Source organism: Neodiprion virginianus, chromosome 1 (genome assembly GCF_021901495.1).
Source record: "Neodiprion virginianus isolate iyNeoVirg1 chromosome 1, iyNeoVirg1.1, whole genome shotgun sequence".
NCBI classification, from domain to species: Eukaryota; Metazoa; Arthropoda; class Insecta; order Hymenoptera; family Diprionidae; genus Neodiprion; species Neodiprion virginianus.
Window position 1 is genome coordinate 14,967,865 of NC_060877.1, and position 72,089 is coordinate 15,039,953.

General features: G+C 39.2%; 2 protein-coding genes and 2 long non-coding RNA genes across 6 annotated transcripts; 3 read left to right on the plus strand and 1 right to left on the minus strand.

Annotated features, from left to right (window-relative positions):
* The first annotated feature begins 15,607 nt into the window (after window positions 1-15,607).
* On the plus strand, window positions 15,608-17,698 carry LOC124303864 (uncharacterized). The gene is made up of 2 exons (XM_046761633.1): window positions 15,608-16,054; window positions 16,280-17,698. Exons 1-2 carry the CDS (start codon window positions 15,608-15,610, stop codon window positions 17,696-17,698), a joined length of 1,866 nt encoding a protein of 621 aa, XP_046617589.1.
* Window positions 17,699-26,423: 8,725 nt separating this feature from the next.
* Window positions 26,424-41,461, plus strand: LOC124309663 (uncharacterized). Of its 3 annotated transcripts, none has more exons than XR_006909300.1 (5): window positions 26,424-26,577; window positions 26,675-26,860; window positions 26,961-27,220; window positions 41,125-41,254; window positions 41,321-41,461. It is a non-coding gene; the product is annotated as an uncharacterized LOC124309663 (long non-coding RNA). The 3 variants fall into 3 exon arrangements; XR_006909377.1 differs by having other exon boundaries at window positions 41,153-41,254; XR_006909329.1 differs by lacking the exon at window positions 41,125-41,254 and having other exon boundaries at window positions 26,425-26,577.
* A 956-nt stretch (window positions 41,462-42,417) lies between these two features.
* LOC124303887 (putative nuclease HARBI1) lies at window positions 42,418-43,704 on the minus strand. The gene is made up of 3 exons (XM_046761700.1): window positions 43,225-43,704; window positions 42,645-42,912; window positions 42,418-42,561 (listed from the first exon to the last, which is right to left on the minus strand). The coding sequence occupies exons 1-3, from the start codon at window positions 43,425-43,427 to the stop codon at window positions 42,418-42,420; spliced, it is 615 nt and encodes a 204-aa protein (XP_046617656.1). The 5' UTR covers window positions 43,428-43,704.
* An 8,552-nt stretch (window positions 43,705-52,256) lies between these two features.
* Window positions 52,257-52,852, plus strand: LOC124305333 (uncharacterized). Its single transcript, XR_006908367.1, has 3 exons — window positions 52,257-52,384; window positions 52,494-52,658; window positions 52,815-52,852. It is a non-coding gene; the product is annotated as an uncharacterized LOC124305333 (long non-coding RNA).
* The last annotated feature ends 19,237 nt before the right edge of the window (window positions 52,853-72,089 follow it).

Consider the following 72,089-nt stretch of genomic DNA (forward strand, 5'->3'; position numbering starts at 1 on the left):
GTGTCCTCGATCACATTTTCGGCATTTTCTATTTTTAGAAATGTACGTAAGGACTTTCTTTGTAAAAAATCCGACGAGAGCCGCAGATCCCGTAATACTGTCGTGATGACGTCCAGTGCCTCTAGTTGTCCATCCCATATCCAACGAAGCCGCAATACGTACTATATTATCTGGTTGAATGTCCGTAAAGTTTCTTGGATTTTTTTCGCATGAAGTTGGAAATAGGAAATTCGTAGTGAGATGGGACGGCCTGTACAAAAATCCTTTCAAATTTATTCATGAGTTTTATTTACATCAAAATATTAATTCATTCCATTTCCATTATATTTTTTATTTCCATTTCAAATGATAATGATAGTTATTATCAAAAATATGTAAATTTGAACAACTGGTGAATTTGAAAAATTAACGACGGAGCCAGGAATGGAACCTGGTATTTAGAGATGCTTTACCGGAGAATTACTCCAAAGACCACCTAGCCGCCCTGACTCTGTTGTCGTTAATTTCTCTCATAACCAGTGAGTTCAAATTTGTTTTCATGTGCCCGATATGTATGAGTAAGAATGTCTTCTCTGCATGCACGTTGTAAGGAGACTGTAGTCTGTAGATGTTGTGTTTACCCTTTCAATCCTTTGCTTCCGATGAGAAGCCCGTGAGACGGCAATGCCGTCTAATAAATAAGACGCGGATGTGCAAATCATTAATCTACGAGAGAATTTTGTTGAAAATATGTAAATTTGAACAACTGGTGAATTCGAAAAATTAACGACGGAGCCAGGAATCGAACCTGGTATCTAGAGATGCTTTACCGGAGACTTACTCCACTAGACCACCTAGCCGCGCTGACTCTGTTGTCGTTAATTTCTCTCATAACCAGTAAGTTCAAATTTGTTTTCATGTGCCCGATATGTATGAGTAAGAATTTCTTCTCTGCATGCACGTTGTAAGGAGACTGTAGTGTGTAGATGTTGTGTTCACCCTTTCAATCCTTTGCTTCCGATGAGAAGCCCGTGAGACGGCAATGCCGTCTAATAAATGAGATGCGGGTGTGCAAATCATTAATCTCCGAGAGAATTTTGTTGAAAATATGTGAATTTGAACAACTGGTGAATTTGAAAAATCAACGACGGAGCCAGGAATCGAACCTGGTATCTAAAGATGCTTTACCGGAGACTTACTCCACTAGACCACCCAGCCGCACTGACTCTGTTGTCGTTAATTTCTCTCATAACCAGTGAGTTCAAATTTGTTTTCATGTGCCCGATATGTATGAGTAAGAATTTCTTCTCTGATTATATATAGTAGATTAATGATTAGCACATCCGCATCTCATTTATTAGACGGCATTGCCGTCTTACGGGCTTCTCATCGGAAGCAAAGGATTGAAAGGGTAGACACAACATCTACACACTACAGTCTCCTTACAACGTGCATGCAGAGAAGAAATTCTTACCCATACATATCGGGCACACGAAAACAAATTTGAACTCACTGGTTATGAAAGAAATTAACGACAACAGAGTCAGGGCGGCCAGGTGGTCTAGTGGAGTAAGTCTCCGGTAAAGCATCTCTAGATACCAGGTTCGATTCCTGGCTCCGTCGTTAATTTTTCGAATTCACCAGTTGTTCAAATTTACATATTTTCAACAAAATTCTCTTGTAGATTAATGATTTGCACGTCCGCATCTCATTTATTAGACGGCATTGCCGTCTTACGGGCTTCTCATCGGAAGCAAAGGATTGAAAGGGTAAACACAACATCTACACACTACAGTCTCCTTACAACGTGCATGCAGAGAAGAAATTCTTACCCGCTTATAGTTATTATCATTTAATCACAAAAATTCATATTTCAATTTGATGTTTATTTCAATTATTTAGTTTGATAATAATAAAATAATTAAGTTTATGAATGTAGAAAAATTCCGAATTTAAAAAGTCTGTTACGTCCAGCATACCACTTCTCTCTATTTTTCCTACTCGCTAACTCTCCCACAGTTCTTACATTAATCTCATGGTCTCTGTCCGGTCCTCTTATCTCTACGTAGTCTCACGCTATTCACTATCGCGCCTACTCATCAAATTCCATTCCCTAGTCCTAGCATTGGCACACCTTTTCTGCACCCGTACGTTTCACGTCTCGAGGCACACTCCTATTCTAACTCTCAACAACGTCACATCTAGACGTCTTACACAGCTTCATACAGCACACTTCGTTTTTACCGCCATCTGAGCTTCCTCGAAATAAATATACAAGTAATATCTCAAACAAACCCTACGTTATTCAATCCTCATCCTGATTTCCGGTTGTCCTGGAACTTAAAAGCGAAGCCAACCAGTTTACTCTTACCGCTCAGGAGTAACTCTACTCACGGACGTAACATTGGTGGCAGCGGTGGCCTTCGCTTTCCGGAAATCCAGTGATACAATTTTACGTGTGTGCTACGCATGAAGTGCCATCTGATAGACCGGTTCTGAAGTGTGCAAGCTCAGTGATGTTAATAGAAAAGTAATACCACTGTGTGATAGTGTTGAAGACACTCTGAAAGCCATATTCTACGTTTAACACAATCAACGATCTCTGATTCACACGAACGTCACAAACAAATCCGTATCTCCAAATCCACATTGCTGAAAAACTATCTCCTGCTGCTACCACGACGACATCTCCATTCTTCACGACTTCTAGTACAACACAACGCACACCGACGTCATCACCGCCTACAGACACGAAATCGCTAGACCAACATCCTTACGGAAGAATGCAACATTTTCTTCCATTCCTTCTCCTCATCTTCACTTTGTGAGTCGACAAATCCTAGGTTAAAATTTACAACATGGCTACCGAAAGCACTTTTCCGCACCTGCCTCCTAAAGATGCATTGGCTCTGATACCCACGTTCAATGGCACTGATATGCCCGTGTCTGAATTCATAACTAAAGTAGAATGCGAAAAACAAGCTGTCAGCCAGAGAACTGAATTTATTCTCCACACTCATTAGCACGAAAATCGAAGGCGACGCGAGGAAATATATAGAGTCAGATAATCCGGATTCTCTTCGAGATTTGCTAGACTGCCTAAAACAGGCCTACGTATCTAAACAACACCTCCCAGATATCCAGCTAGACCTCGCACAATCGGCACAGAGGCGAAACGAGAGTGTTCTAGATTACGGTGCTAGAATAAAACATCTGTTAAGACAAGCGTGCGAATCAATAGATGCCTCAGAATCTATCAGTGATGCTCAAGTGCTAAAGAAAAATATCAAAGAGACCGCAAGACTAAGATTTATCAAAGGATTACTAGACGAATTAGAAATAAGAGTAGCTCATGAGAATCCACAAACCCTACAAATGGCTCTAAACACGGCCACCAAGACTGAAAAACTATTATCAGATAGACTTAAACTAGCCTCATACCGTGATACTAACTACGAAACACAAAACCATATAAAATGTAGTATATGTAAATTAACCGATCACATCGATAAATATTGTCCTGAACAACCTTCCGTATTAGTAGTGTGTAGATACTGCAAAAAGGCAGGTCATAGTATAGAAGAGTGCAGAACGAGGCAGCGTAACAACACAACTTGCACGCAGTGTGGTCGCAAAGGCCACTCGAACGATAAGTGCCGCTCAAATCGGTCCCAAATCTCCAGAATCCAAAAATCCACCAAGATTCAAGAGTTTTCCAAAATAACACTAATCGTCAACAACAGAACAATCCCAATACCCAATATCGAGCAAGAGACCCGACAAACCAACCTTTAGACCACATGCGAAATGACAGTCAACGCTCGCAACAGTATAACACACCAAATCCTTCACGATCGAACTTCAGGGTTAATTACGTAACACAAGACTACTCGAACGAGAATTGCGATGCAGGCGTCCACCCGGAAGTTTCATACGAAGCAAAGCAACATCGCGAATATTCAGGCAACGCGAGCCATTAAAACGAGTTCAGGGACGGCCGCGCGGACGCATCGACCTTTCTCAAACCGGAGCAGCGTCCAAACCAAACGTCAGCTCTGTACAAATGGAATCTGGCCCTCCACAGATTCGAACACAATGCCCACAGTCTTTGAATGGGTACGTGACACTAATAATAGATACTGGCGCTAATATTAATTTGTTAAAAATCGATAAAATCGACCCTAGAGTCCACGTCACAAAGACGGACATTAGGCAGATTTCAGGGATAACGGAAGAATCCATCAGAACAATAGGAAGTCTCTACATCGAGTTAGCTAATACACGTCACGAATTCCATCTTGTCGATAACTCCTTCCCTATCATCGAAGACGGTATACTAAGTGCAGACTTTTTACGTTCGGAAAAGGCGACTATCTGTTTCAAAAACAACTACCTTATCTCTCGTGAAACCGGCGTTATCCCCTTTAACAGGCATAGAACCAACACAAAAACACCACCGCGTATCCTCATAACATCTGTCACACAAACACCAAAGGTTCAAATAACCACCGATGAACTCACACGACAACCCAGCACATTTATAGTTGACACCGGTGCTGATGTAAACATAATTAAACTCTGAGCAATACATCCGCATGTTCTGTGTAAATTACTCGAAGGTCAGATCCACGTTACTAGTGCTATACATGAACCAATAAATGTAGTAGGAACAACTAGCATTCGAATCGGTGACAACCTTCATATATTCCATATAGTCGACGATCTGTTCCCGATACAAGAAGACGGAATCTTAGGATCGATATTTTTACGAAACGAAAATACAACGATATCTTTGGATAGAAAAAAAATAATACCGAATAATACTAGCAAACCATTCAAACTCCTAAACGAAGACTATATATTGATACCACCACGAACGGCTCAGGTGATTGCACTAAAAATTTCGAAACCCTTGATAAAAACGGGATTCAAAGAACAATTGGAAGTAGGCGCTAACATTTTCCTGGGACAGGCCCTGCTTACCAACCAACAAGGGTTTGCTCACGTTTATGCAATAAATTCCAACGAATCAGCTGTGGAAATACGAAGACCAGTCGTAACACTAGAAAAAGTCGATGAACTCGCGAGCACCGCCACGCTCAGTGCAAAATCACACCCAACGCATACAAGTACTGCAAGCAGCGGACAGGTCTTACTAGCACAGGTCTTACACGAAAAAAAAAAAGGATCGAAAATCGCGGTCTTCCCACATCCCCAAATTACGATTCGAGACGCCTTGAGATTTTGAAAGAAAATTTACGATTGGATCATTTGAACGACGAAGAAAAACAATCAATAGTTGATCTTGCTATCGAATTCAACCATTAATTTTTCCTCCCGGGTGACACCCTGGGACATACAAACTTAGTCAGCCATACGATCCCTACTACCAATGACGCACTAATTCATACCAAACAATACAGACACCCAAGAGTACACAAAGACGAAATACAAAAACAAGTGACCAAACTCCTTGATCAGAACATTATCACACATTCTTCATCTCCTTACAATTCTCCGGTCTGGATCATCCCCAAGAAATCAGATGCTAGCGGCGAAAAGAAGTGGCGAATAGTCATTGACTTCCGGAAACTGAACGAAAAAACCATTGGCGACGCTTACCCGCTACCAAATATCGTCGATATCCTAGATCAGCTAGGCTCCGCAAAATATTTCTCAACGTTCGACCTGGCTTCCGGGTTCCACCAAATTCCAATGCATCCCGATCACAGCGCAAAGACCGCTTTTTCGACTCCTCACGGCCATTTCGAGTATACTAGAATGCCATTTGGCTTAAAAAATGCCCCATCCACCTTTCAACGTCTAATGGATCAGGTTCTATCGGGATTACAGGGTACAGATATGTTTGTCTATTTGGATGATATAGTCATTTACTCCCGATCCTTGGAGGAGCACGAAACCAAATTTCGGAAACTCATGAAGAGATTGTCTGATGCAGGACTAACCCTGCAGCCAGATAAATGTGAATTTCTGCGTAAAGAAGTAGCATACCTAGGTCACGTCATCACTCAAAATGGATTGAAACCTAATCCGGAGAAGATATCAGCAATAAAAAACTACCCAGTTCCCAAGAATCCTAAACAGATCAAACAATTTTTAGGCTTGATAGGCTACTACCGAAGATTCATTCCTAACCTTTCAAAAATTGCTAGACCTATTAATAATTTGCTAAAGAAGAATAGCCCTTTCCTATGGACAGCAGAACATCAATTTGCGTTCGAAACACTACGCGATAGTCTGTGTCGAGAACCGATACTGCAGTATCCAGACTTCGAAAAACCCTTCGTCCTAACAACCGACGCTTCAAAGTATGCAATAGGAGCAATACTTAGTCAAGACAAAGATGGCGAAGATTTACCAATCGCGTATGTATCGAGGGTGTTACAAAAGGCCGAAATCAATTACTCGGTGTCCGAAAAAGAATTCTTAGCAGTCGTTCATGCCGTCAAACATTTTCGTCCTTATCCTTACGGTAGAACCTTCACTCTGGTAACAGACCACGAACCACTAAAGTGGATCAAAAACGTACGGGACCCGACTTCTCGTTTAATGCACTGGAGACTGAAGTTGGAAGAATATTTGTACGTCACAAAACATAAAAAAGGAATAGCGAACTCTAACGCAGACGCGCTTTCCAGAAATCCACCTGTCGACTCTTTCCGAATTCTACCTATTACCTCAAAACGGCCACGACCCGATACAGAATGCTCATCTACTGACGCCCACAAGCGCGCCAAAGTAGCTCAACAACACCCACGCGTGCTCGCGAACCAGATACGCTATCTTCGTCTACCAGCGCTCACAAACGCACCAAAATAGCTCACCAACACCCAACACGTGCTCGCGAACCGGATACGCTATCTTCATTTACCGGCGCTCACAAGCGAATGAAACATGTAGACCAGCACCCAATACAAGCGCATGGATCTGCACATGAATCCACCACCCCTTCCCCACGAAGACGAAACAAAGCATTACAAGACACTTCGACTTCTACTGTTACCTCTGACTCAAGTGCCAGTATGACTGACAATAGCAGCGCAACGGAGGCACCGATCGTAGTCGATAAAACGATCAGGCAAACTACGGAACGAATTCAACCACTCACCTCATCTGAATCAAACCAAAACTCCGGTAAGCCCCAGGGTCGTAGTGTTAAAATACGTGAAGAACAGTCCGACACACTGAATAAGCCGACACCCAAAGCCACTACCAGTAAAGGACGAAATTACGCCCCTCGATTCACGGAATTCGTAACAGATCTTAACCACCTACCATTAACGCATAGTAAATTTATTCAAGAGATACGCGCCAATCTCCTCGACAGACAAGATAACCTAGCCCACTGCATCTCGGCAGACTGCAAGACATCACGAGGAGTCGCGGGACAGCTAATCAATAGGAAAATAATCACCCGAGATCAACTACAACAACTAGACCCTGAAGTAACGACCGTATTGACACTGCCACATGGTAACCGCCTCATTTACAATCTAGTAACCAAAAAATACCACTACCAGAAACCAACTGAAGAGACACTGTTCAACACCCTAGTAAATCTAAAGAATTGCTTAGAACAAGACAAATTCAAATCGCTCTCGATTCCAAGACTAGGCTGCGGCTTAGATAAGTTAGACTGGAACCTTGTTAATCGGATGATCCATTACATATTCAATGACTCCGACATAACGATCACCATTTGTAATTATCAAAACCCGACTTATGACTCGACATCTTCTGAATCTGAAGCAGACGCATCAACACCCAGAATCCCTGCTCCCCCTTTAACTCGTCGGCCAATGCGTCGGACCGGCACTAGGTCAGCTCCAAGACATGCTCCGGTTTCTACTCCCTTGCGCTACCCAACTGATATCTCGGAGAGTGACTCGTGACACATGATCCAGAGTCAGCTGTTGAAGACACGGATAGCGATGCCTCCGTTGTACCTACGGCAACGCTACCTTTAGGCTCACAACGTCGCGACAATCCCGAAGAGCGAAAACCGGACCGCCCCCATATTGACAATGACAACTTTTGTTGCTTAGATTACTTCATACAAAATCAAATAGACATATAACCAACACCCAACGCAACCGAAACTAATGACGGACTTTTCATGTTGTGCGACAATTACGCTCATTTCGTATCAGCTAATTGTGGTTGGACAGAAGGACTAGAAAAACAGTTGATAGACGGAAATCTAATAAGCATGGAATCCTCTCAAAACCAGAATCCAGAAATATCCGACGTAATTAAAACTCGGTTGAAAAACAACAAATACATATTTACCCTTGTAGTGAAACCACGTCAATCAGACCCGGGCAGACTTGACGACATTTTCTACACTTTAGTTAACTTGAGGATTATCTTGTCCGGACTAGACATTCGGTCCATATCATTCCCCATGTCAGGACCAGGAGTTGATGATATTCTACGATCTATTTTTAAAAAACTCATTTATCACATTTTTGCGGATTCAGACATTCGAGTAACACTTTGTAGAAATACTACAATTATACCAGACGAACGATTACGCGAAGACATGATCAAAGAGTACCACGAGTCACTGATCGGAGGTTACCAAGGCGTTACAAAAATTTTCAATAAAATAAGAGAAAAATATTTTTGGCTAAATATGAAAAAGCAAGTTTAAAATATCATCAGATCTTGCGGCAGTTGCCAGAGGAAAAAACTAGTCAGGATCAAAACAAAATTACCCATGGCAATCACTGACACGCCCGCAGAGGCCTTTGACAAAGTAGCTCTAGATTTAATTGGTCCACTCCCTGTTACGAAATCGAATAACCGCTACCTTTTGACGATCCAGTGCAATCTGACCAAGTTCTTAGACGCCATTCCAATTCCCGATGCTACGGCAAAGACGATAGGGACAGTATTCGCTAAAGAATACATCACGCGCTATGGATCTCCACGAACTATACTCACTGACCAGGGACGAAACTTCATGAGTACCGCTTTCAAAAAAATATGCAGGCTCTTCAAAATTAAACAACTACGAACAACCGCCTATAGCCCGCAATCAAACGGCTCATTAGAAAGAAGTCACCTCGTAATTACCGAATACATCAAACATTACACCAACGAAGGTAAAGATTGGGATGAATTCATACGTTTCGCCATTTTCTGCTATAATACAGCGAAACACGACAGTACACATTATTCACCTCACCAGCTGATCTTCGGCTCGGAAGTTAAACTACCGACAGATGCGATACTAAGCAACACATCCACGCATACATACGATACATTCCTCCTCGATCTAATAGCGAATCTCACAGACATCCGTAAACGCGCCGCGTTGAACCTGAAACAAGCTAAACAGAAAAGTAAGGAACACTACGACAGAACGATTAACCCACAACGATTTGAAGTAGGACAAACTGTCTACCTATTGAACGAAACAAGGTCAAAATTCCAAGATCATTATAAAGGCCCGTATGTAATGAAACGAATAATAGATGACGTTAAGCCGAAATATACCTCACGCTAAACAAAACTAAAATAGTTCATCTCAATAAACTGAAAATCGCACGTACATAGTAAAATCCCGCATTAACCCCTTCAAGAGCTACTACAGTACAACCGACAATAGCATGCTACCAAATTGCCTGCGATCGCGTTACATTACGTCTCATACTCTTGCATATCGTTGCACGTGCAGTGCTCTCGACAGCAAGACAGACGATTCGACTAACGTCGCGATTAAGCAACTGAATCAGAACCCGGGAATCTTCTTCGAACAATTGCAAGACCTACGTACATACAACAAAGAATGGACTTTGCTGAACTACATAGACCTCCAATATTTATTCGACCGACTTGACCAAGCATCAGATTTCTTAACCATAATAGAAGGTAAATGCTCTGTCGCCAAAAACTACTGTTACACCGGCGACCATATTCAAATGTTGGCTGATAGAATAAAAACCATGAAACTATACCAAAACCGAATAGAATATTTAGTTGGCCATCGCACAGGCGAATCCACTCACTCCGAACTTGCTAAATTAGCCCACCATCGCGGAACACGAGGCGCGATTAATTTCATTGGTAGCGTATCAAAATCCTTATTCGGCACCCTAGACGTAAAAGACGGAGAATATTTTAACCAACAAATTGACAACTTGTACAACGACAGTAGACACTTAGCATCCCTGCTTAACAAACAGACAAATATCGTACAGTCAACGTTGGGGGTCTACGGGAAAGAAATCAACAGCATGATAAGCCACGACCGCGAACAACATAAATTACTCACGGCCCTCTCGACTGATGCAGCTATTTCAAAAGCCTTAATCGCCAACAATACCTTCAGAACGACTTTACTTAACCGACTAATTGACCTGGACCGACACTTGAACGAATACGAACTTGACCTGTCCAGCTTAGTAAACGCTATCCTCTTCGCTCAAAAAGGTATCGTCCACCCTAAAATTCTATCACCAGAACAAATTATTTCCAGTCTTAAACATATCCAGTCACTCAGACCACAAATAGAGTTTCCTATTCCAATGGATCCAAATTACGCTGAAGAACTGATTCTAATCTCTAAAATCGACATAGCGTATTACGAACCCAGACTGCTTTATGTGATATCTATTCCGTTGCTCAACTCCGAGGCTTTTGACCTGTACAGACTGCTTCCCGTCCCCGTTAGACAGACATACGACTCTGTAAATAACAAATTCGCTTACATTCAACCTGGCAGCGACTACATAGCTATAGCACTTAACCGAGCGTCGTACTTTCAAATCTCGGAATCCAAATTTAGTAAATGCATTTTATCCTTAGGAAAATTCATATGTAAGTTGACACAACCGCTTTTCCGACCGTCGACTCACAAACTCTGCGAGGTGGACCTTTTTCTGAACCCGTCCAGAAAAATTTCGAAACAATGTGATATCAGATTGACCGCATTCGACGGAACCTACTGGACGGAATTATCAACATCTAATTCTTGGATTTTCTCAGCTTCCACTCCTGAGACTCTTCATACTCTCTGCCCAAATGACCAGACCTCTCGTGTCACACTTTCCGGTTCAGGCATTATCACCCTAAGCGACCTGTGTACGGCTAGTACTTCTGAGGCCACTCTCAAAACTTCGAAACGCTCGCAATATACCGAGACCCTCTCCTACGCCCCCTCCTAAGTCAAGTATCCCTCAGTCTTGATTTTAATATTTCCACCGACTTATCCTCAATTGCAATCCCCCCACTCCACAAAACCTCGCACATAAATGTACATGCCTTGGCCAATACCGGACTATCGCTGCAGGATATGGTAAAACAAGCTACTGATATCAGCACACACCACCGCACACAGCGCTATATGTTTCACATCAAGGACACTCTTACTTACAGCGGTGTTGGTTTGCTATCTCTCGCAACCCTATACTTATTCTACCGTCACTCATGCCTCAGGAAGGTCATTACTCTGTGCACACATTGCAAAACAAAAAAAACGAACCAGACATTTAGAGCCATACAAACAGGGTATGACAATCCAATCGAGCTAAATATTATTCACCCACCTACTTCTTCTGTCCTACCCATTCCCAACGAAGTAGAAACCCATCATGCAGTTCCTCACACACCACCTCCGCTTCCTTTGAACCCACCAGTACTCAAAACCTTACGAAAACCTTATTACAAATAGGCAACTACTATATTGCTATCAAGATCTGCTGTTGCGCTGTCAAACAGACATAAGTAAAATAAATGCTTGTGTACACTACTGCACTAATATGATTATATTAACGATCTTATACCCTTAGTTTACAATTAGCCCAAAATATATCTACACTTATAACCGATATCATTGTACGAATAGGTGAAACTCTGTATCTCGATATACAAAAAAAAAAAAAAAAAATTGGTATTCCTTAGTACCCAGCGAATCAAAGTAATCATTGTTCTTTAGTCTTAAGTGTACCAACCCGCTTCCATGCGCATTAACCCTAGGCGCCTAGCTTTAAACAACATTATGTAACCATAGTATTATAACTATATGCCTTACGCTCATACGTAATCCAGAATATAAACTCACTATTACAAACACTTGTCCTCAAATATCCAACTAATGTTGCTAAACGCATCAATCAATATTCAATCTACACTCATACTGCGACTACATACTTGTAAACACACATCAATTATCATTTTCATATATGCGGACAACATATAATATTCAGATTATAAATACCATACACTACCTATAATAAGAAAAATTGTAAAACTAATTTTAAGCACATACTTTGAAATCATGTTTCATGACATTTCCACCTTCTTGCTTCCCATATTCGGGACCATATCTACCGCTATGCTCCCTCTCTTATGTTACGTCCGTGAGTAGAGTTACTCCTGAGCGGTAAGAGTAAACTGGTTGGCTTCGCTTTTAAGTTCCAGGACAACCGGAAATCAGGATGAGGATTGAATAACGTAGGGTTTGTTTGAGATATTACTTGTATATTTATTTCGAGGAAGCTCAGATGGCGGTAAAAACGAAGTGTGCTGTATGAAGCTGTGTAAGACGTCTAGATGTGACGTTGTTGAGAGTTAGAATAGGAGTGTGCCTCGAGACGTGAAACGTACGGGTGCAGAAAAGGTGTGACAATGCTAGGACTAGGGAATGGAATTTGATGAGTAGGCGCGATAGTGAATAGCGTGAGATTACGTAGAGATAAGAGGACCGGACAGAGACCATGAGATTAATGTAAGAACTGTGGGAGAGTTAGCGAGTAGGAAAAATAGAGAGAAGTGGTATGCTGGACGTAACAAGTCTAAGAAATTTAATTTCCACAAAAAAAAAATTTTTGAGAAATTATGAAAATGATTACAAAATGTTTGTAATTACAATTTTTCGTGGTATATACGTAATAACTATCATTACATTGATATAAACAATGTCAAATGTACAATTTTGTTTTTCTATAAATATTGATTCAAGAATTCTAACGACGTAGTTTATCATACGAAGTTAATGCACGCATGAAACTTGACTGTTCATTTTCTAATCGAACCCGACACTAAATTCAAACTTGTCGAGTGCTTACACAAAATTCCCCATAATGCTCTATTTCATAAAAATTTTCAGACTTTACAAAATCTTTTATCCTGACATTTTCTCAAATATTTTTGATAAATTGGCAAACCCGAAGCACACTGACATTGGAAACTTACAAAAGATTTTTTAATTTGTCGACATTCTGAATGGTCAGTTCTTGCTCCATGAGAGTTGCTGCGATGCAGCCTTCTCGAGCCATTTCTTCTGCCGCAGTGCCTACTTCTATTTCATTCGTCTTATAACAATTCATATGAAGTGGAGGAATATTCAATGAAGCCAGTATTTTGTTGATATGCGTGTTGCCCATACCACCATTCAGAGCTCCTAGAATAAATAATTGAATTTTCTTACTGACGACGATTGATATCGTAATATGTGTTACTTTTTTTGAAGACCATATATCATCTTACCCATTGCTGCTCTGCTATTGACATCGTAATGTTTACTCGTTTTGGCTCGTGTACTCTGTTTTTCAACATCGTGTGTTTTATCAGTGGCAAATCTGATTTTTCCTCGGCAATTTTCACATTGAACCGTGAATATCGACGCTAATCCGATTCGCGTTTCATCGATTATGTTGCTCAGAGGAACCACTGCATCACATTTGTGACATTTGCAGAAAAGATGTTTAGACACAGTTTTCAAGTGCATAATACGTCGGCCTTCGAGGTTATCCGATTGAGTTGCACTTTCTTTGAGGTTAACTTTTTCTTTTCTGCATCCGTAAACGCTCCTCAAATTTTTTCCCACTTTCACAAGTCGCAATCGTGAATTGTACACTTTTTCAGTGACCTGTTTTCCTTTCCAGAAAAACGCTTTCTTCTTCGAATTTTCTTCCATTGTTTAAGAGGTTAACGTGCAAAGCATGGAAGCAAGAGAAAAATACTGACACATGGCTGCGGCTGTGGTACGCCGTCGGGCGTCGCGCCTGGTTGCAGCGTTGCCAAACTTATCGAAGGGACTACGCTAGTCGTAATAATTTTTCTTTTGACTAACTCGGTACCAGATGAACTTCCTTAATTACATTTAGCTTACCAAAATAATATTTTATGAATTAACTGACCATATTATTATAAAATAATTGATAATTCATTTTTAATTTAAATGAAATAATAAGTTTTTTAATTTTAAATATTTTGTAAAAAGTCTGGCAACGCAGCAAATTTTACCGCGGTTGCGCATGCGTCGACTGTTCTATTCGTGTTGGTGATGTGCCTGTGTGTATGGTAACATGTAATGCTATTCAGACAGTGATATTTACACAAATAAAATTTTTGAAGAATAAATAAAAAGTGAGTGACGGAGAAAAGCGTTATTATTGGAAAGGAAAGCGAGTGAACGAAAAAATTTACAACCTACGTATTTCTCAATGCAAGAACGGACAGAAAAGAAAGAAAACATGCGATCTAACCTCTCAGTTGTCTGACATTGTACCAGGAAGGAGAATAATAGAAGTTTGTCATTTCCTAAAACAACTAAAATGCGTACATTGCAAGGCATTGCTGGATTTCGAAGAAAATCTTAAAAGAGAAGAACGATGTGGCTTGGGTTCGACTTGGCATGTATTGTGTACAGCTTGCAATATTTTAAACGAAGTTACTACTGACAAGCAACATCCAGATGCAACGACTAAAAGGCGACGTTTCGATATAAATTCCAAGATTGCAATAGGTTTGTAAATTTTATATAATTGAATGAATAAATTAAAGAGTATTTAATGTATAAAGAGTATTTATGTATAATATTTTTTCAGGCGCACTTCACTCTGGGATTGGAGCAACTCATCTCAATAAAATGTTCGCCTCTGCTAATATACCTTCAATTGATTCCAAAACTTTCAAGACACATGAAAATGAAATGGGAAGAGCTGTTGAAGAAGTGGCTAAGGAAAGTTGTCATAAATGGGCTGAAGTTGAACGTAAAATGACGATTGAAAATTCAGATAGGATTCAACAGTCATTGTAAGCATTGTCAGTTTAGATGTATTTATGTTGTAAAAAATTGGTAATCGATTGTACAGTCAATACTTAGATGATCGAGGATCTTAAAGTATTGTCATGTTGCAAAATTGTACTGTGAGAATTGTTAGATTTTAAAATTGTAAATAAGGATTTAAATCGAAGTTATGAATTCAAAACCGTCATAATTTGTAAATATTATACTCAAAATTAATGAACAGGAAGTAAAACATTCTTTTTTACTTGGTGTTAATGAAATTAATTTAATTAAATCGATCATTAAAATATTTTTATAATAATTTTACACTTTCTACATAATTTTTTTGTATTCTAAATTTTTACAACGACTGAATAAAAGAATCAATTACCTCCAACAAATTTTTTATCTATTAATATTTATCTAATTCAACTTTTTCCTGTTTCCATCCCGTAACTTTTCTTTTCTTTCTACTGTTATTGCAGACCAGAAAGTGCACCGTCTAATTTTATATTACCAGAGTGGAATACAGGATTGTCAGAGACTGCAATAACACCAGCTGATACATCCAGAAATTTTGAGACAACGATGGCGATAATTGAGCCTGAGATGATTAATCAAAATATAAGAAGTAATCATTCTGAGTCAAGTCATTTCTCAAATTCCAAAGAAACTTACAATAGTACTGTACGTGTTGCTGCGTCGTATGATATGGGTTACAGTACAAAAAGAAGTGGAAGAACATACGATAGTATGAATGGATATGCAGCATTCTTGGGTAGGGAAACTGGTAAAGCCATAGATTATTTAACAACAAATCGTGGTTGTAGAATGTGTGCCCTAGGTCATCCTAAATCAGACCACGATTGTAGGCTAAACTTCGTTGGAAGTGCAAAAGCTATGGAACCTTTTGCTGCTGCAAGTATGACTTCCAGTAGTAAAATTTTTAAAGAGCATAATATTGAAGTTGGAATTTTAATTGGAGATGACGACAGCTCAACGATTGCTGCTGTCCGTGCTGCAAGCCAATCACAAGTGATTAAGTTCTCGGACAAAAATCACACTAGTCGCGGTGTTTCAAACACACTTTATAAATATGCCAAAGCTCACAAGGAATTGAAAAGTGACGCAATGTCATATCTGCATCGGTGTTTCACATATGCAATTTCTCCAAATGCAGGAAATACCAAAGAAGTAGCTGATGCTTTAAGAAATATTCCTGACCATGCCTTTAACAACCATAATAATTGTGGCCATTAGTGTAGATATGTGAAGAATCCTTTAACTTATGACCATAAAGTTATTAAAGGAGGTTTCCAGAGCCCTGATTTATATAAAGATTTGAAACATATATTCAGGAAATTAGCAGATAACGCGGATCGGTTTGCTGCTGGTGCATCTAGCCAAGCAAACGAAAGTCTGAATGCTACTATGACAAGCCATTACCCTAAGTCTCGATGCTACTCTCGGACGGCTTCTGGAGATTTTCGGTTTGCCTGCGCTATCGGTGAGAAAAATCTCGGAGAAAGATACCTTCAAGAAGCTGCAACGAAAAGACTTTTATCTCCTGAATTTCACACGACTAAATACGTGGACAGAAAAGAAAAAGAAGCAAAAAGACGATATTTAAGAACAAAACGTCCAGAGTTTAAAAAAAGGCGTTTGTTTTCAAAAGAACAGCGTACTAATCTGCGCAAGAAGAAAGAAGATATGGAAGGTATCCAGTATGAATCTAATATGGGATTACTTTCAACAAATGTTGCTCACGACTCTAGTCTTAATACAGAGGGTATAAATGAAGAGATCAATGAAGCTGATGATAATGGAACACAAGTTTCAGAACCTATTGCAGTATTTTTTGATTTGGAAACATCAAGCTTTTCAAAACAATCTGATATTCTTCAGATTGCGGCTCAATACAATAAATCCAAATTTTCAGTTTATGTCAACCCTACTCAAAAAATTGCTGCACAAGCATCTGAGGCAAATGGTTTAACAAATGTTAGAGGTGAATTAATACTCAATGGTACTAGAGTACCATCAATTTCACTGAGATTAGCTTTGGATGCTTTTCGTAACTTTCTAACGAAACTGAAGCATCCGGTGGTTTTAGTTGCTCACAACTGCAAATTTGATGCTCCGATTCTTATTAATTCTGTTAAAAAAATGACTATGACGGATGACTTTGGGTCTGTGGTTGTAGGTTTTGCAGATACACTGCCTCTTATTAAATCAGCAACAAATCGTGAAGGAAAAGGAAAGTGTACTCTAACAGGTCTGGCTTCATGGCTACAAATTTCTGCGGATGGTGCGCATAATGCTGTATACGATGTTTTAATGCTGGTGCAAATTATTGAGAATCTTCAAATCACAACAAAGCAATTAATGGATCGCAGTATAACTTGGAGTGATACAAGTGCGAGTATTCGTAATGCTGAAAAATCAGCTACACTGTTAAAAACACTCAACAAATTAGGAGCTTGCATATCTACTGGCATTAAAAAAAAAATTGCTGATGCTGATATTACCTATAAAGATTTAATCAACACTTTTCGTGATGATGGGGATGCAGGAATAAAAAAATTATTAGGAAAAGATGAAAATGACAAAGTTCGTGTTACTAAAACTAAAACAATTATTGAAAATTTGTTAAATCATTTAAGAACCAAAGGTTTATAAAATGTTTAAGTTTTTGCAATATTGAGGATATTAGCATTAAGTTATTCATTATTTAATTATGTTATGTTTTATAATAAATAATAAAAATTTTGTTAATAATATCGTGGACTGATAAATGAAAAGCCAGACAATTAGTTATGATTGTGTATTTATTAATAAAGATATACTTAAACTTGATGCAAAAGGATTCGTGATGATATACAACAGGCTTGCTCTCTTTCTTATCGCTATACCGTTTTTGTGCTCCAAAAGGGACACGCTCGCTGGCTGTGTCGGAATATACGCGCATGCGCATTTATTACATAATACATTTTAATACAGTAAGATGTCGCTACCAGACTTAAATTTACATGTATTCCAACACGCCTCCTTAAATTTAAGTTTTGTTACAATTAAAAAAAAATTAATAGATATTTTATTTATCCTTTCATATGATCACCTCTGCTCTGTGCAAATTAACTTATGTTTGTTTTCATTTTAGATTTAGCATGCCGACAAACTTATTGAACTTAGTTTTTCCTAACACTTTAGTTAGTATATCGGCAACGTTATTTTCACTATCTATCTTTACAACGTCAATCAAGCCTTTCAAATAGTTTTCATGGACGAAGTGGTAGTGAGTTTCAATGTATTTGGAATTCTTTGTGAAATTTCCAAATTTTACAATGCATACGGCACCAGAGTTGTCCTCATAAACCTTTACTGGCTCTTTTATCTCAATTTTAAGATCTTTCAGCAAATCTTTAATCAGTTTCAACTCACTAACTACATCAGATAAAGCAACGTACTCTGCTGCAGTTGAGGATTTAACAACACTGCTTTGTTTCTTAGATTTCCAGTAGATTACGTTGCCAAACAATCTAATTACGAAGCCTGTTGTAGATTTACGGTCTACAGTATCGCCGGCCCAGTCTGCGTCTACGAAGCAATCAAGTGTATCGCAATTCACATTTTTCGTATAAGTTAATTTTTTTTCTCTAGTCAAGTACAAATATTTTAAGACGCGTAAGGCGTACTTGTAATGAGTTTGATCATAGCAGTTCTGGAAACGACTTAAGTAATTGGTACAATAGGCAATATCTAATCGTGATCCTGAACTTACGTAAAGTAGTTCCCCGATTATGCTTCTATAATTTAAATAATCAGACACTGACTGCGCAGGCTCACATTTTAAATTTTGTTCCATCGGTGTTTCGTAGAGTTTACAATTCTCTATGTTATATTTCTTTGCTAAGGATTCTATGTATGACTTTTGATCGAGGGTGACAGTATCTCTAGCCTTGTTAAATTCTATATTTATTCCTAGATAAGTTTTGACTTCGCCTAAATCTTTCACATTGAACCTTTTTAATAATAATTTCTTAACATTGTTTATTTTCTCTATATTTTTACAACAAGTCAGTACATCATCTACGTAGGATATGAAATAAACAGGATCTTGTTCACGCTCATCGAGAATGTATAAACATTGATCGTTGTTGCTTCGTTTGAAGCCAATACCTTTCAGAAAATTGTCAAGACAATTGTACCATGCTAACGAACTTTCACCTAATCCGTAGAGAGCTTTATTTAGTTTCCAGACCCTACCTGATTTATCGTCGTAACCTTCAGGTTGTTTGACGTAAACCTCTGAGATTATTTCTCCGTTTAAAAATGCGGATTCTACGTCTAATTGATGAACTATCAAATTAAGGTTTACACTAAATGACATTAATAATTTTAAAGTTTGAGATCTTATTACAGGTGAATATATGTTTTCTAATTTATCTCTTTGCTGAAAACCTTTTACAACGATTCTCGCTCTAAATTCTCCATTTGACTTTTGTGTATATACCCATTTTAAATCTAATACATCTTTATCTTTTGGACATTTGACTAGGTCACAAGTGCCATATTTTTTAATGCGTTCCATTTCTTTATTCATCGAATCCTGCCAAGCTTTAGAATTACAACTATTTATCGCTTCACAATAGTTTTCTGGAACATTCGCATTAATGTAGTTAACGTAGATACAATTTGCAAATTTATGTGACTGATAGATATCGGTTTGTTTTTTCTCTCTACCTGACCTCCTTAAAGGAGTATTTACATTTTTATCATTAGATTTTAAACTTAGATTCTTTAGTGATTCATCGTTATCATTGTAAATACTATCGTTATCAATTTTTTGACTAAATTCTTCATTTACGACATTTTTGGCACAATCATTGTTTGTTTCAATAAATTTATCTTTACAATCAGTTTCACAATTCTCTTTATCATTTTCTTCTCCAGTATAACCCACTAGTTTCACATCTTCCTCTATCACGTCAACATGTTTAACTACTGTTACTTTATCACCCATAAGTACTCGATAACCTACATTTTCGTATCCCACCAAAATCCCTACATCTGCCTTCCTGTCCCATTTATGCTTTCTTTTGACCTCAGGTACTCTGCAAAAAACTTTACTACCATATAGTCTTAGATTTTTTATATTTGGCTTTTCACCTGTAAATATTTCAAATGGTGTTTTTCTTTGAACAGTATTAGCAAGAGTCCTGTTCTTTAAATAAACCGCTGTTTTTACTACTTCAGGCCAGAATTTTACGTTTATTTTTGCGTCAGCTAGTAAGCATCTTGCAATATCCATCACAGATCTATTGTACCGCTCCGCAGTTCCATTGAGTTCATGGACGTACGGAGGGCATGGCTCAATCAAAATACCTTTTTCCTGTGTGAATTTATAAACCTTTTTACATACTATTTCTTTAGCGTTATCACATCTAATTTTTTTAACCCTTTTTTTTGTTAAATTTTCTACTAGATTTACATATTCAACTAAGCATTCAAAGAATTCGTCTTTTGTTTTAATAGTGTAAACTTTAGCTACTTTACTATAATCGTCAATGAAAGATACAAAATGTTTTTCACCTAAATTTCCAGTTATTTGTGGCCCATTCAAATCACAATGAATAATTTCCAATAATTCTTTGGCTCTGTGCCTATCGTTGTCAAATTTTGTATTGTGCATTTTATTTTGTAAACATGTACCGCATTTTAAATAATCACTTTCAAATTTATCTGGTAAGCCATCGATCAGTTTTTCCTTACAAAGTACATTCAAGTAATTGAAATTAACATGTCCAAGCATTTTATGGAACTTTTCCTTTACAGTTATATTGCAAGCTATTTCGTTGTTACAAACATTTTTCTTATCTTTAAGGCTATACATTTTAAGAATATCATTTTCTTTGAACGCTACAGCAATCAACTCATTGTTTCTAGTATAGATTTTTGATACATTGTACTCTGAAAATATTTTGTGCGTTTCAGTTACTTTTCCATAGCTAATTAAATTTTGATACATTTCTTCTACATAGAAAACATTAGATAATTTTACTCTTTTTGTCTCATTAAATACAATAAAATCAACGAAGATATTGCCAACTTTTGTGGCTTGTAAAGTTTTGCCGTCTCCTACTTTTACTGGAATTGGAGTTTTCAAATTTATGTGATCATTAAAGTAATCTATGTTATTTGTTATATGATCAGAGCACCCGCTGTCAAGTATCCATTCGATCTTATCCGCGTTTACATCATTGTTACAATCGTTTTCTAACTTACAATCTACTTCAGTGCAGAATGTGCTACTGAACCTTTCGCTATTACTTACTGACCGTGTAGAATCTTCTCCATGCCGTCGCCAGCTCCCGCGACCGCGTGAAGTTGGATACCTGCCTCTGCTTGGGTTCACGTTGTTGCCATGTTGTTGCTGATGGTGGAAAAGACCCCGTGCGCCTCCTCGCGTCACGTGCATATCTCGGCCTCTGTTTCCCCTGCTGTTGTATCGCCATGTAGAGGTGGATGTAGATGTACGGTGATTCGGGCACGTATATTGTGTGTGACCAGGTTTATTGCACTTGAAGCACACGCCATCGAACTTCTTTTCACAAACGAAAGCGTTTGAATTTCCGCTCCGGTTTCTACTCAGTTTATTTTCTTCTTTTTCCTTGTCTTCTGCTGCTTTTATTTTGCTTTTTACAAATTCAACTGTCTGGTCTTCTTCTTTCAAAACGTCGATGAGATCTCCAATGTGACTAAATGAACTTGGCAGTGTTCTTAGTAAATAATTTAACTTTTCTTTGTCACTAACTGTAGCACCTGCATTTTTTAGTTCTGTTATCATTTTTTCAAAATCGCAAAAGAAATCTTCTGAAGTGTCATAGTCTTTTAACCTCACATTTTCTATTTTATTCCTTAAGCTGATTTGCAATGCTGTAGATTTTCGTATGTACATTGAGTCCAATTTTCTCATTATTTTAAATGCAGAGTCTTCAGCGTTTAAAAATTCCATTTGTCTGTTAGAGAGAGCACTATATATATAATTGACTGCCTTGATATCTTTTTCGTCCCAGGTTGCGTTATCACTTTCGATTTTTTCTCTTTCAACGACGTCTTCACATTTTTTCCATTTTAGGAAAATTAATAAACGTTTTTTCCACGTGGTATAATCTTTTCCGTCAAATATCGGAATAAATATTTTGCTGTCTTCGCTCATCTCGTTAGCGTCAGACTTTTCAAACTTTTCAAATATAGAATTTTTCAGCAGCAAAACTCTTCTTGTGACTTTTAAGAAGAATTTCCTAACACCTTTGATTAATTTTTCTTGTTCTAAAACTGAAGTTTTATCGGTGAGATTTTCTTCCTTAACCTCAAAAACGTTTTCGTCACCACGTGTTTTTACCGGTTCTTCTTTGTTCATTACAACACCATACAACACTCATTTTTATTCAAACCACGGACTGCTACCATGTTAATAATATCGTGGACTGATAAATGAAAAGCCAGACAATTAGTTATGATTGTGTATTTATTAATAAAGATATACTTAAACTTGATGCAAAAGGATTCGTGAGGATATACAACAGGCTTGCTCTCTTTCTTATCGCTATACCGTTTTTGTGCTCCAAAAGGGACACGCTCGCTGGCTGTGTCGGAATATACGCGCATGCGCATTTATTACATAATACATTTTAATACAGTAAGATGTCGCTACCAGACTTAAATTTACATGTATTCCAACAAATTTTATGAAACTTTCCTTGACCTATGTGACCGATTTCCTTTAACCTATTACATTGAAATTTTGAATTTCCCACGTGACCCACCATTTGCGACGTTGCCGTCAACATAACCACATTTGCTATGGCTGACTATTTTTTTGAAATTTCGATTTTTTAAACTTAATTATTTTTATAACCAAGCACCCTCAACTTAATTTTAGTTTTTCAATAATGTTTGCAATTTTTTTTTTTCACACCTTGAGTTTTTTAAACCTTTCTCATTATTTTTTTATAATGAAATTTATTAAAACAAGAGTTGGTGTGAGGTCTGGTATGGCATAACAATGTTAAACGACCTGTTTTTAATCTCGTTTTATAAATAAACTATGCACCCTAGATCACTGAAATTTTAACACAACACGTATTACATGTATTTTTATCGATCTTGAAAATTTTAAATTGATCTCATTATTTCGACTTAACTCCCAAACCTCCTTAATCAATATATTCGATACTATTTCTGCTTCACCTGTTTCTTATTTTATCTATTGGATTCGACCCCGGCCCTCTACCATTACCTTGTCTATACTGAGCAAGCTATGCAAAACCGTCGTAGAACCTGACCTTACCTTTACCTATTATCTTTACCTTTACCTTTATCTTTTTCTCTAATTATCTATTCTCTTTGACGCATGTGCGTCTGGCGCCCAACAATCATATCTTTCCCTTATCGCATCTCTCTATGTCTAATTATTCAGGTTAGTGACTGCGCCGTAGGGTAACCAATTATCTCATTTCTATCGTTCTACTCTCAACACCAAAAATTGGTTACAAAATGGCGCCCAACGTGGGGCCACGCCAATAAAGAGGGAGTATCTTATTCAGTGGTGAAAGCAAATCTTATCGCATACTGTCAAAGCACCAGAGAAAAGTAAGAAACCGAACAAGAACCCCAGAAACCCCAAAAATTGATAAAATTGCGAGGAACTCAGACAATTGAGCAGCATATTTAAATTAATTGATTACCGCAACCGAGATTGGATATAAACCAAATTTTGAATATCAGAATTCCATATTGCGACCGAATACAGCATAGATATCGCTAAATTAAAAATATCGAAAATTCGAAACTGTTTAAATATCGCACGGCTTAACCGCCATCAATAACGCAAATCTGAAAACTACTTAAATATCGCACGGATTATCCGCCATCAATAACGCAAATCTGAAAACTATTTAAATATCGCACGGCTTAACCGCCATCAATAACGCAAATCCGAAAAATATCTAAATATCGCACGGCTTAACCGCTATCCATAACGCAAATTCGAAAAATATTTAAATATCGCACAACATAACTGCCATAACTATCGCGAACATAAAAACACTTGGATACCGCACAGATTAACCGACGTACCTCTCGAATAATAACAATAGTAAAACTCAGGGATAATACGATACGACCTAAACATACCGACCTTATAAACTGTTCAGTCTAGTGTATGGCAGGGGTGATCCCTTGTTGTAATCAAACTTGTTATCGATTCGCTAGATCGCTGTGTTTTGATTTCTTCAGCAAGGTTACCATATTAACCTTCTTGCGCGACAAAATTTATTGTGAAACCTTTGGCTTGGGTAGGGTAATATAATCTCCCGTTGTTTATATCGCAGTTTCCGGCTTTATAGGGTCACGCTAGTTTAACCGATTCAATAATCCGTCAATATCGCAATTTCTTTTTCTTCGGGTTACCTATCGCTAGTAAACACTTCTTATGTCAATACACACGTCCGTCAAGGCGTGGGTAGACTCCTTGACCGACGCCGAGTTATTAAACACCGAATTAGAAGGACGCTCGTTGTCAATAACAGGTATATTGCCAGTCCGTCGTCAACGGCTGACGAATTACTGTAAACAACACGGCCTAGGCATGGACGACCCCCCTACTCTCGACGACGTTAATATGACTACACCGACAGACGACAGCGATAACATGACGTTACCTACACAGACGCAACCAATCAACCCCGCGTCTTATACCGACGACGAAATTCGTGACGTGACGCGACCGTCGAACAGTAACCCCGATACGTCAGCAACCAGCGTGATTCGGAAACAGCCACCGGAACCGCAACCTAGCCGAATTAGCCCGCGAAATATACCGCCAGAATTCCTGCCCGGCAATAACGCACCGGCTAAACCGGCGCTCGTTCAGCAACCGCCTTTGAGATCTCACGTGATCACGGGAGTATCACCCGGCGAATCCGCAACCATTTGACTACCGCACAGGGAATTCTCCACCTTATGAATATCGCGACGCACCGCCGCTGCGGAGACCTGCCTTCCGCAACCAGGGTTTCGAAGACAGCTAGTATAACTTCCCGCGACCGAGCGTGAATAGCCACTTAGCATCACCGTCTAGACCGACAGCGTTAGCAGCATATGAAGTTATGAGGAAATGGAACCTCAAGTTTTCGGGAGCGCGTAACGAGGACGCCGAAGCATTTCTCGCACGTAAAGACGAGGGTCGATCGCTCATTAACATTCGCGACGAGGATATTTTGAATAGCATCCCCTTCTTTTTGTCAGGTATCGCAATTTATTGGTTCCGCAACAAACGCGAAACGTGGCATTCTTTCGCAGAGTTTAAAGCCTCGTGGCGTCGTAGGTTTGTCAAACCCGAGTTACAATTCGCATTGAGGGAGGAGATTCGTAGACGAACCCAGGGTGAATTCGAGTCAGTCTCCGATTATTTAACATATATAAGGGCGTATTTCGATAGATTGAGACCCGCGTGGGCGGAAGAGGAACAATTAGATTACGCATACCGCAACTTACTACCGCGATTACAAATTTTAATTCGACGAAACGAATTGCAGGACCTTGATGAGTTAGAAGACCTTGCGAGTCGGATAGAAATTAGCTTCCGGGTTGCAAATAATTACCAAGCACCGCCAACACCGGAACGATCGGTACTACCCGAATTAGCTTACCGCGGGCAAAGAAACCCAAGGCCTTCTCGCAATAATTTCGCAGCACTCAACCTTTTCGGGGAAGGCCCGAAACCCGAGGCGGAATTAGCCAACGCGACCCAATATGCTCAATCGACACCTAATCGTGGCACACCGGGTAATAGACCTAACGGTCGAAGTGCGCAACCCCGTAGTAAAGCACCGCGATTCAATAGTCGTCACGACACCAGTGCGCCAACCATTCCTACCGCTACTACGGCTCAGACGGATACCGCGAACATCACGAAGAACTTTCCTGAGGTCGCTGGCAACCCTTTTCTGCCAAGTCCGAGAAGTACGCTAATCTGTTACCAGTGTAGAAAACCCGGTCACCGATATGCGAATTGTCCCGAGCCCGCGACCGGTCTATACTGTTTCCGGTTTGGCAAAGTAGGGTACACTAAGAGTGCGTTACACTAAGCGTTCACAACGATCAAAATGCTCCTTTAGCCGTTCCACATAACGACCGCGGTCGTTGTGGTCGCGGCGAAAACGTCATTCATGACGTTATGACTAACGCTCACGCGAAGCTCACAACGACCCATCTCAAAAGGTGGGTCGGAGTGAGCGTTGAAAAAGTCAGCGGCACTTTCAAAACTAAAAGTCACAAAAATGGCGACCGTGACATTGACACTATATAATGCGGAAAAAGATATTTCGGTAGATGTGGATGTTTCTGCAGCAGATGCTCAACGTGCATCTACAGGTAAATATAATTATATGAAACAATTCTAAAAAAATTAATTACAGCTTATAATAAATACAAATATATTCATTTTTCCTTAATTTCCAATAACATAACCTATCTTTATGAATGAAAACTAAGTGAGCTGATGTTTAGAAATTTTGTGATTTTTTTTATTTAAAAAACTATGACAAATATTACAAACATTCACTCATGAAAATTTTATCTTTATTATAGATGCAGAATTTGCGACACGACTTTTGAATAAAGCTTTAAACGAACAACCACAAGCATCAACGTCTGTTGATCTTACTGATGAAAATCTTCAATTTTCTGAGGCTGACACAGATCAATTTATTGATCAAGAATTCCTCACTACAGAAGATACTGTTTATTCCAACTCTGAAACTCAAGAAAGCGAAGGTATTCATAAACAATGATCAATTGTATAATTATCTTTATTATTACATGTAGTATGTAACGGAGTTAATTAACTTTGTAATTGCATTTGTTTATATTTCAGCTTCTTTGTATAGGTGGAGCACGCCTTGTGTTTTGTTATTATTAGAGTCTTATAGAGCATTGGAAAAAGATTTTTATAGTGGAAAAATATCCCAAAAGAAAATTTGGGAAAAAGTTGCCAAAGAATTGAAGGTAAAAGGACATGATGTAACTGGACCACAATGTTCTTCAAAGCTGCGAAGCTTAAAAAAAACTTACAAATCTATTAAAGATCATAATAATAAATAAGGAAATGACAGAAGGACTTGGCAGTTTTTTGATGTTCGTATAAATTCTTTAATAGTATTCTTAGCTTTAAAACGTAGCGAATTTTTTTATAATAATACAGACATTATTTCTTTCCAATCGTCAGTAGTATAGGAAGGCCGGTTCTACACGCAGATTCCGGTTACCGACACTTACCGACCGAGCCGACCAGTCCGCCTATACATTCTCCCCAGACTCAAACCCTTTTCCGCTCCGCGTAGCCCAGACGCAAACCCTTTTCCGCGATGACGTCACAGTCTGCCGTACCGAAGGTCAAAACCGTGCAACCTTACCGACAGTTGTATCCATCGAGGGTCAAAATCATGCTGTTTTACCTACAATCTTACCGACAGTTGATCGATCGAGGGTCAAAATCGTGCTGTTTTACCGACAATTTTACCGACCATAGGTCTGTAGTGCTCGCCTGTCCCACGATAGGACTGCTGATGTGTAACATGAACCACTCCGAATTCCTTTCCCACGGTAGGACTGCTGACGTGTAACGTCAACCACCTCACATTCCTTTCCCACCTTATCAACCACGTGACATTCCAAAATTAATGGTTCCGAGAATTGTTTGTCTCAACGTCGCACCGAAATCCTTTGACCGCATACCGCTCGCCGTCGAAACTTGTCGAACGCATTGTTTTGTCTAACCACCTTATCAACCACGTGACATTCCAAAATTAATGGTTCCGATAATTTGCTGATGTGTAACATGAACCACCCCACATTCCTTTCCCACGGTAGGACTGCTGATGTGTAACATCAACCACCTCACATTCCTTTCCCACCTTATCAACCACGTGACATTCCAAAATTAATGGTTCCGAGAATTGTTTGTCTCAACGTCGCACCGAAATCCTTTGACCGCATACCGCTCGCCGTCGAAACTTGTCGAACGCATTGTTTTGTCTAACCACCTTATCAACCACGTGACATTCCAAAATTAATGGTTCCGAGAATTTGCTGATGTGTAACATGAACCACCCCACATTCCTTTCCCACGGTAGGACTGCTGATGTGTAACATCAACCACCTCACATTCCTTTCCCACCTTATCAGCCCCGTGACATTCCAAAATTAATAGTTCCGAGAATTGTTTGTCCCAACGTCGCACCGGAATCCTTTGATCGCGTGCCGCTCACCGTCGAAACTTGTCAGGTGCGCGCGCATACGTATTTGATATCAGTCCCGTGACATTCCTTACCCTCCATCAAATTATGTGGTGGGGGAACGTTATAAAAGCGAAAAGTGAAAAGTTCGTCGTCAGTCTGAAGCTGTTCTTCTTGCAAATGAGAAGTGCTCTGGAACAACGTGAGTTGAAGAAACGATTAGAACTGCTCCTCAAGAATATCAGAGAAGTAAAACATCTCCTGAAAATCAGATTCGACCTCAATCGACTTACAAGAGATTTCGAGCACCTACAACTGGGCCGTAACGACAATGGACTTCTCAAAACTGAACGAAATCGCGCGGCTGGAGACGTTTCTGCCGTTGAAAAAAGTTTCGGATCTTGAAACCTACTTCGAATACAGAGTCAGCGGTGTTCGTCGAGTCAAAACGAAATTTGGAGACAAAATCGTTCTGGACTTAGATGACGCTTTTACGATTTTTCTGCCCAACCGACTGAACAAAGCCCTCCACGAAAACGAAGATTTGTACCAGAAGGTGACAGCAGCCAGTAAGGAGATACGGTTGCATATACGCTATCTTGGCGGACCCTACAGTCAACTCGAATTTGTATACGTATAATATTCAAACAATGTTCTGTGTAAGTCTTACGTTTAATAAACAAAAAGATTGAAATTATGAATATTTTTTCATTGTATACCTTTAATCCTACGTACGTTTTGTATCTAGAATTAAGTCTCAAAATCTAAGAAAATGTCCGAACACCACTAAGCAACGACGGAGGGTTTCGAGCTGCAACTCTACGATGAGTATTTGGACGGGTTCAGACCGGAGTGCAAGGTCGGCCGATAGCCGCGGTACAGAGCCTGCGGTGTTGGGTTACTATCGCTCTAGGAATGCAAAACTCGGTTTGAGTACAGCTCGGTCGAGGATGGAGAGCAAGGTCGAATCTTACATAAGCTTCTGAAAAAAAATTCTCTCTTAAGAGCTAAGGTGAAGGTATAAAATTATTTCATGAATATTCTTTAAATGTTTTATTGAGTACAATTTTTAGAGTACGGTTGACAATTACTTCACAAAAATAGTACAATAATTCTATTCAACAGTGTCATGACCAGGGTGATATATTCGCCAGGAATGCGGGACCGTTCTTGTAGACGCTTCTGCGCAGTAACACAAATCGTACAGCCTCGCCATCCGGACAGTACGATGATTTTGTAACCAATTCTGGAGTATGCAAACGTTTCGTGCTGCACAGATTGCGTTGGGTATTGTGTGAAGGTCGCATCTCAGAGCTGAAGTTTTTTGCAGGGTTTCAAGCGACGGGCAGTCAAAGTCCAACATATCGATGATTTCAACTTTCGGAACGATTTTGAGCAACCAATCTCGTTTTTCTTCTCCTTTTACGTACACGGTTTGAGCTTTGCACAGCCTGTCTTGAATGGTCCGCTCAACTTCCTCAAAAGGTACGGTTCCACAGCTCCAACGTAAGCCGTGAAAATCGCGTTCTAACCAAGAATTTTGGCTTTTATATTTGACGTCCAGTAAATTCCATTTGTAAGGTGGTTTGAAGAAAAACACTGAAGGAGATGCTTCCGAGTAGATTGAAATTACAGCCAATTCTTTTAACGTGAAGGTGTTGTTGAGAGGTCTACGAAAGCCTTGTATGTCAACGATGAGCTCCATCTTTGAACTGTGCGAGACGGTGGAAACGGGTCAGCTTTTATACCAACTTTTTCACCCCACCACTGAGCGGGTTGTATTCGACAATACGATCGTGAACGATCAAGCAGTACGCCGATGTTTCAGCGGGAAAGTTGGCTTTAGCTTCAAATTCAAGACGGATGTCGACGGGTCCGTACTTCAAAGATTCGTTTCGTTTCGAACAGTCGATAACGAATAAGGGGACGTCTCGAAGGAATTCACTCTTTGTCAGCAACGGCTCGGGGTTCTTGTCGTAGTAGGTAGCTTAGAAGTTTGCGTACATCTCGTACAGGAGCGCGTAGAGATTACGACTCATGTTGAGGTTCAGGTTACCGTACGGATAAGATTGAGAGTTTAAGAATAGCTTGACGTCCGTGATATCGCAATGATCGAAATGACTTGCGTTCTTGCCGGTCTTGTTCTTTCTACTTGTTTGGAAACTCAAAATGACGTACCGAGGTTTTTCAAGCTGAGTGGAAGTTTTCACAGTCCAAACGTGTTTCGATGTTGTGGGAAGTAAGGGATATTCGTACAATTCCCAACTGCGGAAGCTCATCGAAACAGGCGGATCTCTCTGAATGAAATTTAGTAGGTCAACTTTTTTCTGATCCGCGAGTTTCAAATACGGTATTAGCCATTCCACTGCATTGATCGTGATTTTGAATTCCTCCTCCTGAGTCTGCATGATTGCGTTGACGTCAATTTTTGATCTCGTCAAAATTAACTCATGTTTAGCGTTGACAACGATCTTGCGGTAGTCTTCGGCGAAACCCAATATCATGCTGAGCGGTATCAGTACGTCAAAGTTACCATCGGCATCGGTTAATTTTTTCTTCTCTTCTACATCGAGCCATCCAGCGTTCTCCATCAGCCAAGTCTGACCAGGGTGCAGGGAAGCGTAACCCTTCATGAGACTTGTCAAGCCAACGTTCTTGCTTCTATCAACCTCAACTGCGTTAATTTCGTAGCGAATTTCTTCAAACAGATGACAGATGGCGTTGTTTACGAGCTGTGTGTTCACAGTAGCTGTACCATCAGGTTTGAGGAGTCGTCCGTGGATATGTACCGAACTTTTGCTGGGTAATATGCATAAATCCTGATGCTGAACGGTGATTCGAATTTCATCGCTGTTGTTGAAAGTTGACGAGGCGTAAGGTTTGTGAGCGTGAATCTCGTAATGCGCAACGGATTCGTCAAAGACGACTGGTGTTTGAATGCTCAAGATTTCCTCCTCCATGGCACGTAGCAGATGATAAAAAAGCAAAATCGGATTTTTATTTGTCGGCAATTCGTCTTCCAAAAGGTGTCAGTTTCAGACCCAGAGCTATCAGGAACTCCACGTTTTGAGGTGTTAGCGGTTCGGGAATCGAACGACGACTGACTTGATCGGGGCATGTCGACTTACTGATATACCTACTCTTTGACAGTCTGTTATATACGATTCCCATCGTTTATTGCGATTTGATGTGTAGTCTCACAGTGATAACTTCTCCACGAAAATTAACCAGGTCTCCGTCTTGATCCACTAACCGGAGCTGAACGTGATCTATGGTCTTGACGGTGATCGGAAGGTAAATGACGTGCGACGGTACTTCCACGATCTTATATCCTGGTGGGACGGTCGGGAAAAACTCGTGAATAGTGTGTACTTTGTGTCCATTGACGTAGGCGCCCGTTGTAATGCTACACTCGACTCGCAACGCGTTGACCTTGAGTATAGTTACAGGCACGTCCGATTCGTGAGTTTTGTCAACCTCCAGTACACGTGGTGTAAATCCCAAAAGTTGAGCAATGGAATCATTCGGCTCAAAGTTAATCGTGTGGTTGCATGTGATTTCGCTGCGTAATGTATTATTGTTGGGTTTGATGGCGAGCCTGATATCTGTATTTCTTAGCACGTTTTGAAGATACTTCTCTATGTCCTCGATCTCGTAGCTGCCGGTAGGTATGGTGATCACTTTGTCAGCTACGTAAATTTTATTGTGACCGACATCAACGTTGGGAATCGAATTAAAGGTTAACAGCTCTACCAAGCCAAGAGCATAACTTTTATCACGAGCAAGTTCGATCGGTGGGAAATATTGTGCCTCGAGTATCGAAGAGGTTCCCGAAATCGTTAACGTTAACGAATCATCCATGACTGCGAGTGGTAGACTGACTTTGACGAATCACGCACCATGTTTATATAGCTCGCCACTTAGAAATTTCAGACACAAGTGTCCGCATTCAAATGTATCGTAATCCTGGTACCTCTCATGATTGTATTTGACGCTACCAACGCCGAGGTATTTTATGAGGTCCGAGGGTGGTTGAAGGTTGCCGAAACTGTCAAAGTAATCGATATCATTGTCGCGTTTCTTGTACGCAACCCAGTGTGTTCCCGGACCGTCTTTGTCGTCAAGGTTGATTATAGCTGACTCGTTTTTTCGTGGACCGTTTTCGGGCATTTCGTTTCGCATGAAAACACCGCGGAAATGCGGAACCCTCAAGATTTTTGCATATTTCAACAAGTCCCAATCAGTCAACGCTCGACGTGGTAGCATCGCATCTAGTTTCTTGAAAGATGGAGACCAAGACCTGTTTTGTACGGTTTCATGTGAAGCCCTTTGCCCAACGCGATAGCTTCCATAGTTTTGTTGTGTCGTTTGCTTTCCTCCAATTCTCGTTTAGCCGCGCTCGCATCGTTCACAGCTTTTGCTATACCGGCCGCACCACCGGCTAACGCACCCGTAGCGCTGAGACCGGCAAAAATAGGAATCAGAAACGGTAGAAAACCACCGACTTTCGAAGGTATCGGTAGGACGCGAGGTGTTCGCACTTTACATTTACCACCCGCTTTTTTAACGGCGTTCTCAGCTCCCCCCAGCGCAGATTCGATAGCTACTTTTGCATCGTTGCTTGGAACCATAGAACGTTTTGCAGCATTTACAATTTTTCTCAAGGTCACATTTTTTGACTTTCGCATTCCCATTCCGAGTTTTGATTTTACTTTCATTGTATTAGCTACTGTCCAAGCGGCTGCCTTCTCACCCAAATTTGCGTCCTTTGCGAGAACCCGTTTCCAAGCTTTCTCAGCCAACACCCTATCAGCCTCGTTTCTAACCTCAAGGTTCTCACGATTTTTCGAATACGCTATATCGTGTTCCTTACACGCTGCATCGAGAGGGTTGATACCGGAATCGCCTCTCGCGAGTCTTTTCGTCAACTTCGTACCGGGACCGCAGTATTGGTAACCGGGAACATGCAACTCGATCGGAAGTTTGTTGATGATTCTATTCACCAGACCCTTGCCACGATGTTGCCGCCTGCTGCTGCTTCGTATACCTCTGTACGCGATCATGTTCGTGCGTTGACTGAAGAAAAGTGCTTTAAAACGGGGTATTTATAGCAAATCCGATCAGTCATGTCCGAGATGCGATTTGAGAAACAACCTGCCAAGCTTCCCGTGATGAATTTTGACAAACTTTCGGAGCAAAATGTCGAAAAGCACAAACGCCACGGTGAATTACTCCCGAACAGTGTACGTGCGATATTCTGTGGACCGTCGAATTGTGGTAAAACTAATGCGTTGCTCACACTTATAACCCATCCCAACGGACTCAGATTTGAAAATATCTACATCTACTCGAAATCTCTCAACCAACCTAAATACCGATTGTTGAAGCAATTGCTGGACCATGTTGAGAGTACGGAGTATTTTGCGTTTACCGAGCGTGAGCAAGTGATTCCACCGGAAGAAGCACGGCCCAACTCGATAATCATATTTGACGATGTAGCGTGCGAGAAGCAGGACAATATTAGAGCCTACTTTTGCATGGGTAGACATCACGACGTTGACTGTTTCTATCTCTGTCAGACGTACGCGCGTATTCCCAAACATCTCGTGCGCGACAACGTAAACTTACTCGTGTTATTCAAACAAGACGATATGAACCTGAGACACGTATACAACGATCATGTGAACACCGATATGTCTTACACAGAGTTTAAAAGTGTGTGCTCTGCATGCTGGAACGGTGAGAAGTACGGGTTTCTGGTGATCGACAAAGACAGTGAGCTCAACGAAGGACGATACAGGAGGGGATTCGATTCTTTTGTTAGCCTGGAAAAGGAATAAAATTTACCGTTTTCGAGCGAGAGACGCAGTAGCGCTGCAGACTCAGTTGCGTCAACATGCAGAGCTCTGAAATTTCCAAGCAAAAAGATGTCCTGCATCAGATCGCTCAAGCAAGTGCTGCGATCCGTCGAAAACACAGATTGCTCAAGTCGGGCAGGGAATCTACGACTCAGAAATTGAGTGACGTTTTCAAACCAGTAGTGACTCCGTTGCAAGAACTGGTGAATGTTACAAAAGACACCAAACCTGTCAAACAAGAGGTGGAAGAAATTAAAGAAGAAATAAAGGAGATGAAAAATGAAACGAAAAATGAAACTGTCTCGGAAATGGACGATTCCTTTGCTTCGGCGGGGGATGAAACAGTCGTAGAAACACCGGTCGAGGACGAGTATTTTGCACTGATGAGAGATGCGAAGACAAAAGGCGAATTGGACAACGTGTACGGTGTACGCAACCTCTCAAACGGACTAATGATCGGTGATTCGTTGATATCTTTTGAGAGTGACTACGTTCGTATTGGCGACACGCGTTACCCGAAAACGAAGGGTTTGCTGGAACTTTTGTTCAAAAAAAGCCCGACAGTTCTTCTGTGAGCGCCGGAGATCGGGAAAATTTTAAAAACATAATCCTCGCAACGAACGCGCATAAGAAGTATTACTCATCCGACGGGGCTGTTCGAAACGATAACAGTTACAAATTTAGAAATGTCATTGCCGAATTAATGGATTATTCTCCGTCACCTCGCCGAAAGGGTAAAGGTCTACTTCCGCAAGCTATGATACGTCTTCTGGGATGATCCAAACGAGTTGGTGGAGCGTCTTCGTTTACTCCTGGCATCTCAGGCAGCGGGAAATCCGAGTCACAATAACGAAATAATCTCCATTATCGAAGAGCTACGCGAAGCAGGAATCATTTATTAAGCAGCTCCCGTCATTTTTGCATTCATTACCGAGATGAGCGTCGACGTGTTTGGACGTCAGCTGAATAAAAACACGACCGCGAACACTCGCGGTCCTCCGGGTGTCGGGTTTCAAATAACAGCGGACGGGCATTACGATATACGGAACAAGAGACTGTGCAACGTCGCAGATCCCGCAGAGCCGAACAATGCTGTAACTTTAAAAACCTTGAGACGAAAATTCAGCGTGCTGCAAAAACGAATCGACAACCTCGATCAAATGATCAAAGCTTCGGAGATCACCACGGAGAAAGCCTTGGATACCTTCTACACAGACTTTAAAACAGGCAGAGACTTGTCGATTCGAAACGCGGAAATCATTTCCAAATTGGACACCAGACTAATAGCGTTGGAATATGAACGAGGAAAAGCAAGCACTGGTGACGGAACTGCATAAGCCTGCACGCCGGAATAACCCGCGTCGACGTGTAGACGTGCGCGGCATCGACGAGACCTGGCAGGCGGATCTTGTTGATATGACGTCGTACGCTGGACAATACAAAGGCTACAAGTACATGCTCACAGTCATTGATGTCTTTTCAAAGTATGCGTGGGCTGTACCGATAAAGAGCAAGTCTGGAGATGATGTTACGAAGGCAATGGAATCTGTGCTTGTCCAAGGACGGGTACCGAAAAATTTACACGTCGACAGAGGAACGGAATTTTACAACTCGAAATTCGAATCGCTTATGACACGCTACGGAATCAAACTTTACTCCACGTACAGTAATTTGAAGGCTTCGATCTGTGAACGTTTCAATCGCACGCTGAAAGGTAAAATGTGGACACGGTTCAGCATGCAAGGAAGCTACAAGTGGTTCGATATCTTATCCGATTTGGTTTCGGCTTACAACAACGTCAAACACCGAACCATAAGAATGAAACCGTCGGATGTCAGCGTTGCAAACGAGAGGCTGTTGTTACGTCAGGCGTACGGAGGGCTTCGAGCGATACCTACCGTATCGGCAAAGTTCAAATCCGGCGACAAAGTTCGAATCAGCAAATTCAAAAATGTCTTCGAGAAAGGTTACACTCCCAATTGGACGACTGAAATATTCACGATAAGTCGAGTGGAAAATACTCATCCTGTGACGTACAAGCTCAAAGACTACCGAGATCAACCCATCGCTGGTGGTTTCTACGAACAAGAGCTCCTCAAGGTTAAGCATCCGGATATCTATCTGGTGGAGAAGGTGCTCAAGAAGCGTGGAAGAAAAATATACGTTAAATGGTTAGGTTTTGACAATACACACAACAGTTGGATAAACGAATCGGACATGTAACATTTTAATAAATGAATTTTTTTGTAAGAACGTATGTCCCTCTTTATTTTATATCCGACACACAACAAGTATGCGTCTTTTTTTAGACAATCGACAGACATGGTACAGTTATAAATTACAAAGCTTAGGCTTGTAGCCCCACGGAAGCGTGTCGGTTGTATTTTGAAACACGATCCGCTTGTCGTCATTCCAGCTCAGTGCTACTTTCTGCTGTTCTACGGTGTATACCTCGTGCTTTCGACTCATGATCAAATGCTGATTTGAGGATAGATTTTCACGTTTCAACGCACAGTCCAAATAATCGTTAAAGGTTATTTTTCTTAACGCTGATCCTCTGACACCTTTGGCACGTTTAGTGTCTGTCTCATCTCCCATGACTCGGAATGCGTACAGTTTAGCTCGTAACCCTACAAATTCGAGCATGATTTTGCCGTTGTTCTCGTCTTTCATCAAACCGAGAACTTTTTTGTTCGCTAGAGGCATTCCATAAGCGTTGTCAAGCGGATAATCAGACGTGTCAAATTTATGCAAGTCCTCCTTCATATGTTCGTATATGTCGGGGACGGTAAAATTGTAAATCAAACTGTCTGTATCTGTGTACATTAATTTTGCTAAGTTGCCGAATTTCTGTTTAATGTAATTGTAATGGAAATCATAGATGTATGTTTTAGCCAGGTCCATGATGGAGAAACCTGCATACAATGGTTTATTCAATATAACTTTCGTCTTATTCATTTCGACGATAACCATCTCTTTGTCGAAAATGGTGCAGCTGTGAAAATTAGGCTTGGCTATGGTAGCTCTAGCACCGTATCTTCCATCCCATTTTGTGATCAGCCTGACATCTCTATACTTCCTAACATTTTCCATAGTTTTGCCAAAAACTGCGTTGTTCATTAGCTTGTAAAAATTTTTCTCAAATTCGTTGTCAGATTTTTTTCGCAAATCGGTATTTAAATCTATATATTTTTTCAGCCACGGAGTTTGCCTGAATTTGAGAACTCTATGAATTTTGAGTAATTTTAAACCTAATTGTAAACATTGATTCAAAACGCGGTAGTGAACAACGTAGTTTTTCTTGGAAAATAGCGTGGGCGTCAATTTTGGCTGTTTATTGGTCGAAATCGGAGGTACATAGTGCTCCGGACACAATGGTAAATCCTTATGAGTTTCATGCAGTTCCGCAGGATATTCCAAATCTACCTTCAGCACGTAACCAAACTCTGCATCGTCCGAGATGGTAAGAACGTCGCATTGTCTGAAGTCTGATACCCATTCGAAGGAACTGTATGGCAGAGCAAAGCTCATAGATGCACCGTACAAATTATTAACGTCAAAGTACATGAGATAAGATTCTTCGATCTCAGGATCGAATTTCTCTTCCATGTACCTGTTGTTGGCCTTTGCATATCTGTTCGAACACTGTGATACACCACCACGAATACCTTTTTCGATAAACATAACCATGTCTATGTCGGTGAGAAGCTCGAGTTCGATGTCTGTACATTTTAACATTGCATCAAACGACAGACCGGGCGCTGTGTAGTAATGTAACGGGTCCAGTTTGTACGTCGTCCAACAGCTCTGTCGAAAATTTTGAAAAACGTCAGCCAGTAAAAACACGTCCGTCTGTAAATACAAGTCTGAATACTCTCCCAAAGTTTGAACATTAAAAGTTTGCCATACGTCGCTCGCATGCGCGTAATCGTCGTCTGATATATTCCGGTCGTTCAATTTTGAATAAAACTGTTCTTTGGCTGGTAAATGTTTCTCCTCGAGCTTCTCCCAACTGTCTATGTATTCGTACGGGAAGACACCTTTCCTAGTCAATAACCGAAATTTGTTCAAGCTACTGCAGAATTTACGTGTTATTGTTTTTCGGCAATCGTCCAGATACGATGATAATTTATCGAGACTGCTAGGCATGAAACGGTACGAATCTATGAATCTAAACTTTATATCTGTCCCCTTAACGAATTTAGTGAAGGAAATGTACTTTTCTTTGTTGACAGGTAATAGTTGAACAGTACCTTCGAATGACTTACCCAGAGCTTTGATCAGAAAATGCGCATCGTAACCCGAAAGATTGTGGAATATCACTGGGATGGTGTGCGAATTTTGGTAATTTAGATTACAGCTGCGGTGAACAGCACCACGGTACTTTCCTGTGAAATGACAGTGATCCCGATGTTTCACGTCTGTGAGCGTTAACGGTTTTTCACAAATATGACAGACCGCTGACAAATCAAATTCGTTGATCTGATTGAAATTTAGTGGTTCCATCGGTACAACAGTCTTGTAATATCCCTCTAACGAAAGTGCCAATTCCTTTAACTCGTTCACAAACCATTGGATGCAAGTTTCTCCACGATTAATTTTGAATTTTGAAAGCGAATCGTCAAACGCGCAATGCAGATAGTAAGCTATACTATACGGAAGATGCTTCTGATAAATTGTTCTATTTTCCCCAAAACTTTCATGTGTGGGTTGCAGTAAACATTCGAGATCCGCGTAAATGCAGAATGGAACGGTTTCTTTGTGCTTGAAATTTTTGAATTTCAGTATTTTTTCCTCATCTGTAGGTAGAATAACTTTGGTTTTGTTTAAATTCATGCAATCAGCTCGGTGCTTCAACAAACATCTTTCGAAATTGAAATGAGACAGACACCTATCGCACAACCACGTCTGATGTGCGCGTTTGGAAATTTGAGAACTTGTCAATCGAGACAGATTTCGAATACAAGTGAAATGAAAGATTCTATTTTTTTCATAATTTACCATTTCATCATCATCGTCATCGTCAGTGGTTTCAGTTTCTATCGCCAAAAGATGAATTACAGGTTTATCAGACTTATTTTGACTCAGGTGAATCGGTACTATTTCACTTTTTTTCCGATCACCTTGGTCTATACCATAAACGTTAATTGATAGGTCGTTAAGCTTCTCAAATTTTGAAATGGTGTTTTTGTCTAGAGACATAGGAAACGTTATACCATCATACCGTAGCACTGAGCTGAAATGTGGGTACGAGCTGGTCGCGTTAGGATGGTTGTTGTCGGCTGGGAACAGAGCTGCGGTGACCGACCAGAGGAAGCAATACGAGTCGCTGTTACGGATGTTGACGACAGCCTTCTTATCTTGAATATCTTTGGGTAGTGGTGTGTATGTGAAGACACCGCCTCTTAGTGGCACGTACTTGTTGATATTCACAGTCAAATTGATTATTTCGGTCAGCGACCAGCCTGAATCCTTTTCCTGGAAATCTTCCACCTTTTTCAACAAACGCTCCGTCGCGTTTTCGATGAACCATTCGCTGATATCCGTTGTCTGGAGGATGATTTCATTTCTCGTATTAAAAAATTTGATCTTTTCCACCGTGCGATCAACTTTTCTGAGTTCAAATTTACAAGCCAGGATAACGTTGGCTTTCAAGCTCCCGTCTTTCTTCAGAGCGTTTTTCAGTCTCGTCACAGCTAGTACCTTTGCGTCTTCTAGAAATCTCTCCACATCTTTATGCTTCAAATTGACGATGGATCCAGTTCGAATTCTCCTCTCGAAAGCTGATTCCAAATCTTCCCACCGTACTCGATCGCTTCTTCGTCGGCTTCGTAATCCGTCACCCACTTTCTGCAATTGTTGAAATTTGACTGTCAACGATTTCAGAATTCCAATTGTAGTCAAAATTCTTGTCTTCTCCCCGATCGTTGAGGCGTTGTTGCGTAAGATTTTATTCAAAAGCCTGATATTTTGGGTTCCGAGTCGAATCCATTTCGCAATTTCTGCCGGCGACGATTTTTCCGATAAAATCTTGAACGCCGATTCCATAATATCGATCAATCTCAAACACTTCGCGGATTCCATCTTGAGCTCTTTCCTCACGTATGCTTGACAACTTGGTAATGATCGTTTGCAGTGATGAGCGTCCTTTTTATAGGGCAGCTGTACGGATGCGCGCGCACCTTTTGGCATTCCAAGAGCGATAGTAACCCGACACCGCAGGCTCTGTACCGCGACTATCGGCCGACCTTGGATATCAAACCGACATCCGAATAAGTGAAACACGATTCTCGGAACCATTAATTTTGGAATGTCACGTGGTTGATAAGGTGGTTAGACAAAACAATGCGTTCGACAAGTTTCGACGGCGAGCGGTATGCGGTCAAAGGATTTCGGTGCGACGTTGAGACAAACAATTCTCGGAACCATTAATTTTGGAATGTCACGTGGTTGATAAGGTGGGAAAGGAATGTGAGGTGGTTGATGAGGTGGGAAAGGAATGTGAGGTGGTTGACGTTACACGTCAGCAGTCCTACCGTGGGAAAGGAATTTGGAGTGGTTCATGTTACACATCAGCAGTCCTATCGTGGGACAGGCGAACACTACAGACCTTCGGTCGGTAAAATTGTCGGTAAAACAGCACGATTTTGACCCTCGATCGATCAACTGTCGGTAAGATTGTAGGTAAAACAGCATGATTTTGACCCTCGATGGATACAACTGTCGGTAAGGTTGCACGGTTTTGACCTTCGGTACGGCAGACTGTGACGTCATCGCGGAAAAGGGTTTGCGTCTGGGCTACGCGGAGCGGAAAAGGGTTTGAGTCTGGGGAGAATGTATAGGCGGACTGGTCGGCTCGGTCGGTAAGTGTCGGTAACCGGAATCTGCGTGTAGAACCGGCCTTCCTATACTACTATCGTCGTAATGTATCATTAACTGTTATTAGATAATGGAAGAGATTTTTTCCAAAAAAGCTTGGTGTGATCCAGTTGCCGTTGCATCTTCTACGGGTTTATCAAAAAAATCATTACAAACTAATGATAGTATGGGAGGATCTGATAGTGGATGTTCAATAAGTAGGTTAATTCCGTCTGAAAGCTCTGTTTCAATAAAATATTGTAAAAAATGGAATTTCATTTCAGAATCAAAGAAGACACCAGTTGTCACTTTATTAGGAAAAAGACTGAAGCAAAAAGAAGAACACGAAGCACAGAAAAATAAAAGACACAAAGAGCGAATGGAAATGGATGAAAAATTTCTCAACGTTCTAGAAAAATTAGCTAATAAATAATGAAAAATTTTAAATACTCCTTATAAATAAGTTTCAATATTTTTAAATTCTATTGAAAAAAAAAAATTTTAAAGCATTAAATTATACGTACAAACTAGATTATATCCTTTGTACTATTATTTAGTATTTTTTTTTATTAAAAACCAAAAAGTACATTTAATGTTATAATAATTCCTTAATAATAAGTTTTAATATTTTTAAATTCAATTGAAAAAAAAGTTTTAAACCATCAAATTCTACGTACAAACTAGATTATAACCTTTTCACGATTATATAGTATTTTTTTTTATTAAAAACCAAAAAATACATTTTATGTTATTATAATTGATAAAGTTTCATATTTACAAAATTCAATTTTGTGCAATTTTTATGTTCAATTTTTGTTATTGACTTAAGATTATTATGGTATTAACAAATTTTTTGGAAAATTTGAAATTTTCATATTCCGTGAAAATATTTTTTTTTCTTTGAAAAAATTTTCAACTGCCAAAGAAACTTTCATTACATTCTCATGATTTTAAGTGCTAAGGAATTATCATCCCGAACGGAAACATAGTTTACAATTAATCATCATAATTATTACAAAGAATTCATTATAATATCTCTTTTCCAAATTCCTGCATTACGTCTTACTTCGCGTGAATTATTACCATTATTTTCGTCATTAGGTTTGGGTATAGTGATAATAGTTATTTCATCTTCTCGTAAAATACAGATATTATGAATAACGCAACATGCAACAATATACTCTGCCATTAAATCGACTCTTGCCATTGGTAGACAATTTAATAAGCTCCTCATTCGTCCTTTCAATAATCCGATGCATCTTTCAACAGTAACTCGAGCAGCTGATTGACGATAATTATATTTTTTCTGCTTCTCACTTAAATGTCCATTATCTCGATAAGGAGTAAGTAAGTGCTGATGTATTTCATAAGCAGAATCACCTTAAATATGACTGTCTTCAGGAAATGCATTGTCATCGTTTAAGTACTCTGCAACTTCTGACAAACGCAAAACTCTTTGATCATGAACAGATCCTGGATTTCCAGCATAACAATGGGTTATCAGAGCCTTGTGGTCACATACCAGCTACAAAACAAACTTAACTCCTTGTAAATCTATTAAATTATATACCAAAATTAATATACTTAAATGTAATAGTAATTAAATACCTGTAGTTGAACAGAATGGAATCCTTTCCGATTGATATAATCTACTGGATTTTGTTTTGGAGCATTTATACGAATGTGAGTCCCATCAATGGCTCCTATTGTTTTAGGAAAACCACTTGCTCTCTCAAATCCACGCATTACTTCAATAGCACCATCTCCCGTAGGCCATTGTATAAATCTTGAGGCTCTTCTGAATAAAGCATGACAAACTCGACGTACAGCCCTTACGGCAGTAGCTCGTCCTACGTTAAATCTGTCGCAGACGGATCTACCATAAAATTAAAAGGCCAAATTTTAGTAACATACTTCTGAACTGTGCTACATCAGACTAAGTAGTTTATTTCTAAAATGATGTAACCTGTAAGAATCTGTTGTAGCCATTTTTCAAATAGCAATCATTGATTGATGATAGGAGGAAATTGTAAGGCATCCAGGAACGTGTCGAACTAAATCTTCTCGTATTAAGTCATGTAAATAATTAAATGTATTTCTTGAAAGTCTAAAAATAACAACATAAACCTACATAAGATAAATTTTCTTAATTTACTATGTTATAGGTATGCGATAGGAAATCATTTACCTGAAATGACTTTTGAATTCATCATCTGAATAACGATAAACTACGTTATCGTAATCAATAATACGTGGTCGAAATTTTCTTTTTTCACAATCATATTTTTGTGAAATTGTAGACCATTCTTCATCTGAACTGGATGAACTACTACTTTCTGGAGCATTATTACGACGCATTACTAAATATCCAACTGTTGCCGTCAAAGACATTTTAATAATATTTGAACGTAAGTTAATTAAATACAACCCTGATTAGCAGTGTAATCAATAATTATTTGAGTTTATTTTTAAGGCTTACAGATTAAAGCTTAACCTCTTCAATATTTTGTTTTCTTTTCACTAGCTCGCCATTTGTATTATTTACCTCCACGCTCAAAACGAACCATAATCTATTCCACTTGGGTTTATGACAGTAACGCTCGCAGGCAAGTGGAACGGGAAAAACTGTGGTCGTGAGCGTGATCGTTGTGAACGCTTAGTGGAACGCACCCTAAGGTGACGTGCCCGAACCAGTGTGCGGGAAACCCGTGATGAAGCCGCACAAACGGGGAACTGCGGAAATCCCTCCGTCACCCGAATCGTTAGATTTTTGTAATCCGATCCAAGCGCACGCTAGAATTCCGCTATTGTTTCTCAACTTCGAAATTTTATCGCAACCAGTCGCAGCACTATTTGATTGTGGTTCTTCTCACACCTTTCTTGGCCCAGAGGCTATATCGCTAGTTACCGCCTTAAAGCTTCCAATTTTACCGTCCCGCTTAGGTCCGGTCAAGATGGCCGCCGGACAGGAGGCACAGATTACCAGTGAAGTGGACTTACTGGTCATGCTACGAGGGGTGTACCATAATATTCCCGCTCGTCTAGTGCCCAGTCTTAGCTTCTCTTGTATCATTGGGTTAGACTTCATTCGGATATTTGGAATCGTAGTGGATTTTGCCGCATTGACCTGGCGTTTCCAGGATGACCCTAAGCGTATTTACACATTCAATAATGATCCACGCGTAGCTCCCAATCCCTTTTGCAACGGTTTAGTCACCTTATCGGAACAGCAAAATCTCAAATTAGCAGCCTTTATGAAGTCCGAAATACCGCCCATGCCTGAACACATTGGAGTAACTAATCTCACTTCCCATCGAATTGACGTAGAGAACGCTCCCGCGATCCGCCAGAGATCTTACCGCGTATCGCCTAAGATACAGGAGGCCATAGACGAAGAGGTAGGCAAAATGCTAGCAGCCGGCATCATCGAACCATCTCATAGCGCATGGGCTAGCCCCATAGTAATGGTAAAGAAGCCAAATGGTTCTTATCGCTTCTGCATAGATTTCCGCAAAGTCAATCAGGTATCTAAGAAAGACGCGTACCCTCTGCCTAGAATGGACAGTATCTTAGACAAGCTTCGTTCAGCTCGCTATATCTCGACCATCGACCTTAGCCAGGCGTATTATCAAATTCGGCTTACCGAAGACAGCCGTGAAATTACCGCATTCATAGTCCCCGGAAAAGGATTATTTCATTTCACTAGGATGCCTTTTGGTCTAACCGGAGCGCCGGCTACGTTCCAAAGGCTATTAGATAGATTAATAGGGCCGGATATGGATCCACATGCGTTTGCGTACCTGGATGATATAATAATAGCTACTAAAAATTTTGACGAACACCTTCACTGGCTCAAACATGTCTTACACGTCATTCATTCCGCGGGATTAACAGTCAACCCTGACAAGAGTAAGTTTTGTCGCTCGGAGGTCAAGTACCTCGGCTTTCTCGTAAATAAACACGGCTTACAAATAGACCCGGATAAAGTTTGACCTGTAGTTAATTATCCAGTACCGACTAACGTCAAGTTAGTCCGACGCTTTCTAGGAATGGCATCTTGGTATCGTCGCTTTATTCCCAAGTTTGCTTCAATTACCGAACCGTTAACTAGGCTCTTAAAGAAATCTCAGGACTGGATTTGGGATCAGGAACAAAATACCGCATTCGATGAAATTCGAACCCATTTAACTACCGCACCAACCTTAGCCTACCCGAATTTTGAAGTACCTTTTGTTTTACACACGGATGCTAGTAATGTCGGAGTCGGGGCAGTATTAACCCAGACCCAAAATGGCGCGGAGCGTGTTATCGCGTATGCCAGTCGAACCCTATCGGACGCTGAAAGAAAATATTCGGTGACCGAACTGGAATGTCTCGCCGTGTTATGGGCCATACATAAATATCGCGCTTACATTGAGGGCTACCATTTCACCGTCATTACCGATCATAGTAGTCTGAGGTGGCTCCATAATCTCAAAAACCCCACGGGGAGATTGGCCCGTTGGGCTCTCGAATTACTTAGTTATGATTTCGAAATCATCCACCGTAAAGGTGCGCTAAACGTAGTTCCTGACGCACTATCCCGCATCCCCAAAGTAGCCGCCGTTATAATACCATCGGATGACCCCTGGTACGATCGTCGTAAAGCCGAAGTAATATCGCAACCTCAGAAATTTCCGCGTTGGAAAATGGATGGGGACAAGCTGTACTTTTATCGCGAAGATCCAATGATCGGTACCCTAGTTCAAGATCTAGATGCTTGGAAACTAGTCCTACCCGCAAATCTTTATTCTCGCGCCTTACAAGAAGCACGTAATGACCCCCAGCCGGTCACCTAGGTGTCGACAACTCTTATTGCAGATAAGCTCTCGCATACTATTGGCCTAACATGTATCACGACGTGGTCCGACACCTTAAGCGTTGTGACGCCTGTCAACGAAGCAAGGTTGACCAACGGGCCCCAGCAGGTTTAATGTGACGTAGGGTCATCGAACAACCATGGACAGTAGTCGCCGCCGACATAATGGGTCAATTCCCTCCCAGTCGTTCGGGCTACGCCTATCTCCTTGTCTTTCAGGACCTGTTTACGAAATGGATCGAGATTTGCCTTTTTGCGCAAGGCTACCGGTCGTAATATTAGTGACGCCTTCAGCGATTTAATCTTATCACGCTGGGGAGCCCCCCAAGTACTACTGACTGATAATGGTACCGAATTCGTAAACAAATCAATAAAAGAACTTGCCGATACCTACCGCATAACCCACGCGACGACGCCACCGTATCACCCTCAAGCAAATTCCGTAGAACGAGTCAACCGCGTGCTAAAAACCATAATTATCGCTTTCCTCGAACAAGAACACTGTGATTGGGACCTACACCTCCCCGACTTTCGTTTCGCTTACAATACCGCACATCATACTTCCGCCCAAACGAGTCCAGCGTTCTTAAATCTCGGTCGGACACCAGCTCCAATAAACTCCCTTCGGCGAATAGCCAACGGCGACGTACAAGTGGAAAGACAGAGTCCCGAGCTCTGGAAGGAGCGTATGGAACGCCTCCAACTGTTGCGGGAATGGGTCGCCGAAAACCTGGCTGACGCGTTTGAACGACAAGCCAGTTACTACAATCGCCGTCACCGGACCCAACCGTACTCCGTGGGAGAGCTAGTATTAAAACGCCAATATACTCTTTCTTTGGCTGCTCAAAATTACAGCGCCAAACTGGCTAAGAAATTCCATGGACCATATCGCATTACCAGAACCATCTCCCCTGTAGTCGTTGAACTCAGTGACGTAGTTAGTAACAAGGTGATTGGGAAAACTCATATTGGGCATTTAAAGTCATATCGTAACAATTAGACTTGACTTTCGCAGATACCGCAAACTTTACGCAAAGAAAAAAAAAAAAAAATTTTTACCGCAACAACCCCGATACCGCAACTGTGCCAAGCATAAGTGACTCAAGCGAGACGGAGGGGGAATTCGACCAGGAGCCTCAGTTCCCCGAGGCGAACGCTGGGGAACCCAGGGGCTGGGCCAGGCTGGCTCGCCACCAGCCGCTGCTGCAGCAGCTACGTCGCCAACACCCCATCTTTTGGCTGGACCTAACAATAGCCGCCTTGGAGGTCCAGGAAGACCGGGCGGAACGGTACAGGGCCCTGCGGCAATCAGCCATCGTCCACCCGCACCCGGACGACAGCACTCGGAGTACGCAGGCCGGGAATGGTCTCGGGCGGGGCGAGGTCGCGACACAAGCGGAGGGTCCGGCCACCCGGTGCGAGACGCGCTCGTCAGGCACGCAGACTCGCGAGACCAGGAGGGTCACCATCGCAGACCAACCGCCAACCGTGATGGGGGTGAAACGGGCCTCCACCCCACCCGAGCGCCGCAGCTCCCGGGAGAGGACCGCACCCCGGGCGGCGAACAGCACCCCCCGGCCAGCACAAACCGCCATCTCGCCGGTGAGGCCGAGGTATCCGCGACCGGTGGTCGGCAGCGGATCCCCGTACGGGTCATGCTGAATCTGCCAGCAATACGGCCACCGGGTATCGGCTTGCGAAGACAGGGTGCCCGAAGACCGTGCCTGCTATAAGTGCGGGGTATACGGGTACTTACACCCGGAGTGCCCGGAGTGTCACCCGCCACCCAAGACGCTCGGCGAACAACGAGGCACATCTCCACCGCCACCGGGGAAGCCAGACATCTACTGGACCCGGCGCGGCAGCGGTACCGCCCACCGCGACTTTCGACTGTTTTGATACCGCTAATGATAACCTAATATCGCAAAAACCTATCGCTAAGGTTACAGATTTTTCTTTATCGCAAACATTTTTTAATATCGCAAAAACCTCTCGCTAAGGTTACATTTTTTTTTACCGCAAACATTTTTTTTATTATCGCTAATATTCCTTTTTTTCTCTCTTTCAATTCATATCGCAGCCTCTCGCCAATGTTACCGCTTTTTCTTGATACCGCAGACATTTTTCTTATTATCGCAATTTTTTTATTATCGCATATTTTTAATACCGCAAAATTGTTCTTTTCCTTTTTTTCTTATGCCACTAGGCTAGCAAAGAAATTTTTTTTTCTTTTGTAAATAAATAATCTTATTATCGATACACAATTATTTTCTCGGTACTATAGTAACAGTGACCCACCTTATCACATGTACCCAATCACTCACTGTGTGCCCACGAGCCACTCCTGGATTCTGTCGTATTCACCGACACAGAATCAATTAACCCCCACTCTCGCAAATCGGTTACAAAATAACGCCCAACAATTAAAACCCCACTCGACCTTAACATCATGACTTCTTCAAAATTGAAGAAATTAAAAACTAAAGAAACCCGCTCTCGGTAAGATAAACGCCTAACTTCTACCGCGTCATCTTCGCGATGTCTAGTCACTTAACGCAGTAACAACTTGAGGTCAAAACTCCTTTTCGTCGCAATTATCTTAAAAATAACGGTTACAAATTTTTTTTTGTCGCTTTATCCAGAATAACACCTTACATGAGGCCAATATTTCAATATCGCTCTAAATCGCATAAATTGTCTGAACTCCTCTGCAACAACACCCTTCAACCAAACAAACGAATCCACTACCTTTCTATCTTCTGGCAAAAATTTAGCTCATCACTTCCCTTCCGTCACTCACAACCGATCAGGTCAATAGTAGAACCTTCAAAATCATACTGTCGCCAAGATTCAGTAAGTCGCACTCCAAAGTTTCGCAAACAAGTCAGGTATCGCATGGAACTTCAATCACATCCTATCTATCGTAACTATCTCTAACATCTCTAACGGTCATCTAGTCACCTGCAAAAGTAAGTAGTCAACACAATGGTTTCCGAATGGCAAAGGACCTCCTCGGTCCTCCGTAAGGAGGGGGGAGTTGTGACGTGGTATTTCGTACCCCGTCGCTTTGTTTAATTATCGCATTTCCCTAGGTACAAATATCGCTAAAAATAACGAAAGCACGTCTGAGGCCAATACTCCAAAAATGAACGACTGATTATCTTTAAGTTGAATTCTCTTTACTAAGTTAATTTTATGCTATTTTCTAATTCTGTAACACTCTGCGAGAACCATCTACGAGACCTTCGCGTCAAGATACCAGGACACTGCCTGACAGGGGTCACGTACCAGCTCAACATCGACCACCACCGACTACAGACGAACGAATACCGCTGAAACCACTCCCGATGGATGCTTATCTAGTTGTCGAACAGGGTCGTGCGTGATGCACAAGCAGTACCTCCAACTATTTAAGACTTATCGGCCAGGAGCCGAACCACGAACGAATGCTTCTACCGCTCGGATGCATCGTCAGGCGGCGTACAAGGCTGTGCGTCAAAAACACAAAAAAAAGCCTCCCGTCGACGATACTCATCAGCCTGGAGCTGAACCGACCATGACACCTACTAAGTCGTTGTCTATTAAATAGAGGACGGTTTTCTCTTCACGAACCGTCCTATCGAAGGACTGCGGCGTGAAATAGGCTATGATATGCTGACCACGTGGATCTGGTGGATATGGTGTGGGGATCCGGGTTGAGGGCCATCACCACCAGATCGTTCCGGCATGAGGGCTTCAATGAGCGAGGGCCAGGATGCAGCGCCGACGAAATAGCTACAACGGGGAGTACCAGTAAAGCAAGGAGTGAAGTACAGTCGGGCGCAAGTCCAGGAGACCGGTGACGTAATATTGCCGCACACCTCAATATCGCAACACATGAGTAGTACGACCTCCCCTCTCACCAACGATACCGCACAGCTGAGGGAAAACATCTCTGACCACCTTCCGACGTCCCGATACCTCGATACCTGTCGTCGAGGGAGAAGAAAAACAAGCGGCGAGGGATTATCGCCGCCTACCCGTAGACCAGACCTACGCGACCTGCTGGTCCAATTAGAATACCGCAAATTTGAGGAAGAATCACGTGACAGCAGCTCGACGAAAATCAGGATCATCGCTCATCTCGTCACTCTACGTTCAGTTCTTGAATAATAACGACGTGCTATCGCAATATTTAGTGCCATTACCGCTACCTGCAGATCTAGTTCTCGCTATCGTACCGCATTCTCTAGTACCTGTTATATCTTCTTTTACGTAAGTGAGGTTCCTTTTCTATTTTGTGAAGCCACGAAAATACTTGCAATATATATCGTATCTTTATCTCTCTCTTTCTCTTTATCTTGCAGTTGGTCTGCTTGAGTCATCTGGGCTCGTACCTTATTTTCTATTATCTCTTATCTTGTCCCTTTCTCCTTCTTATTGCAAGTAACTTCGCGACTGGTGGACTATTACTTACGCATTGTGAATGACTATCGCTTTATTTTATTATCTTTCTCTTCTAGAATATCTAAATGTCTAATATCGCTGTATAGCAGCGTGTTCTCTTAAATGATCAATTCTCATCTTCATTATTGAGCATTACTATTTCGCTATACTTTCTCTGATTAATTCGTATCTGTTTCTGTACCTTATTACCTTTGATTGATTTATCTCAGTGAGTGTACCGCGTGAGCGATCTTACATCGCCGCGCGGTCCCGTTCGTCGTTTACTTGACATTGGAGTATTGCGCCGTATCGCCTAATGTCTTTTTCATTATTTTCTTCGCTAATACCGCTGATCGTAGTTGTCCGTAGTCTCTTCGGTTTGTCGTATGTTGCATATTAATTCTCTTGAATATTATTTGCCTTATCTTAAATTATCTTTTATCGTACTGAATATTATCTCTCTTTCTATCGCACTTACCGCAAACTAGAGACTACGTATTATCTGTTATTCTCTAGATCTTATAATAATTCTCTACTTGGCCTGTTTCCTTGCATTTACCTTGTAATTAATAATTCCCTGCCTCTGTTATATCGCTGATAATTCTGGTAATGTGATAACTATTACAATTTCTGTATTTCGCATGTTTCTTATAATCGCTTTTCATATTTTATGATTCATTTGATCAATGCTTAATTTAAGTACCGTATATCTTTTCCTGTTCTGCCTGTTTATCATAAAACCGTGCTAATCATTACCTCGAATCATAGTATCGCGAGCCTACGCATATTTCCCGCTTATTCTGAAAACGCTCTATTATTTGTTAAATCTCTCGCTCAACTTTTCTCTGGCTGTGAATATTGTTAATGACCGCATCTATCTTAATTGTATCTCAATCTCTTCAGCTATTTGCTTGTTATTAAATTTATCGCTTCTTAATCAATATATTCGATACTATTTCTGCTTCACCTGTTTCTTATTTTATCTATTGCATTCGACCCCGCCCCTCTACCATTACCTTGTCTATACTGAGCAAGCTGTGCAAAACCGTCGTAGAACCTGACCTTACCTTTACCCATTACCTTCACCTTTACCTTTATCTTTTTCTCTAATCATCTATTCTCTTTGACGCATGTGCGTCTGGCGCCCAACAATCATATCTTTCCCTTATCGTATCTCTCTATGTCTGATTATTCAGGTTAGTGACTGCGCCGTAGGGTAACCAATTAACTCATTTCTATCGTTTTACCCTCAACACCAAAAATTGGTTACAGTGTATAAGATGGTAATTTTAGCAACGCCCAAATTACCATATACAATTCCGAACCACCGTTGATCCGTGTGGATTAGTCTGAACGCGAGGCTCACCGAGAGCGCACCTGTACACAAATCTTCCTTCAAATATAATAAACACATATATTACAGCAAAATTATCATGTTTGCCACATGTTTTGGTTGTCGTTGCCATGTATATGCCGGGATAAAACCAAGAACTGGCTACATTGCGACCACATAGCTAGGTTGGTTTGGCCATGTAGCCGCCATATAGTTGCCACCTGAGATTGTTACCCGGGTTGGTTTGTCGGGTCTCTTGCTCGATGTTGGGTGTTCGGATTGTTCTGTTGTTGACGATTAGTGTTATTTTGGAAAACTCTTGAATCTTGGTGGATTTTCGGATTCTGGGGATATTGGGACCGATTTGAGCGGCACTTATCGTTTAAGTGGCCTTTGCGGCCACACTGCGTGCAAGTTGTGTTGTTGCGCTGCCTCGTTCTGCACTCTTCTATTCGCTGGGTGCGTAAGGCATAGTGGGGGACACAGAACTGATGTCAGCGCTCGCTGCGGACAATATAGAACTATGGGTGGCTCTTTTTTACTTAAGGCTATTAAAATAACACGTGTGTCAACTAAATTAAGTAAAGTAAATAAAATGGGTCATCAAAGTTGTTGTGTAGTCGATTGCAAAAATACAAGTCGAAATAGCAATTGTAAATTTTATAAGTTTCCGGTTGCCAATTGGAAATTAAATCAGCGAAAAAAATGGATCGCTGCTGTTAAAAGGCAAAAGTAAGTATTACTATAACCTATAACCATATATTATAGAATAATATCATGTACATGTGTATATCATATAAGAAATCTGAGTATGTAATAGTTTAATTTTTTTTTTGTAAAGTATTGATGGATCGTTATGGTCTCCAAAACCTATGGATGTTATATGCAGTGAACACTTCATTAGCGGTGAAAAATCAGATATTGAATCAAGTCCCAACTTCGCTCCAACTATTTTTCCATCAGCTTATAGACGACGTAAAGTCAACGAATCTGCCGTTTTGAATAGGTACGTAAAAGAATTTAGTTTCGATTAATATATTTAGATTAATCGAAATAATCGACTAAAAAATTAAGTCACATTAATCGGTATAGTTAAAAATTTAGCAATACCTATTATAGTTAATTTAATTTTTATTTCTGTTATCGTAATTAATTCATCTAGACACAAACGCTTCATGGAGAGAAGAATAATGAAAAAGTCACTATCGTCAACGGCTGAGATACATCCGGTGATGAATTTTGTAGAACCGCCTGAAATAGCTGAAGGTGATCAAAATAATACATTCATGAATCAAACGGTGGAGCAGGCATGTGAAGCGAATATATATTTTACCTCCAATGTTTCATCAAAAACATTCATTTGTAATCGGTATATCACTAATAACAAATGTGATGCTGAGACACAAACAGAGATTCTGGAAGCGTCGACGTCAAAAATAATTACAAATAATAAAAAATATGTTAACAAGGAGTGCGGTACACCACATAGAACGTTTGCTGATCATGAAACTCAAGTAACCAATATGTTTGAAGGATTTTCATCAGTTAAAAAAAACGAGCAACTCATAGATCTTGCTGGTGTAACATTTAATAATTTTAATTTTTTATTAGACAGAACAAAACCTCCTAAAAAATCGACGATTGGTTACAAAGATAGACTGTTCATATTTTTAATGAAATTAAAAACAGGACTCACTTTTTCGGCTCTTGACGTATTATTTAACGTGCATAGAACAACGATTTCAAGAATTTTTTTCGACATTTTGGAGCAATTAGCTAGTACGACAGCTAATTTAGTATTTTGGCCGGATATTGATGTTGTTCAAGCAACGATGCCTGAGTGTTTTCATCATGATTACAGTGATACTCGAGTAATCATCGATTGTACTGAATTTAATATTGAAATTCCTGCTAATGTTGATCATCGGGTTTATTGTTATTCGCATTATAAAAAAAATTTTACTGCGAAGGTTCTCATAGGTATCACTCCAGGAGGATTTATTTCCTTGAAATCAAAAGTAGCTGGTGGTCGTAAATCTGACTCTCAAATGACAATTGAATCAGGTTTATTAGATCTTCTAGAAGATGGTGACGTCGTTTTGGCTGACAAAGGTTTTCCGGAAATTAAAACATTTATCGATGCAAGTGGAAAAAAATTAAAAATGGTTATGCCACCTTTTTTAGAGAAAAAATCTGAATTTACAACACAACAAACTCAAGAAACGTACAGCATAGCAAAAGTACGAATTCATATTGAACGCATAATGCAACGATTAAGACTTTATCAAGTATTAAATAAATTTCCTGAAAATCTATTTCATTGTGTAGATGACATCATACATGTATGCTGTGTTTTGGTAAATTTACAACCACCAATAATTTCCAAAAAAAAAAATGAAGAATATAATTAATGGTTCAATATAATTGATATTTTTTAATGAACTGGTTAATTTATTAAATTTTTTGGATCATGTACTAACATTACAACTGAATTATATATTAAATACATATTCTTAGGCATAAAATATACATTAATAAATCATATTTCAACTTCTAGCAACACGTAATAAAGCTTTTTTTATGTAATATTAAAATAATGTAATATAATGATATAATAAACTTTTAATAATATAAAATAAAACATCTTATTTATTTTAATATAATTATTCTGATGGATTAATTTTTTTTTTCTGTAAAAATTCGCACTGGTGAGGTTTCCTCACTGTTATTGTTATTGTCAACGTAAATTTCATTTTCAGCACAACTATCAGTATTTGATGTATCAATGTTTTCATCATTCTCTGTACTTGGTTCTTTAGTCATTGCCGCACAAAGAGCTGGTAAATAATCTCGAAAATAAAATATTTCACTTTGTGAAATAACTTTCTTTAAAAAATCTTCATCACGAAGCACTTCAACTAAACAACAACCACCTGGTATTGGTGAATATATAAAAAGATCACAAATATTCATCCCACTCACATACAATTGTATTTGAATTTGAGTGTAGTAACTATCAGACTTCTTCAGTTCCCAGGCACCATCAATGAGTTCTAAATATTTAACATTACACAAATTATCAGTTATATTTATCACAGGATTATCCTTACATAAAATGGGACATTTAAATTCGACTAGTTTTGAGATACATCCATCTAGTACAACTACTCCATCAAGGCTCGCGCAAAGCCAAGGTTGAAATTTGCAAACTGTGACACCAACACGTTTCACAGTACAGTTATTAACTTTTTCATAATTTTCTCTTGCAAGTGATTCATTATTTAAACCATACTTAGTAGAAGCGCAATCAATTTTTTTTGGATGTAATATTTCATACACCAGACTTTCAATAGTTTTAGTTTTTCTTACTTTAATACTGTGCACGTTTTTACTAGCAGACAATCTTAGTTGTCTAGCAGCATACCATTCAGTGCAAGTAGATTGTCCCAAAGTTTCACAGCATAGTTTTATAATATCTTCTTCGGACATTTCAATTTTTTCGACGTAAAAATCTTTTAACTTCTTATCTAACTTAAAATTTGTTTTATATTGCGTATTTTCATCACAAGAAATTAGAAAATTAATTGCACATTGTTCACAGTCTTCCTTTTCTAAATTAATTTCGACTTGTTGCAGTAATGAATTCATGACTCTTTTGACCGTATGTATATTTGTATTTTTAGCTTTTGCTACCATCACCTGTTGTAAAGGAGATTCTTCTAACAATTGAGAAATATCTATTTCTGGAGCCTCATAACATTTTTCTCTTTTTGCGGGAAACATTTCTCCAAATTGTTTACCTTTAGCATATTTATCTTTTGCAAACTGTCGGGCACTAGGTTTTCCCCATACTTGTTCATTACTTGTTTTTGTTGCACTCTTTTCACTATTGATGAAATAAATTAATGCTGCGATGTGTTTACATTTCTTGCTCTGATTGTATACACAATCACACTTGACATCTGTCACAAGTCGTGTCTCATTAATCTGAAATATTAAAACAATAAAAATAAAATTAAAAAAAAATCCAAACAATGATAATTGTAGTATGTAAGTGTTATTACATTCAATGATGTTGTGTAAGGCGTTGAATTTACCGATGCTTGTCTAATGACGCGCGCTTTAATTAAATAACTTTGATTTAATTTTCGATGTTCTTCAACATCTCTCACATGTTCAGCCAGAACTAAATTTTTACCTTTTATTAAAGTTTGTGGTTGGAAAATAATATTGTGGGTAATAGATTGAAAGCCGGTTTTTAACACAAATTCCATTTTTATCTGAAAAATTAAATAAAGAAAATAAAAATTTTAGATTTTTTCGTAAATATATAATTATGTCGAAATGAAATATTTTTTATTTTTTATATAATTTCAGATTGTTATATATTTAATATTAATACTTATTTTTCATTCAATATTAATTTAACAATAAACTTCTTGACAGATTTTAACACTGCTTAACCTTATTCACATGAGACTTGTTTTAGTTATTGTGTTAATTTTACTTACTTTTTTCAGCTGATCCAGGTAAAAACTTATAATTTAATATGCGCTCTGTGTAAAATTTTACATTTTTAACATAAATAATATTTTTTTCAACTTTGTTTAATTTTTTAAACATCTATTTAGCATTTAGTACATGTAAAATATCTAAAAAGAGCCACCGTAAGTTGTATCGTAAGGTGGCGCTGGGGTCACGCACCTAGCGAATACTATGACCTGCCTTCTAGCAGTATCTACACACTACTAATGCGGAAGGTTGTTCAGGACAATATTCATCGATGTGATCGGTTAATTTACATATACTACATTTTATATGGTTTTGTGTTTCGTAGTTAGTATCACGGTATGAGGCTAGTTTAAGTCTATCTGATAATAGTTTTTCAGTCTTGGTGGCCGTGTTTAGAGCCATTTGTAGGGTTTGTGGATTCTCATGAGCTACTCTTATTTCTAATTCATCTAGTAACCCTTTGATAAATCTTAGTCTTGCGGTCTCTTTGATATTTTTCTTCAGCACTTGAGCAGCACCGATAGATTCTGAGGCATCTATTGATTCGCACGCTTGTCTTAACAGATGTTTTATTCTAGCACCGTAATCTAGAACACTCTCGTTTCGCCTCTGTGCCGATTGTGCGAGGTCTAGCTGGATATCTGGGAGGTGTTGTTTAGATACGTAGGCCTGTTTTAGGCAGTCTAGCAAATCTCGAAGAGAATCCGGATTATCTGACTCTATATATTTCCTCGCGTCGCCTTCGATTTTCGTGCTAATGAGTGTGGAGAATAAATTCAGTTCTCTGGCTGACAGCTTGTTTTTCGCATTCTACTTTAGTTATGAATTCAGACACGGGCATATCAGTGCCATTGAACGTGGGTATCAGAGCCAATGCATCTTTAGGAGGCAGGTGCGGAAAAGTGCTTTCGGTAGCCATGTTGTAAATTTTAACCTAGGATTTGTCGACTCACAAAGTGAAGATGAGGAGAAGGAATGGAAGAAAATGTTGCATTCTTCCGTAAGGATGTTGGTCTAGCGATTTCGTGTCTGTAGGCGGTGATGACGTCGGTGTGCGTTGTGTTGTACTAGAAGTCGTGAAGAATGAAAATGTCGTTGTAGTAGCAGCAGGAGATAGTTTTTCAGCAATATCGATTTGGAGATACGGATTTGTTTGTGACGTTCGTGTGAATCAGAGATCGTTGATTGCGTTTAACGTAGAATATGGCTTTCAGATTGTCTTCAACACTATCACACAGTGGTATTACTTTTGTATTAACATCACTGAGCTTGCACACTTTGGAACCGGTCTATCAGATAGCACTTCATGCATAGCACACACGTAAAATTGTATCACTGGATTTCCGGAAAGCGAAGGCCACCGCTGCCACCAATGTTACGTCCGTGAGTAGAGTTTACTCCTGAGTGAAAGGAGTAACCTGGTTGGCTTCGCTTTTACGTTTCAGATCAACCGGAATTCAGGATGAGGATAGAATAAACTTGAGTATGTTTGATATATCGATTATATGTTTATTGCGTGAAACTTGAGATACCGGTAGGAATGAATTGTGTGGTGCGAAAGATATATAAGAAGTCTAGATGTGAAGTTGTCGAGAGTTAGAATAGAAGTGTCGCTCGAGACTTGAAACGTACGGGTGCAGAAAAGGTGTTACAATGCTAGAAGTAGGGAATGGAATTTGATGAGTAAGCGCGATGGTGAATAGCGTGAGACTACGTAGAGATAAGAGGACAGGACAGAGACCATGAGATATGTAAAAACTGTGGGAGAGTTAGCGAGTAGGAAAAATAGAGAGAAGTGGTATGCTGGACGTAACACCCATAAAAAAATATTTAAAAACTACAAAAAATCAATTCTCCACTCTGAACTACGGCTCCAAATTTTTGTTTTGTGACCTAGAAATTGTTACTTTTGTAAAAAAAAATGATAACCGGCGTTTTTTTTAGGACCATAAAAGGGTTTGTAACATTTTTTTTTTTAAGGATGATCGGGACGAAAAATCTGAAAAAAATGGTGGGTGCTTTTTTCAGATTGTAGAATCATACAGAAAATATTGAAGCAAATTGGCAAGGGTCAGGGAAAATGTCCTCTCAGTTGTCATGAGATACCTCATATACATATACACTCATAACCTTGCGTAGAGCCGACTTACATTTTCATTGATTCTGCAAATATCTGTATGTATACAGCTTAGACCTTGGCATAGCCCTCGCATTCCACACATTTATGGTTGTTTCTTACAGTAACCTTAGCGATGACAGGATTTTCAGAATCGTCTTTTTAATCACTTAATGCCGCACAACGAAAATTTATACAAAATATTCTGACCACGTGGCTTGAAACGCTTCGCAAAACCGGTTCCTGCTTCCTGCAAGGATAATGGCTCGGGTGAGGCGCATGCGCACTATCGATAGAACCTTCGCGTCAGTGTTCAAATCCTACAGTTTTGTCTGTGCGCCTAAGCTGTGCGCATGCGCCCGATGAGACTAGCGTTCCCGCCACACTCGACGTTCCCGATTTCCGGCTTCCTCATGCATCCACATGGCGAAGGACACAGGTGCGGACGGGCATCGGTTGGACGTCGATAGGCCGTTGACTGGCACAATAGCATCTACTCGTCAAATAACTCACGCTCTCGTATATTATACTAGTAATTGTGTCAAAAAAATCGTGCCCGAAAAGTCAATGGTGGACTTTCATCCGAAAAGTGAAACAGATTTTGAGAAAAAATTGAGATACAAAGTATGGTTTGACGGGTAGGAGCCTGGAGGGCACAACCTGTTGCTAAAAGCATACGTGCTATTGCTGGGCGGTAAGTACTACTACCTTATTATAACTTGCACAATTTTCGGACCCAAAACATCATTTGCAATAAACAAAAATTATAAGTACTATAGTATACAGCAAATAATAATAACAATAAAAAAAATATATATATATATTGTAATGTACTTTGACGTTACGGAAAATAAATATGGATCCGCGAGTTTAATTATCAAGTCAAAAGAAATCAAGAGCGTGAATAAAATATTGTGAAAATGCTTTAATGCATAATATGTGTTTCTCGTTTAAAGTCTGAAACAAGACTGTTTTTGCAATAATGTTGGTTGGCGCAGCAACCTTATTCTTTTGAAAGAAATAAGAGGTTTATAAACGTCTTTTATCTATGCTGACTACTAGATCATTCAAGAGGGGGCAAAACGGGTGATTTCACCCTTTGTAACAATATATATACATGTATAATATATATAATAAAACGTCTTGACGAGCAGCGCACATCATTATCGAATCCGCTCAATCTGCGGCATGGGGAGTCTTGAGCCCCGGGGTATTGGCGGATCCGTTAAATTGATGAATCAGAGCCTAACGATCCACCCAAGTTGATATTTTCTAAATACAAATAACAACTGCCCGGTTACCGAGTTTACGCGTCCTAGTTCGAATCACCTCGTGGCGTCTTTTGAAAACAACTTATGAACATAATTAATGAATAATCAAAACATGTGCCAACAAAAAAAAAAAAAAAAATTAATCAGAGTACATTGGAACACATCACCTTTTGGTGATTATAGCCATTTTCAATATAATAATATTATACGGAATCTTGGACTCTGTTGGTCTTCTAAGCCAAATACTGATATATTTAGAGCCAAATGATCTTTTGCATTTCCTCGCTACCTCGTGGTATATTACACACATGCCAACGTGTTGCATATATGTATGTAATTCTATGCTTGTGTGGAATGTAACAGAGAAAAGGAATCTCCGCGGCGCGGCGTAGCGCCGGGCTGGCGAGTGGCGGGGAGTGGGAGGGGGGGCATACACACGTCCGTTGCGATGAAGAATATTATACTGTGCGTCGTGTCCATGGGTAATAGGCACTGTTGCCGATAGCGATGTTTGCAGCACGCGCTAGCGTTTGCTCGAGTTCTGAAAAGTACTGCGTCGTCAGGAACTGCAAACAGGGTGACTGATCGAGCATCAGCCCTCACATATTCAAACGAATTGACTGATTTGTTTTCGTTTAAGGGCGTTGCCTAGCTAGAAAGCGCGGGCTACTCCGCTTCCCGCGTCAACCGTGGCGAGAGAGAGGGTAAAGAAACAAGTGAGACGGAGCAGCCGAGCTGTTGCCGGAGTGGGGCGGGTGATGCGGCTATCCTCTTCCACCCCTCACGGGCATTCGGTTTCAAATACTTTTAAACAGCCCAGTGTATCGCGCTCGGCACGACGCAGCGCCTGATGAATAACAGAAAAAAAAAGTAGACTCCTTTCAGATTCCACTTGAAAAATTTACTAGTAATACAGAATTTAATAAGGAACCCGAAACTATTTTTTTTATAATTCTAAAACTTGTCATTAATGAGGTAAAAATCGTCAAACATTTGAATTGTTTATAAAAATTGGGATTTTCAATAATGTTCAACATTGCATTTTTTTATGAAGGCTTATTCGTTCACCTTCCGAATGCACTGTAAATGATGTCTTTACGTCGAATAGAACCGGATATATCCGAGCTCCTTTTGGATCAAAATTGAATGATTGTCTTGTAACTTTCGAAAACAAACATAATTCGGACGAACACCAAAATGCGTGTCGATTCTTTTTACCTTTATTTCATGTGAAAAAAAGTATGAATAGATTTAAAAAATACGAGGTCATTTTTTGATTGACGTGACGTAGAATTCCTTATACGTATGTTGATATAGATGTACATTCTTCATATTTCAACGAAAATTATATTCACCGGCGTCCGTATTTCTACGCAATGCGATCACGTGACTGGTAATAGTCTAATAGCCGGTATTCATAGTCAGGTTCGATTTGCAGGACTGTCTTGAGGCAGCTCAAAGCATAGCTTGATCGGCTGAGAGCTGTTCCTAATACAGTCTCGAAAATAATACGTAACTGTTTACGAATACCGGCCAGACGTCGTCACAGGTCATTTTAAATTGAAAATGCTACGAATAGCTGTGAGCAAATTCATGATATAGCAAAGAAAATATCATCAATCTCCCAGGTCTCACCACGTGGAGGTCGCTATCAAACAGAGACCCGCCTAACCCGTCCCTACCTCCCAACCATGATCGGGTTTGCACCAAACAAATACAAAATGATAAAAAATAATATAAAATGGTAAAAGTAAAATTGAACTCGTTTAAACTTAATAAACATAATCACGAAATCTGTATGAGAAGGATCTCATAGGAATTAAATTGAAACAGTATAAGTGAAACATGACAGTAATCTTGATAAAGAAAATTGATATAACAAAGCATCGAGCATTGTATACATTATATGGCTAAATAAATTCTATAGAAAGCGCAAACTATGGAAAGTAGTACGTCACGAGTGCAGGTCACAGATAGTAATGAAAAAATAGGCTATAGAATATTTACATAATATATAGGTATACACGCAGTCTGGTCCGACTGCAGAAAGTATTCCTGGAATGAATAATCAGATATATAATTATAACGATATGACTAGCAAATTTTTAGCACAGTAATACATATAACTAACTAAACATAAATCACAGAAATATTGTACGTAAGCTATATACAAAGCTATTATATTTATGTACTGTAACGTGGCATTTTTGATGCCCGTTACAAGGTGCTCCTTGAACCCTGGGCGGAACCAAAAATTTAGAAATTTCCGAAATTGAGTCGCGAAGTTTTTGGAAAAGAGCGCCAGGACTAGAGTCACGCATCCGAAACTGCGAGAGGGGACACTTTAGCGACCAGCGTAAGATATTTCAGTTTTTTTTTTGTTTTTTTTTATTTTTCGAGCTACAACGGCATCAGGCAAGAAGTCGACACCGAATTCGAGGAAATTGCGAAATGGCGGACTAGCAACAATTGCGAAGGAAGGATGTCGAGGCTGCGGAGGGGGAGCCGACGCAGATCCCCGCATCGCGGGAATCCAAGGTGGACGCGATTCCCGCTGGCGGCCGGCGCGCCGCAGCCTCTTCCCCTTCACCCCGCCAACAATTGACCGGCGAACTTGCGACGGACCGACTAGCGACGAGGGAGCACCACGCTCACCGCCAAGACATCATGGAGCTGCGCGGAGGACGAGATTGCGACCTAGCTTTAAGTTCTGCGCAGCGATGCTATCGAAGGTGCGCGTCGAGTTGCGCGATCGACGAAATCGATGACGGATCGATTATTGCGTATTCTTGGGGGTATGACGTCACGTGTGGGATGGCGTATCGAGATCCGTGTTGCGGCAGGTGGTAGGTTTTTGAAACCACTTTAGTTCTGGCGGTTGTGATTAGTAGTCACGTTTTGGGGGAGTTTCGCGAAGCAATGGAGTCGCCCAAAAATCGCGAAGGGAATGGAAAGGGGGTTGCAAGGATGTAGAAGGTAAGCGCTGCTTCTATCCCCGCGATTGAATTTCGAGCATAATTGTGAAAAGGCTTGCCGAGTAACGGATAGCCGTTTTGGATTTGCGTTGTAGAAAAGTACTCGAAATTCTTTTGCCGATTCTCTTGCTTGATGACCGTAGCCTGAGTCCGCGAGTTAGAGTAAAGTAAATTTTGAGTTTCTGAAAAAGTTGAATAGCGTCACGGGTTTTAGTTGAATCTTTCTCGTTAGTGAAACCAAGTATAGCCGAATTTCGCCGTACCGGGTCGAGCCGCGTTATCGTTTTCTTTTTGTGTCACCTCTCGAGTAGGTCGGGAAGCACCGAATTGGGGTGCTCGGATTAGCGGGTAACGTTTTGGAGTATTTTGAAAAGAATTACGTTCGGATGCGTTGCGATTGCGTATAGTTTAGGTTACGTTTAGTTGCGCCTGCATTGAGTTCCGTACCCGTTAGTTAAAATAATGTAGGTTGCGTTGAGTTGCTTTGAGCTTGTGTATAGTTGAATTTAAATGTAGTGGTGCTTGCGCTTAGTTAAGTTTACGTTTAGTTAAGATAGTGTTTAGTCGAGGTTAGGCGATGTATAGTCGAAATTGCCGTTGCGTTGCGCAGCAGTTGAGACGAGAAGTTTGAGCATGGTGTTTTAAGTTGCGAGACCTGACGGCGCACCGTTGAATAATTAGTTTTAGTTTCGTTTCGAGCAATCATCGCCATGGAGAACAAATGGCGAATTTGCGTTTTGAGAATTGCGCATGAGGATGCTGCGATCGTCGAGTGACGTTTTGAGAATTGCGCATGAGGATGCTGCGATCGTCGAGTGACGTTTTGAGAATTGCGCATGAGGATGTTGCGATCGTCGAGTGACGTTTTGAGAATTGCGCATGAGGATGTTGCGATCGTCGAGTGACGTTTTAGTTAGGGAGCCGCGAGCTCATTAGAGTAAGAAATAGAGTAGGTTACGTGTAATTCTATGTTTAGTTTTAGACTCGCGATGAGCGATTTTTGAATTATATTTTTCTTTTGTTTTGTATCACCGCTATCATGAAATATAAGATTTTCTTTTACTTTTGTTAAATAGCGTGTGTATTTCGAGTGTCCCTCTCTCTCTCCAAAAATTACCCCTCCCCTCTCCGCGGTACTGAGCTATCGAGCATATGCCCGAGGAATAGCGTATGAATGATTTCGAGGCGTGTTAATCACGCCAGGCGCCCAACAAAAACTTTGCGATATTGTTTCAGATCCAGGGTACATCGTGGACGCCAAATTATTGTGCACGCGGTAAGTTCCCGGTTATTTGCTCCGAGTAACCGAGGTGCAGAAAAATCCACGTCACAGTACATATGTACATATATTTAGATTACAGTGTTTTGTCGTCTGTCGGTCGTGAATTTACTGTTTCTTACGCGCGGCCTTATCTGGGCTTCGATGATTTGAGGGGGTTCGCGGATTGAGCGTTGTCGGGCGCGTCTAGAATCTACGATTTCGGGTTACAAACAAAAGTAAAAGAAATCTGCTCATTTATTCTCCATTTTTTCGGTCCAGAATTTATCGTCACGTTTTATTTTATCAAAAATCAATCCCTTTGACGTCCAAACTATAAAATAGCACCACTTCCTATTCGTAATGTTTAGAAGACCTTGGAGCTGATACATGTAATTATGAGAAAGCTCTAACTTGGCTTTTCCACTGATTATTTTCGTCTCAAATATTAATTCTGTATCCCAAAAATCTATCGAGCGAGCGCAGCGAGCGAGCAAAATTTTTAAATGTTCAAGCGAAATCCCACAAAAAGTACTGATATCCCCAAAAAGTACCTCTGTTGCAAAAACCTTTCGCCAAGTATATTAATGTGACAGCCACCCACAAAACAGCCACCTACAAAACTGTCATCAAATCAGATATTGCTGCCAAGTATAATTTATTTAGAAGCTAATGATGATTTTGATATACTATAACGACAAAAAAAAAAATTGAAATCAAAATTCAAATTGAAAAAAAAAAAATAATTTTTATTGAAAAAAAAAAAATTGGAGATAGTGGTAAAGGCGGGTTTTTTTAAAACAAGCACAAGAAAATACAAGTCGAGCTATATCAATGTTGTAATGGCAACATAAACATGGGCCCGCCAAGTACCACTTACGCCAATTTTTTTTTTTTTTTTTTATCAAAATTTATGTTTTTTTTTTTTAGAATTTCAATTTTGATTTCAATTTTTTTTTTTTTTTGTCATCATTAGTTATAGTATATCAAAATCATCAATAGTTTCTAAATAAATTATACTTGGCAGTAGTATCTGATTTGATGACAGTTTTGTAGGTGGCTGATTTGTAAGTAATGTGTGCATGTATGATTACCCCAGAATTACGTCAAGTTTATTTCTAAAAACAAAACGCGCGTATTTTAGTGGCCTAATACGTACGCGCCGTATTTACTTTGTATGGAAAATTCTGCCAGGTACATTGTAATTTTACCTTGGATACTTAGGTAGTCACAATAAGTGATAAGAATATTCCTTATGATCGACAAAGTGTAAACACTCATGCTAATTGCCGAATATCGATTTCGATCATTTAATCTGAACACGTAACAAATTGATGACATATTTTAGCGACTAATGCAAACCGGGCTAGTACCACACGTCACAATGCATTCTAGTTTATATTTTCGTATGTATAAAAAAACTAGAGAATGAATGTATACTGCTATTATGAACAGCACTATCGGCTCTTGAAAATACCTTCTTAAATTAAAGCCCTGCGATTGTTCCTACTCAAGTGATTGAATCTCGAAGTCAGAGAGGGTGCACCATCAATCATATAAATAATTCGATTTACCTCATTTTTTCCTGAAATTTAGCCAAAATCTTTATGCCGGGTCGTTTCTTCTTCTTCAAAGACACATTCCCTCTCTTCTTAGCCATCGCGGGAATAAATACTGATTCGAAATAATAAAAAACACTGTAGAAAAACACAAGCAAAAATAAAAGCGCGGAACACTATCCACGTGCCGAGCGACGAGGATTCGAAGGAGGGGAATTGTAGTGGGGGGTGTTGAGTCTACTCTCCTCGCCTGTAATTCGCATGGTCGCCCGCCAACGCAGTCGTGGCGCTAGCAGCCGCCCACCTTTTGCGCGAAAAATTTGCTGTTTTATGCTTCGTGATTTTCCTTCTCATTTCCTCATTTTTGAAGATACTTAGGTTCTTAGGGAGTCATTTTGAAGATAAAGAATAGATCTGTGTCGCCTTTTTCGCCGAATTGCGAAAAAAAAATCACTGTCCGCTGTGTTTCACTTCAAACATAACGTACTTTCAAGTACGTTTTACGCAAATCTGAAAGCGAAATCGAAAATTCGGCAAAAAAGGTGACACAGATCTATCCTTTACCTTCAAAATGACCCCCTAAGAACCTAATTATCTTTAAAAATGAGGAAATGAGAAGGAAAATTGTGAGTCTCTGTTTGCGCGCGCTCTTCAAGGCATAGGCAACGCCCTTAACTTCATAATGACGCGGTACTCTTCAGAACTCGAGCAAACGCTAGCGCGTGCTGCAAGCATCACTATCGGCAACAGTGCCTATTACCCATAGAGAACCTGCGTGACCTTGGTGATTAGGAACTAGCGCTCATGGTGGCGAAATTTAGCATTTAGTATGTGAGACAAATTGAATTTTATACTGGTCGTCGTACTAATACATTCATAAAGTAATTATTAACTTTAAAAATGTCAAACATCATTATTATTAAGAGTGGATTTTAAAAAATAAATGCCTCGGATATACGACAGTCGTCGGATAAAAAAGACGAAAATTTATTTGTAAGTAGGCATGTGAAAGATGTTGAAGAATGGAAGTCTGGACTTACTAGTTTGATTAAAGCTAAAGTTAGACGTCAGACTAAAATTAAATTGCATTATGATGTTACACTTGATGTAAGTTTTTAATTAATCATTTTTTCGTTTATTATTCTTATAATTATTATTAATATATTTCATTTGAAAATTGTATTAAGGTTATATATTTTAATATTTTAGATTGATGTTAATCGAACTGTTATTGACAGGCAATGCAATTGCCCAGCTGGTTTGGGCAAACAGTGCAAACATATTGCTGCTGTCATCAATTTCATTAATTTTGAGAATGCTGAATCAAAGACAAGTCAACGGTGCCAATGGAATGTTCCTTCGGTGCCGAAGGATAGTGATAAATATTGTAAAGGACGTAAAATAAGCGACTTAATCCCAAAGAAAGCTCATCCAAAAGAATATGATCCGGTAGATTTAGATCATTTAAATATTATGTGTTCGTTGAGTAATATGTTGAAAGCCGCAAGAATGACAGAATCAACTAAAACAGCAAATTCAATAATTAGAGAATTAATAAATATTGTGGTGGATACAGTATGTGCTCGAAATTACCTGAATTTATATGCACACTTTAATAATTATCGTGCAAGTTTGCCAATATATTCTAGCAATGCGTCGTTTGAAAAAATTCTCCATGAAACTTTTTACGATAATAACATTACTAATTCATTAGATCAACTAGATTATATTTGTCTTAATACAAAAGGACAGTCTGAGTGTAAAAAATGGTATGATGAACGAGCAATAACAGTATCAGCTAGTGGTGCTCATGCAATTAAAACTCTAAGGTCTAAATTCAATGAACTTGCTGATTCTATGACAATGGAAAAAAAAATGAAAGGAAATGGACTAAAAAATATGTTACATGGTAAGAAAAACGAAGAAAATGCTCGGGAATTTTATAAAAAAATAATTGAATATGATGTAGAAGATTGTGGTCTAGTGATTCATTCTAGTCAACCATGGCTGTGTGCGAGTCCTGATGGAGTGATTATTGTAGATGGTACGCCTACAAAAATTTTAGAAATAAAATGTCCAATTTCTGTGCTAAATAAACCAGTAATTAATAAAAAAGGACACCTGACACACCCTTACCTAGAATTTAAAGACAATGATACAGTATATTTGCAAAAATCTCATGCATATTATACACAATGTCAAGTATTGATGTATTGTACTGGTCTTCTTGAATGTGATTTTTTCATTTATTATCCAAATTTAGAATATACTTTAATAACAATATCGCGAGATGAAGTTTTTTTGTCGTCATTCATACCTAAATTTGAAAGTTTTTATGTTAATTATTATATTGAAAAATTAATTTGTAAATATGGTATTTAAAAGTATGAATTATAATATTAGGAGAATGTTAAGAAAGTTTTAAAAAGGCTAATTTCAATGTTATCATTTTTATTACATTACTTAGAAAATTTTAATAAGAAAACAGAGTTTATAAACAAATGATTAAAAAAATTACAATTGTAGTGTAATATAAAAATATAAGCTTGTTAAAATAATTTTATGTCTTTTAATCTGATTTAAAAATAGGTTTTTGTAAATTAACTAATACACAACATATGTGAACTATATCATCAATGTGTGGTAAGAGATCAATGTTAATTTTATCCAAAATGCTGTACACTTTGATCCTGGCAATACATCGTTCAACGTGGATTCTGACACTTGCAATATTATAAGTTTCTTCTACTTCATCTTCAGTTAAGTGTCCATTATGTAAAAATGGAGGTGTTACAATGATTGCATTAGGTACATCAAGAGAATGTTTTATTCCAGGAAAACCTTTATCCGCCATCACTTCATCACCTGGTTCTAGTAATTTTAAAAAATTACTATCGTTAGTAACAAAAAGGTCACTAGATCTTCCACCGTAACACTCAGATTTAAATGATAACATCCCTGAAGGTGTAATTCCCAGTAAGAATTTCACCGTGTATCCTGATTTATAATCAGAATACATGTGATTTCGTATTAACACGAGACTAGGTTGTTCGGACTTAATTTCTGTACAGTCTATTATCACTCTACAATTAGGGTAATGTATTTTAAATGATGTTGGCATAGTTTCTTGTATGTCTTCTTTGCTTGGCCAGAAAATAAAATTCCGAGTTTTTTGTGCTAGTACAGACAGCACATCGTAAAATATTCTAAAAATACATGTTGGATTTACATCAAAGAAAGTAGCAATACAGTCAAATGATAAACCTGTCTTGATTTTAATTAAGAAAATTAACAATCTATTTTCAAGGTTTATTTTTCTAGATTTAATTGGTGGTAACATATCTAAAAATAATTTAAAAACTTCTGGTCTTACTCTAGTTACAGCTACAAGTTGTTTATCGTTTTTTATAGAATCATATCCTCGAAATCCTGACAATAAAATTGGTACGTCAGGTCTACTACTTTTTTCTTTTGTCACTATGCCAGTTTTTAAATTATTAGTAGGTGATATTGTTGTCTGAGTTGAAACATTATTTGACCCACGATCAAAGTCACATGAAAAAATAAACTCATTACTAATATGTTGGAATGACACCACTTGAATTGATTTATTTGACGTTGATTTAGTGACAGTTTCATTTATATTTGTTGTTGACTGAAAACTTTCACATAAATTGTTGAATAGTTCTTGTTCATCTATATATGTAATACTCCTATATGGACAGTTTATATGGGAGAAAACGTCTTACCATTACGGTGCTGACAATATTTATTTTCTCTCTCGTCCATCATCCCTCGATCATGCTGCGCATGCTTGTGAATTCTCTAAAATATCAGTAGTGGGGAAAGAATTGAGGGGAATAATATTGTGGTTAGAATTGTGTTTACAAATGTATTTATTATTATAATTCAGAAAAGAAATTCTGAATTTTCAAAAATTTGTGTTTTTAATTTATTAATGTTTTATTTTCAACAACCAATTATTAAAAAATGGTGAAGTTGTGTTATTTATGTAATAGAAAAGCATCAAGAGCTGACAATATTTCATTGCATCAGTAAGTGCAAATTATTTCTAATTTTTTTAATTAACAACTTCTTTATATTCAAAATAATATTTAAGTTTTAACAATTATAGATTTCCTAAAAAGTTGGAGATTCGTATGAAGTGGCTAAATGCTTGTGGATTAACTATAAATGATGATGTAAGGAGAACGTGCATATGTTCCAGACATTTCAAAACTGATGATGTTTGTCAATCAAATGTTTTTGGAGCTGTTAAATCTTCTATAAAACGTAATGCAGTTCCTACACTTTATCTTACAAACCCACTCAGTCTTGATACGATTAATAAATCACCGCCAAACACACCATTGTCGGAACTATTTGAGGACAATGGAGTCTCGAATCAATCCTCGTCATTTTTTTCTGACAATAATATTGTCGACGACAATAATGTACTTAATATTTTGGAAAAAAGTAAAGAAATAATATTTATGTAAAAAACTAAAAAGATAGTACGAATAAAATATTTATTTATTATTTTTACTATTTTTTAGGTTCAGATAAATATTTGGAACCAGACAGTATCGAATTTCAAACGTCAAATAATAGCAGTATTAATTTCGGTAAGGCTATTATAAGCATTTTATTAAAAGTTAATTTTAAAAAATTGTTAAATATTTTAATTTTAGATGACTCCTATAAACAATCTGATTCAAATGAATTTATGGAAAATGCAATCACAAATTCTGACAACGATGACAAAAATACTGGTAAGGATAGAGATTTATGTTATTTAATTATTTCTCCGAGAAATTTTATACTGTTTTATATTTGTTTTAAGTTCCAGACGAAAATACTTCTCCAAATCAATGTCGAAAGCGTAGATTTTTCGAGCCCCGTCATGTGAGTGAAATATCGGAATTAGATTTTGCAACACCCAAAAGGGCTAATAGAACCATTTCTTTGATAAAAAATACTGATCAGAAAAGAAGAGAAAAAATAAGACAGCTACAGAGGCAAACAAGGAATCTCGAAAAAAAATTAAATCTTTGAAAGATTTAGTAAATCATCTTAAGGAGAACCGTATGTTAACTGATGAAAGTGGTGATGTTCTGATGGTATAGTATATTCTAACTAATATAAATTGTATAAATATAAAATTGTATATATTTTACACAAATGTTATCGACGACGAATTTTATTCATAATATTGTTTATTGATATTTACATGATAGTGTGTTTATTATCTAAGATTTGAAACAATTGTATATATATTTTCTTTTAACTTTTATTGACGGGTTTCGGTACAATATTTTCATTAATATTAATTAATTCACTTATCAATAATTACGCGTGACGTGTTTTTTTTTTTTTTCATTTTTAAATGGAAAGATCGCAAAATGAAAAAAAATCTCAAAGTTTTTCTTCGGTCATATACTTCATAATATTTCTTTCTACCTAGAGTATGATGACAGAAGATATAACAAGTATAACAAGTATGAAAGTTAAAGATGGAAGAGGATACACACCGCAAGTTCGTTCTTTTGCATTATCTTTACATTTTTATTCGCCCAAGGCTTACAAATACGTTCGAGAAAAATTCAATAAACATTTACCATCTGTGTCAACTATAAAATCGTGGTACAGAGTAGTGGATGGCTCACCTGGGTTTACAGATGAATCGTTTAAAGCTATTGAATTGCGATGTAAAGAGAAGAGTGGCATAGTTAATTTGTTTCTGGATAAAATGTCAATAAAAGAAGAAATAATTTATGACAAAAAAGAATTTCACGGAGGTATAAACTTCGGGACAATACAAAATACAGACTCCGCTTACTCTGATAACGACAATCCGATCACAGCAAAAAATGCATTGGTTTTAATGGCTGTTTCCTTGAATGAAAACTGGAAAATTCCAATTGGTTATTTTTTAGTTAGATCATTGAATGCTGAAGAGCGCGCAAGTATTTTGAGATTGGCATTCGAATTATTACAAAAAGGTAATTGCAAAGTTTACTCAATAACTTTCGATGGAGCTGCATCGAATATAAGTATGTACAATTCTTTAGGTGCTAATTTGAATTTTGGACCGAATTTTAAACCTTACTTTACAAATCCGGCGACATCTGAAAAATGTTGCATATTTTATGATTTTTGTCACATGATTAAATTAATTCGGAATACTTTAGGAGATCACAAAATAATGAAAACTGTTGATAATAAATCTATTTCATGGTCATACATAGAGAAATTGCACGATTTACAATGCAAAGAAGGATTAAGAGTAGCAAATAAGTTAACTAAAAAACACGTTCATTATCAAAATAACAAAATGAATGTAAAATTAGCCATACAAACACTTAGCGAAAGTGTCTCAAAAGCTTTAAACTTTTTACAAATGATAGATGATACAGAAATCCAAAAAGACTTTCAAGACAGTTCAGAAACAGCTTTATTTTGCTTAAATTTTAACAATATGGGTGATATGCTAAATTGTAAAAATAAATTTTCTAAAGGAGAATTTAATACCCCGCTGACTGATGATACCTATTCCAAAATGAAAGAGCATGCTCTGAAATTTGAAAACTATATTATTAATTTATGTAATGACAAGGGGACACCTTTAATTAATTCTCAACGAAAAACTGGATTCATTGAAATGATTATAGCTTTAAGGAATATATTTCCTCTTTATGATAAATTAAAACAGGAAGGGATGAGTTATTTATTAACTTATAAGTTGT

Excerpts from the sequence above, each read along its gene's own strand:
- LOC124303864 (XM_046761633.1), top strand. The coding sequence starts at position 15,608 with ATGGCGATAATTGAGCCTGAGATGATTAATCAAAATATAAGAAGTAAT. Across the intron at positions 16,055-16,279 it reads GTGCTGCAAGCCAATCACAA|TGTAGATATGTGAAGAATCC; the intron begins GTGATTAAGTTC and ends TGTGGCCATTAG.
- LOC124303887 (XM_046761700.1), bottom strand. The coding sequence starts at position 43,427 with ATGTCTTTGACGGCAACAGTTGGATATTTAGTAATGCGTCGTAATAAT. Across the intron at positions 42,913-43,224 it reads GAATTCAAAAGTCATTTCAG|ATCCGTCTGCGACAGATTTA; the intron begins GTAAATGATTTC and ends ATTTTATGGTAG. Across the intron at positions 42,562-42,644 it reads TCCATTCTGTTCAACTACAG|CTGGTATGTGACCACAAGGC; the intron begins GTATTTAATTAC and ends TTTGTTTTGTAG.